The 70,691-nt window shown below is 54.1% G+C and overlaps 1 protein-coding gene and 1 long non-coding RNA gene across 2 annotated transcripts; both read right to left on the reverse strand.

The window, feature by feature from the left end:
- Positions 1-15,871: 15,871 nt before the first annotated feature.
- LOC120388353 (immunoglobulin superfamily member 1-like) lies at positions 15,872-45,232 on the reverse strand. The gene is made up of 5 exons (XM_039510147.1): positions 45,161-45,232; positions 23,941-23,976; positions 20,881-21,162; positions 19,524-19,814; positions 15,872-16,476 (listed from the first exon to the last, which is right to left on the reverse strand). The coding sequence occupies exons 1-5, from the start codon at positions 45,189-45,191 to the stop codon at positions 16,472-16,474; spliced, it is 645 nt and encodes a 214-aa protein (XP_039366081.1). The 5' UTR covers positions 45,192-45,232; the 3' UTR covers positions 15,872-16,471.
- On the reverse strand, positions 36,853-39,810 carry LOC120388395. The gene is made up of 3 exons (XR_005590555.1): positions 39,755-39,810; positions 37,238-37,367; positions 36,853-37,141 (listed from the first exon to the last, which is right to left on the reverse strand). It is a non-coding gene; the product is annotated as an uncharacterized LOC120388395 (long non-coding RNA).
- Positions 45,233-70,691: the final 25,459 nt, after the last annotated feature.

Genomic DNA, 70,691 nt, shown 5'->3' on the forward strand with positions numbered 1-70,691 from the left:
AGGGAAGATAGCTGAGCACGTAACGTGAGAGCCCAGGATGGGGGGTTGGGGCCAGGTGACACCTTCTGCCCGGGAAACTGGACAAAGGCTGGAGGAGGAACCAGGAGGAGGGGGTGTGAGACAGCTGGACACGGTTTCAGTTTGAAGCTGGCTGGGGAAATGGAGGGAACCCCAGGATTAATCCCGGCAATTACAGACCAGTAAGTCTAATGTCAGTTCTGGGCAAATTAGTTGAAACAATAGTAAAGAATAAAATTGTCAGACACATAGAAGAACATAAATTGTTGGGCAAAAGTCAACATGGTTTCTGTAAAGGGAAATTATGTCTTACTAATCTATTGGAGTTCTTTGAAGAGGTCAACAAACATGTGGACAAGGGGGATCCAGTGGACATAGTATACTTAGATTTCCAAAAAGCCTTTGACAAGGTCCCTCACCAAAGGCTCTTACGTAAATTAAGCTGTCATGGGATAAGAGGGAAGGTCCTTTCATGGATTGAGAACTGGTTAAAAGACAGGGAACAAAGGGTAGGAATAAATGGTAAATTCTCAGAATGGAGAGGGGCAACTAGTGGTGTTCCCCAAGGGTTAGTCCTAGGACCAATCCTATTCAACTTATTCATAAATGATCTGGAGAAAGGGGGAAACAGTGAGGTGGCAAAGTTTGCCGATGATACTAAACTGCTTAAGATAGTTAAGAACAAAGCAGCCTGTGAAGAACTTCAAAAAGATCTCACAAAACTAAGTGATTGGGCAACAAAATGGCCAATGAAATTTAATGTGGCTAAATGTAAGGTAATGTACATTGGAAAAAATAACCCCAACTATACATACAACATGATGGGGGCTAATTTAGCTACAACGAGTCAGGAAAAAGATCTTGGAGTCATCGTGGACAGTTCTCTGAAGACGTCCATGCAGTGTGCAGAGGTGGTCAAAAAAGCAAACACGATGTTAGGAATCATTAAAAAGGGGATAGAGAATAAGACCGAGAATATCTTATTGTCCTTATACTAATCCATGGTACGCCCATATCTTGAATACTGCGTACAGATGTGGCCCCCTCATCTCAAAAAAAGCTATACTGGCACTAGAAAAGGTTCAGAAAAGGGCAACTAAAATTATTAGGGGTTTGGAACGGGTCCCATATGAGGAGAGATTAAAGAGACTAGGACTTTTCAGCTTGGAAAAGACGAGACTAAGGAGGGATATGACAGAGATCTATAAAATCATGAGTGATGTGGAGAAAGTGAATAAGGAAAAGTGATTTACTTGTTCCCAAGTATCAGAGGGGTAGCCGTGTTAGTCTGGTTCTGTAGAAGCAGCAAAGAATCCTGTGGCACCTTATAGACTAACAGACGTTTTGCAGCATGAGCTTTCGTGGGTGAATACCCACTTCTTCGGATGCAAGCAGTGGAAATTTCCAGGGGCAGGTGTGTATAAATAAGCAAGCAAGAAGTAAGCTAGAGATAAGAAGCAACTAGAGATAATAGGGTTATTCTATCTACTACCCAAGATCCACAAACCCGGAAATCCTGGACGCCCCATCATCTCTGGCATTGGAACTCTCACTGAAGGACTGTCTGGATATGTGGACTCTCTACTCAGACCCTATGTTACCAGCACTCCCAGCTATCTCCGTGACACCACTGATTTCCTGAGGAAACTACAATGCATTGGTAACCTTCCAGAAAACACCATCCTAGCCACCATGGATATAGAGGCTCTCTACACAAACATCCCACACACTGATGGAATACAAGCTGTCAGGAACAGTATCCCTGATGATGCCACAGCACAACTGGTTGCTGAGCTCTGTGCCTTTATCCTCACACACAACTATTTCAAATTTAATGACAATATATATCTCCAGATCAGTGGCACCGCTATGGGCACCCGCATGGCCCCACAATATGCCAATATTTTTATGGCTGACCTGGAACAACGCTTCCTCAGCTCCCGTCCACTCACGCCCCTTCTCTACCTATGCTACATTGATGACATCTTTATCATCTGGACCCATGGGAAGGAGACTCTGGAAAAATTCCACCATGATTTCAACAGCTTCCACCCCTCCATCAACCTTAGCCTGGACCTATCTACACGGGAGGTCCACTTCCTAGACACCACAGTGCAAATAAGTGGTGGTCGCATTAACACCACCCTATACCGAAAACCTACCGACCGCTATGCCTACCTTCATGCCTCCAGCTTCCATCCCGGGCACACCACAAGATCCATTGTCTACAGCCAAGCACTGAGGTACAACCGTATCTGCTCTAACCCCACAGACAGAGACCAACACCTAGAAAATCTCCACCAAGCATTCTCAAGACTACAGTACCCACACGAGGAAATAAGGAAACAGATCAACAGAGCCAGATGTGTACCCAGAAGCCTCCTACTGCAAGACAAACCCAAGAAAGAAACCAATAGGACTCCACTGGCCATCACATACAGTCCCCAGCTCAAACCCCTCCAACGCATCATCAGGGATCTACAACCCATCCTGGACAATGATCCCACACTTTCACAGGCCTTGGGTGGCAGGCCAGTCCTCGCCCACAGACAACCTGCCAACCTGAAGCATATTCTCACCAACAACTGCACACCGCACCATAGTAACTCTAGCTCAGGAACCAACCCATGCAACAAACCTCGATGCCAACTCTGCCCACATATCTAAACCAGCAACACCATCACAGGACCTAACCAGATCAGCCACACCATCACCGGTTCATTCACCTGCACGTCCACCAATGTAATATATGCCATCATATGCCAGCAATGCCCCTCTGCTATGTACATCGGCCAAACTGGACAGTCTCTAAGGAAAAGGATAAATGGACACAAATCAGACATTAGGAATGGCAATATACAAAAACCTGTAGGAGAACACTTCAACCTCCCTGGCCACACAATAGCAGATTTTAAGGTGGCCATCCTACAGCAAAAAAACTTTAGGACCAGACTTCAAAGAGAAACTGCTGAGCTCCAGTTCATCTGCAAATTTAACACCATCAGCTTAGGACTAAACAAAGACTGTGAATGGCTTGCCAACTACAGAACCAGTTTCTCCTCCCTTGGTTTTCACACCTCAGCTGCTGGAACAGGGCCCCATCCTCCCTGATTGATCTAACCTCGTTATCTCTAGCTTGCTTCTTGCTTGCTTATTTATACACACCTGCCCCTGGAAATTTCCACTGCTTGAATCCGAAGAAGTGGGTATTCACCCACGAAAGCTCATGCTGCAAAACGTCAGTTAGTCTATAAGGTGCCACAGGATTCTTTGCTGCTTTTACTTGTTCCCATAACACAAGAACTAGGGGCCACCAAATGAAATTAATGGGCAGCAGGTTTAAAACAAAAAAAAGGAAGTTCTTCTTCACACCCGCAGAGACCCTGCCCCGAGCTGGAGGAGACACTGTCAGTGGTTATGTGGCCAGGCCCCTAGAGAGGGACGTGCCACAGGCTTGTTTATATAGACATCCCTTCTCCACTCAAATCCCCGTCCTCTCTGCCCCCGTCCTGTCCCCCCCTCAACGCCTGCTCCCTGCACGAACCTCCGCCCATCTCCCCCTCATCCCTGTCCCCCCCAACCCCACACTGCGCTCTCCCATCTCCCTTCCATCACCCACCCCCTTTCTGTCTCCCCTCGAATTCCTGTCCCCACTCGATCCCTGATCTCAGCCCATCTCCCCTCTAATCCCCCCCGCTCCACCCTCGGCCTGTCCCCCCAAACTCCAGTCCCGGCTGCTCTTTGCAGAGGGTCTCACAGGCCCAGAGGGCTCAGGGGGGTTGGAAACTCTCTCCCTCGCCAGCGTTACACAGGCCGGGGACCGGGGCTCATTTCAAACCGAGCCCCTGGTTCTACTCGGCTCCCGGGCAAACCCCCAGCAGCAGCCACTCACAGGCAAAGCTTTCGGGTTACACCCCCAGACAAGGAATCACACCCGGCCTGTCTATTGAAACGGGGGCTGAGCGACCGCGGCCAACAGCCGGAGTCAGCCCGGCTCCAAGTCTCGCTCCTTCGGGAGTCACTGGAGCAGAGCCGCTTGTGTCCAGACCAGCCGGGCTGTGGGGGGAGGAACCGGTTCATTTCACTCTCCAGACAGACGGGCAGGGCGGCTGCTGACCCTGCTCCTAGTGTAAGCGGGGGAAGGGTCCTGCTATTGTGGGGAACTTTCCTGGCTCATACCCGCCCCGGTGGGATTGGCTAGTGAAAGGATCTGAGTCCTCGCTCCCACTCCCTTTACCCAGAGGCCTGCCTGACCTCGAGGGCTCCCCTTCCTCCCTCCCGTGCGGCAGAGTCCTCGTAACCCCGGCCAGGCTGGGCCCCGGATCCCTGGGGGTTCGACCCCCAGTCTTGTCATGGTCACTTAAGACAGGGGTGAGGATGTCCCCACTCCGGGGCTCTCTCTTTGCACCGGCTGCTTCCCGGACCCACTGATCAGTACATAGAGTTCAGAGCACGCACAATTTATTAAACAGTAACTGATAAACAAATAAGGAAATGATGGGGAAGGTGAAAGTAAACAAGTCACCCGCCCTGTGAGCACAGGGACACCACAAACAGTCGCCTCTGCAAGGGAAAGGAAGTTCACAGCCTCTTCCTCAAACGTTACACGTCTCTTTCCCAGGCCCTGGTCACACCGCGGTGATACCACAGGGTGACAATCTGTATCTCAAAGTAGCACTGAGGAGCCCCCGTATTCACCACTACGATGGTGGTGGGTACAAAGTTGCCTTGGGAGGCATCATTTTATAAGCCTTGATCTCTTGAACATTCATGTCCTGTTGCATTGTATGTGCTGTCGTCGTGTGGGACGTTCTGAAGCATTGCTGTGTGTGCTACGGAAATACGTTGTGAGGTTGGGAGATTCCCACAGCCAACCTTTCAACTGCAACAAAGGACCAGCCAGACACTGTTAATGGGTCATCAACACCCATCAAGGAAAGAATCCACTATCTCAGGGACTGTGCACAATGGAGATTGCTGGACCAATGGGGACTGCCTGATCCATGTCACAGCAAAGATCTTTCCAGCAAGCTGGAAGAAAATACAAATGAGGGGAAGGGACATAATCCCTGGGCTTCTCTTCCCCAAAACTCAACACCTGGAGGAACATCTGGAGGACAAAGACTTGAACTGGGGAAGGGTCATCCCAGGCTGGGATGGAGGCCAGTCTGTGTATTGAGGATCTGTAACCTGCTTGTACCATCTGTCGGGGGAGACACTGCCTGATTCAAATCCTCTTTCGTTTGTAGAAATTAGACTGTGAATATATTTTTATTTCTTAAGTAGCCAACTCTGATCTCTGCGCCTGCTCCTTATAACCACTTAAAATCTCTCCTTCTGCACTTAATAAATCTGTTTTATATTTGACCTAAAACAGTGTGTTTTGGTTGAAATGCTGGGAAATCTCAGCTCAGTTTACAAAGGCTAGTGCGTGTCCTCGCCACACTGAGGGAGGGGGGGACTTAATGAACTGACACCAGACTGGCTTCTGAGAACTGCAGGATGGTATCGGTCTGGGGTGCAAGGCTGGGGAGCTGGGGGTAATTGACTGGAGCCCCCTATTGCTGGTACTTGAGTGGCTGGGAGATCATTTGTGTAACACAGCTGGGTGGGTCCCTGCCTGTGGCTGGCTGTGTGAGTGCAGAGCCTCAGAGGTTCATAGCTTGACATCAGCATCACAGTGTCAAAGGCAGCCCAGGATAGTGGCTTTGGAGGGCTCGGTGGTCTCACAATCCAGGTTTCACCCTGGGGACCCCGTCACACACAGCTCAGACACTTGCTCTGGCGGGGGCCACACGCTCTCAGGAGCTAGGTGGCAGGACCCTTCTTCCCAGCGTCCCCCCCCACCCCCGTCTGTGTTATGATCCCCCTCCGAGTCCGGCCTGCAGGGCCTCTTGGCTGGGGCTTCTCTCTGTGCTGGCCCAAAGTCCCTCCCACCAATTTGGGGCTATTAACTCCTGCTTCCAGCTTCTGTTTTCACCCAGCGCGATGTCAACAGTCCTTGGGCTGTAGCCAGGAGGCTTTTTGGGTCAGACCAACCCAGCATCTGTGGCTGGTTCTCTCGCCCGGGTTACAACGTTCAGCGTCGTCCCCAATTTCCCCTGGTTCTCGGGGCCCTGGCACAGCTGGGGAACTTGCCCGTGAGCTTGCAGCCGGGCCGCTTCGCAGGCTCAACAACCACAACAGTGCGAACGACCCCCAGCTTCCTTGTAGGGCCCGGAGCTCTCCCCTAGGGTTCCCGTGTCCCAATGGCTGCAGCCGCTTGAGGCCCGAGTGCGAGGGGAATGAGGAACTGCGCCGGGGGCTGCAGCCCCAGGAAGCCCGTGATGCGCTCGGCCCCTTTCTTCCCCATCAGATGGTTTCTCTGCAATCTCCAGCCCAAATCTACCGTGGTCAGAGCAAAGCCAGCTCCCTGCAACGCCCAGCAAACCACATCCCCTCCTGCAGCTGCCTGGTCCCTCTCCGGCCTCAGGATGTTGAGAAAGGGACACTGGGGGAGGGGGAGCCGACCTGCTCCCCAGAAAGGGGAGGGGACAAGATCACGGGGACAGAGCTCAAGATAAACTGCCCCCCCAGCAGATTCCCCAGCTGATTTGCCTTTCACCCCTGATGTTCACCCATTGGACCCCTCAGCCCCCATTTTGCCCCCTTTGCCTGCATCCTCCCCATTCATGTGCCCCCCCAACCCCACCCCCGTCCTGTTAGGTGTAAGAAGTATCAACGGTTTAATATGTTCAATTAGTTGCTTAATAAAGTGTTTATGAAGTAAATCACTGGCTTTAAAATAAGATCCAATATGGAGCAGATAAACTATTGACCCCTGGACTCCATCTCTGAGAGGGGACTTGTTTACCATGAGGGGACAGGCTCAAACTGGTCAAAACCTTCCCGGGGCATAGGAATTTGGGGGAGATGGTTGGGAGATGTCCAGGTAATCTCCACACCAGAATTTAACATTGAGAGGGAAGAAAACAAAGTAAGAGAGGATACAGCCGTGGGCAGGAGAATGGACATAAAGAGGACGGGTAGTGTAGATACCAGTCTAATAGGTGATACTGGTGGTAGAATGTCTGGGCCTAACCAGATAATGTCAGTGAAGCCAAACAGCAAGAATTAAGATGTTTGTACACTAATGCGAGGAGCCTAGGTAACAAAATGGAGGAACTAGAGTTATTGGTGCGGGAAGTGAACCTGGATATTATAGCGATAACAGAAACATGGTGGAACAGTAGTCATGACTGGAGTACAGGTATTGAAGGGTCTGTGCTGTTTAGGAAAGACAGAAATAAAGGCAAAGGTGGTGGAGTAGCGTTGTATATCAATGATGAGGTTAACTGTAAAGAAATAAGAAGTGATGGAATGGATAAAACAGAGTCTGTCTGGGTGAAAATCACACTCGGAAAGAAAGCTACTAGAGCCTCCCCTGAGATAGTGCTTGGGGTGTGCTACAGACCGCCGGGATCCAATTTGGATATGGATAGAGACCTCTTTAATGTTTTTAATGAAGTAAACACTAATGGGAATTGTGTGGTCATGAGAGACTTGAACTTCCCAGATATAGACTGGAGGACAAGTGCTAGTAATAATAATAGGGCTCAGATTTTCCTGGATGCAATAGCTGATGGATTCCTTCACCAAATAGTTGAAGAACCAACAAGAGGGGATGCCATTTTAGATTTGGTTTTGGTGAGTACTGAGGACCTCATAGAAGAAATGGTTGTAGGGGTCAACCTTGGTTCGAGTGATCATGAGCTAATTCAGTTCAAACTAGATGGAAGGATAAACAAAAATAGATCTGGGACTAGGGTTTTTTATTTCAAAAGGGCTAACTTTAAAGAATTAAAGAAATTAGTTAGGGAAGTGGATTGGACTGAAGAACTTGTGGATCTAAAGGCAGAGGAGGCCTGGAATTACTTCGAGTCAAAGTTGCAGAAACTATCAGAAGCCTGCACCCCAAGAAAGGGGAAAAAATCATAGGCAGGCATTGTAGACCAAGCTGGATGAGCAAGCATCTCAGAGAGGTGATTAAGAAAAAGCAGAAAGCCTACAAGGATTGGAAGATGGGAGCGATTAGCAAGGAAAGCTACCTTTTTGAGGTCAGAACATGTCGGGATAAAGTGAGAAAGGCCAAAAGCCATGCAGAGTTGGACCTTGCAAAGGGACTTAAAAAGCAATAGTAAAAGGTTCTATAGCCAGATAAATAAGAAGAAAACAAAGAAAAAAGAAGTGGGACCGCTAAACACTGAGGATTGAATGGAGGTTAAGGATAATAGGCATGGCCCAATATCTAAACAAAATACTTTGCCTCAGTCTTTAATGAGGCTAATGAGGAGCTTAGGGATAATGGTAGGATGACAAACGGGAATGAGGATATGGAGGTAGATATTACCACATCCGAGGTAGGAGCCAAACTCAAACAGCTTAATGGGACTAAATCGGGGGGCCCAGATAATCTTCATCCAAGAATATTAAAGGAACTGGCACATGAAATTGCAAGCCCATTAGCAAGAATTTTTAATGAATCAGTAAACTCAGGGGTTGTACCATATGACTGAAGAATTGCTAACATAGTTCCTATTTTTAAGAAAGGGGAAAAAAGTGATCCGAGTAACTATAGGCTTGTTAGTTTGACATCTGTAGTATGTAAGATCTTGGAAAACATTTTGAAGGAGAAAGTAGTTAAGGACATTGAGGTCAATGGTAATTGGGACAAAATACAACATGGTTTTAGAAAAGGTAGATTGTGCCAAACCAACATGATCTCCTTCTTTGAGAAGGTAACAGATATTTTAGACAAAGGAAACACAGTGGATCTAATTTACCTCAATTTCAGGAAGGCATTTGATATGGTTCCACATGGGGAATTATTAGCTAAATTGGAAAAGATGGGGCTCAATATGAAAATCGAAAGGTGGATAAGGGGAGACTACAATGGGTCATACTGAAAGGTGAACTGTCAGGCTGGAAGGAGGTTACTAGTGGAGTTCCTCAGGGATCAGTTTTGGGACCAATTTTATTTAACCTTTTTATTACTGACCTTGGCACAAAAAGCGGGAATGTGCTAATAAAGTTTGCGGATGACACAAAGCTGGGAGGTATTGCTAACACAGAGAAGGACCGGGATATCATACAGGAAGATCTGGATGTCCTTGTAAACTGGAGTAATAGTAATAGAATGTAATTTAATAGTGAAAAGTGCAAGGTCATGCATTTAGGGATTAATAACAAGAATTTTAGTTATAAATTGGGGACGCATCAGTTGGAAGTAGCAGAGGAGGAGAAGGACCTCGGAGTATTGGCTGATCACAGGATGACTATGAGCCACCAATGTGATATGGCCGTGAAAAAAGCTAATGCAGTTTTAGGATGCATCAGGCGAGGTATTTCCAGTAGAGATAAGGAGGTGTTGGTACCATTGAACAAGGCGCTGATGAGACCTCATCTGGAATATTATGTGCAGTTCTGGTCTCCCGTGTTTAAGAAGGATGAATTCAAACTGGAACAGGTATAGAGAAGGGCTACTAGGATGATCCGAGGAATGGAAAACCTGTCTTATGAAAGGAGACTCAAAGAGCTTGGCTTCTTTAGCCTAACCAAAAGAAGGTTGAGTGGGGATACGATTGCTCTTTACAAATATATTAGAGAGATAAATATTAGGGAGGGAGAGGAATTATTTAAGCTCAGTACCAATGTGGACACAAGAACAAATGGGTATAAACTGGCCATCAGGAAGTTTAGAGTTGAAATTAGACAAAGGTTTCTAACCATCAGAGGAGTGAAGTTCTGGAACAGCCTTCTAAGGGGAGCAGTGGGGGCAAAAGACATATCTGGCTTCAAGACTAAGCTTGATAAGTTTATGGAAGGGATGATATGATGGGATAGCCTAATCTTGGCCATTAATTTGGCAACTGATCTTTGATTATCAGCAGGTAAGTATGCCCTGTGGTCTGTGATGGGATGTTAGATGTGGTGGGATCTGAGTTTTCGAGCTTTCAAACCTTTCTTTGAAGCTCACAGTCACCAACTGCCAGCCACATCACACGGTTCTTCAAACAACCAACCAACCAACCAGACTGACAAACACAAGCTCAGCACACAGCAAGTAACCCCCAAGCACAAACAAACACACACTACAGACAGTCAGTCACTTACCCCAAGGGTGCTGTATTTGCTCCTCCTTCACCTGGAGAACTCCCTTGCGAAACTCCCTGTTAGCAGCCCCTGGTCGCAAAGCTTTAAAATTTAATGACTTTAAATATCGCTGATAAACAAAGAAATAAAGAACAGTTAATATGTGGAACCGAGTAAATTGTTGGTCATGGCGTAGCGTGACCAAAAGGAGGGATTGTGAAAGTAGAATGAATTATATTGTAAAAATAAAAAGGATTAAAGAAATGCTGTATGTACCTTTAAGCAAAAGAGCTGAAATGTTAAAATACAGGTGTCAGGAAGAGGAACATTAAGGTATGTGATGGAGCAAGGCCGGATGGCTACAGGAAAGTACTCAGGAACACGTATGTTAGCCCCAGGCTAAGCAAATCCCTAGTACCATGGGAACCAAAATGGCAGTTGCTCCAGGGTAATTAAGGCACCTGAGGCCAATTAAGAACTTTCTAGAAGGCACCAGAGAGAGAGCTACATTGATTGGAGCACCTGCAGCCAATCAGGGCAGGCTAATCAGGGCACCTGGTATAAAAAGGGGAGCTCACTCCAGTCAAGGAGGAGGAGCTAGAGGAAGGAAGGGTGTACGAGGAGCTGGGAGACAAAGAACTAAGAGGGGGTACTACTGGAGGATTGAGGAAACAGCATACAATCAAGCAGTATCAGACACCAGGAGGATCCTATGGTGAGGATAAGAAAGGTGTTTGAAGGAGGCTATGGGCATAGGCGGCAGGTTCGTATAATTTTTGGTGGGGCCCAAAATGGTGGTCCCCCCCCCCCCCCGCTCTCACCCTGTAAGCTGATATAAAATGAAGCTACAATGCGTCAGCACCACAAGATTACAAGGGTCAATTAAAAGTGGAAAGTCAGAAGCAGCACTTGCCTGCTTTAATATACAGTATTAAATTTTGTTGCACCTGTTGTGACAAAGTGGGAATGTTCTTAATGTTTTCTCTGAATACTGTGTGGGTGCCTCAGTTTCCCCTGCAAAGTGCCAACTGACGGTGTTGGGGATAAAGAGATCAGGTGGCCTCCTTGTCCGGAAGAGACACAAAGGCCAGATGAGGGAGTGTCAGTTTGGAGCTGGCTGGGGAAATCGGGAGAGGCCCAGAACTTGGGTCTGGGCTCCCCACCCCCCAAGATGGACCTGACTGAGGGGTCCTGTTTTCTGTACCTACAAGCTCTGTTTTAGACTGTGTTCCTGTCATCTAATAAACCTTCTGTTTTACTGTCTGGCTGAGAGTCACATCTGACTGCGGAGTTGGGGTGCAGGGACCTCTGGTTGCCCCAGGACCTGCCTGGGCACACTCGCTGCAGAAAGTGCATGGTGTGGAAGGGCATGCTGAATGCTCCGAGGTCAGACCCAGGAAGGTGTAAGCTTCTTGCCCTGGAGACAGTCTGCTCAGAGAGAGGAGGCTCCCCCAGAGTCCTGACTGGCTTTGTATGGAGTTGTTCCAAAGCATCCCAGCATCCCCTTCCACACCATGCGCTTCCCGGAAGTCCGCACAGGCACTGCCACTCCCTCCTCTGGCCTTTGTCTCTTTTCCAGGCATTAGGAGGCCACCTGATCTCTTTGTTCTCCAACACCTTCAGTTGGCACCTTGCAGGGGGGTGGCCCAGGCCATCAGTTGCCTGGAGACAGGGTGTCGGCCATTCTCTGTGCAGACAGCATCACACTGGCCCTCTAGGGCTTTACAACAATCACACCCCCTTATCCCACCATCTAGAGCCTTAAGAAATGCATTGGGGAAACTGAGGCACACAGACAGTATTCAGAGAAAACACCTGTATATGACCAGTTACATACTTTGAAGGGTGTAAAATAATCAAATATTGTGCTAAATACAATGATACTCCAAACTGACCACCAAATTTAAGTTGCACGTTTTTCCCCTCAGGTGAGGGTTCTGGGGTGGGGCTGGGGATGAGGGGTTCACAGTGCAGGAGCGTGCTCGGTGCTGGGGGTGGAGGCTTTGGGGTGAGCCAGTGCTGAGGATGAGGAACTTGGGGTGCAGACAGGCTGCCCCAGGGCTAGGGCCAGAGAGGACTCCCCATCACCACCACTGGCAGCAGCAAGCTCCAGGGGAGGGACCCCTCCTCTGTCCCCCTACCCCCCACAGCACACTCACTCTGCACCACAGTCACTGCACATGCTCCTAGGCCCCCTCTCAGGTCCAGAAAGCTCACTCACCTCCTCTATGATGGGTACTAGGGGGTGGGGGTTGCCATCACAGGTGGCCTTCCATGTTACTGCCCCTCACCATAACTTCACTGTGGATGGGGCTGCCCCTTGCCCAGCATGGGGCAGAAGTGGGGTCTGCATGGTGATGGCTATGGGGCAGGGGAGCAGGGTGTCATAAAATTCACCCAAGCCCCAGCTGCTCAGGTAGGTCTATGAATCCCCTCCCCCATCTGCCCTGTGGTGGGTGCTGGAGGGGAGGGGCACTGCCTTCACATATGGCTTCCTGCCTCCCTGACCCCTGCTGCAGGCTGGAGCCTGCTGCCCCTCACCGTAGCGTCACTGGGGGACGGTGGGAGGGGATGGCATGGGGCTGCCCCTTCCCCAGCGTTGGGCAGGAGTGGGGGCTGGGGCTGGGGGGAATCATAGAGTCAAACACTCACGGAAGCCCCAGCAGCTGCTCAGGTGAGTGAGGTCAGTCTCCGAGTCCTGGCCGGAAGTCCCCTTTGCCTCTCCTCCAGGTAGGGGGAGGGGAGGGCTGCCAAACATGGCACAGCCCCCTCCACTCCGCTCCCCTCCCCCGGCCGGTGCTCCAGCAAGCAACAGCAGCTTGCATTGCCTTAGGCAGCAGCCGGCAGCAGCAGAGGCAAGGGAGAGAGACACGCTGTCTGGTCTGTGTTCAGGCAGGGAAGCTCTGGGGCCGGGCGGCAGGGCCGGCTCTAGGTTTTTTGCCGCCCCAAGCAAAACATTTTTTGGCTGCCCTCCCCTGCCCCCAGACATGAGCCCCCCCCCGCCCACCAGTGCCCCCCACTCACACCCCCTGTTGCCCCAGCACTGGGCTCCCCCCCAAATGTGGGATCCACTACCAGCACACTGCAGCCGAACCCTGGCCCAGCTGCGACTCTGTCCCCATGCGGGTGGAGCTGCTGGGCGGCGCGGAGCGGGAGTACTTCCAGGTGGCGGCGTGGCTACGGGGTGGCGCAAAGAACACGGCCCCCTCCCTGGGCTTCGCAGCACTGCTGGAGGCCAAGGTGGATCAGTTCGCGCTCACCGCCCTCACCCCCGACATGCTGGCGGCCGAGGACCTGGAGAGCCCCCCGGACCTGCTGCTCTTCAGCCTCACGGTGCCCTGGCCCAGCCCCGGCGGGAGGGAAGGCGAGGATCTCCAGCTGCGGGGCTACCTGCTCAGCACCGACGAACCCAGTCGGCCGCTCACCTCCTCACACACTCCAGGAGCCCCTCGCCGCCATCGCAGCCCGGGCTCGGCTCCAGGAGACCCCGTTTCCCTCTCTCCCTGGCTCCTCACACACACTGGGTAGGGCCGCCCAGAGGATTCAGGGGGCCTGGGGCAAAGCAATTTTGGGGGCCCCTTCCATAAAAAAAAGTTGCAATACTATAGTAACATGTATTTGGAAATGTAAAAAATAACTAGTGAAAATTAATTTGTAATAATTTGAAAATACACCAAATACATTATTTAAAAACATTAAATGCTTTACTGGTCTGTCTACATTTGCAATTACATAATGGGCTGTTGCTGGGTGATGGTTGGTGCTGCTGTTGCCCAGGGCTGGGTGGGGAGCTGGGCTCTGGGGGGTGCCCGGCTCACAGGGGCTGGGCTCAGGACTGTGGGGAGGTGGGGTCGGGGGGTGTCTGGCTCAGAGGGGCTCACCTCAGAGCTGGGGTCTGGGGTGGGGATGGGGTCGGGGGTGCCCGGCTCAACGGGGCTGGGCTCGGCGGTGGGGGTCGGGGGTGAGGGAGATGGGGTTGGGGTGTGCCCACCTCAGAGCAGCGGGGCTCAGCGCGGGGGGCCTGGGCTGTGGGGAATGGGGTCGGGGGCGCCCACCTCAGAGCAGCTGGGCTCAGAGCTGGGGGTCAGGGCTGTGGGGGATGGTGTCGGGGGTGCCCAGCTCAGAGGGGCTGGGCTCAGAGCTGGAGGTCAGGGCTGTGGTGGGAATGGGGTCAGGGGGGTGTCCAGCTCAGAGGGGCTGGGCTCAGAGCTGGGGTCAGGGCTGTGGGAAGAATGGGTACAGGGGTGTCCGGATCAGAGGCGCTGGGATCGGAGCTGGGGGTCAGGGCTGTGGGAGGAATGGGTACAGGGGGATGTCCGGATCAGATGGGCTGGGCTCGGAGCTGGGGTCAGGGCTGTGAGGGGGATGGGGCCGGGGGTGTGTCCAGGACCGAGGCGCTGGGCTTGGAGCTGGGGTCAGGGCTGGGTGGGGAGGATGGGTTTGGGGGGGTGCCCATCTCACTGGGGCTGGGCTTGGAGCTGGGGGTCAGGGCTGGGTGGGGAGGATGGGTTTGGGGGGGTGCCCACCTCAGTGGGGCTGGGCTTGGAGGGTAATGGGGTTGGGGGGTGCCTGACAACCACCTCCCTGCGACCCCCCCCAGCCAACCCCCCATCCCCGGCCCCTGACCGCCCCTCCCCCCACAGAACCTGTGCCCCCTGAGTGTCCCTGGGACTCCCTGCCCCTTAGCCACCCCCCCGGCCCCGGCTGCTCACCCCCCGCTCACTGCGCGCCTCGAGAAGCGGCCCTGCCCAGCGAGGCAGCCGCGTGGCTCCGGAGGGGGCTGAGCTCTTCCCCGCTCAGAGCCGCGTGGTCAGGGGAGGAGCCGCTCGGCCCGGAGCTCGCAGCCCCGCCCCCTCCCCACGCGGCTCTGAGCGGGGCGGAGCTCCTCCTCCTACCGGTAAGGGGCCATCCCTCTCCCCCAAGCGGAGCCAGTAGCGCGGCCCTGCCCCGGCTGCAGGGGACGGGCTGCTCCTCGGCTCGCAGCGGCAGGATGAGCTGGGGCCCCAGCCTTTTGTTGCCCCAGGCACCAGCTTGTTTTGCTGGTGCCTAGAGCCGCCTGCCGGGCGGGAGGGGGAAGCTCCAGCCCTGGTGGTGGCGGCGGTGGGGGGGGGCACTCCAAGCAGGGGAGAAAACATTGGTGGAGCAGAGCCCCTGCTTGGGAATATTCCTGGGGCTAAAGCCCCAGGGAGCCCATATAAGTCGGCGCCTATGGCTATGGGGAAGTAGCCCAGGGAGCTGTAGCAGTCAAGCAGTGGTTACAAGTAGCACTATAGAGACTGCTGCAATTGACAGGGCCCTGGGCTGGAACCCAGAGTAGAGGGCGGGCCCGGGTTCCCCCCGAAGCCTCGCTACTCCTAATCAGACATAGGAGGAGGTGATCCAGACCGTGGATTTCATCCAAGGGGAAAACCACTGAGGGGAGGAAATCCGCCAATAAGCGCAGGACCTACTAGAGGAGAGGAGGAACTTTGCCACAGGTATAAACAATGAGCTAATGGTGAAACATTAGCCGGAGATTGGTAAAAGTTGGCAAGGAAATTAACTCCGTATGTCTAGCCTCTGGTGAACTTGTCAGTTCTGCTTTCTGTGTAACTTTGTCAAGTTTGCTCCTTTTGATCTGTATAAATTGAGATAGTTTGTGTCTTGCATGGTGCTCACATTATCTGGGTGTCATTAGCAGAGCGCTGTGCTAATAAAACAGAGTGGTCTGACAAACTGTGAGTCCTGAGTCTGACTTTGACATTTTATTTAATTAATAAACATATTGAAAATGCTGTTTCTGTGCATTTGAATTTCCATCCAAACAGAGCTTGGACAAATCAGAAGTAAAAAACCATCATCATCATCTAGGAAATAAATGAATCATTTGCCATTTTCCAACATAATCAAAATGTAAAAATTAGACAGAAGAAATGTAAATTACTCCATAGAACTGCTGAAATCAATGTGCACAGCTATAGTTTGCGATCATGGTTAGCAACAGAAAAAGCACCAGATTTAGCATAAAGATTCTATTGAGTTGCCAATTAACCGTTTTTCATGGTTATCAACTATGAGAATCAAGCTATCATTAGGAAAATAACTAAAAAGTACAACATTAAAACCTCCTCACCCCCCTGTTGTAACTACTAGACACCACTTCCCATCCCGAGCCGGGGAGAGAAACCAGGAGTCCTGACTCCCAGCCCCCCTTATCTACCCATTAGATCCCACTCCCCTCCCTGAGTGGGGGAGAGAAACCAGGAGTCCTGAATCCTAGCGCAGGTAGATCAGGGTGGGGAGCAGAGCTGGGGTCTCATCTGCTCTGTCTCGGGGCTGGTCCTTATCCTGCAGAGACACGAAGCAGATTTGTCCATGAGTCGACCCGGATCCCCATGTATCAGCCCTGCCCCTCAGCCCTACAGGGCAGCCAGGATGGGGGTGCCCAGGAAAGAGTCCCTGCCCCCCACGCTCTGCAAGGGGGAGCCCGTCCCCCGCCAGCTGATGAGCCTGGATATCCTAGAAACAGGCTTCTGCCCCCAGCACCACGGCACCCCCTAGTGCTGCCCAGGGGCTTTGGGGCCAGCTCTCCCTGCCAGGGGAGACGCCCCCTGCTGGGCCCCTGCCCCACCCCCTGGGTTTCCTTCCCCGTCTCCCATCCAAGCCGTGACCCCTTCCCAGCCCGGCTTAGCAGCGGGTTTAACCCTTCCCTCGCTGGGCGGGGCACTCACTTCCTCGGGATTTCCTGTAGCAGAGGAAGGCCAGGAGGAGGAGGAGGCCAAACGGGGCTGTATCAAGCCAGGGGGCGCTAATACTGACAATCCAGACTCGCTCTGAGACACCTGCGAGGGTCTGGCTGGGGGTGGGGCTGGGAACGGGGACGCCGAGCCGGGCCCCTCACCTCTCACCACCAGCTCCACGGGGTCGCTCCACTTGGTGAACGATCTGCTGTGATGGGAGCAGCTGTAGTTCCCACCCTGCTCCCGCTGCACGTTGTTGATGGGAAACACAAACTCCAACTTCTCCGTATCCACGTGTGCAACATGGCGTCTCCCTTTATTCAGCACGAACCGCACGCCCGGGCGCAGCCCCTGACACCGGACGGACACAGATCCCCCCAGGGAGACCTCCCCACTGGGGCTGATGGAGGGCTTGGGCAGAGTGGGCTCTGGGAGCAGAAGGAGACAGGCCATGAGACACAGACCCTGGGTGGGGAGGGGCCGACACGGTGACCCAGCCACCGGTCCCCACCCAGCAAAGCTCCCCATTGAGTGCTGGGCCTCCAGGGGAGTGGGGAGGGCCGGCTGGGCAGCCTCTAGGCCCCAAAATCTCTGTGTCCCCCGAGATGGGGCCCTGAAGCCAGGGACCCCCTACCCTCGGACTGAAATCTCCAGTGCTGCTGCTCCCCTCAGTGACTCCATCCCCCATGGGTGGTGGGTGGACCCCCTTTCCGGGAGGCTGGGCCTGCAGCTCCCCCCCCCCACACACACTGCACAAGGCCCCGCTTCTAGTGGCAGGAGCCCTGAGTGCTCCTCGCCACCCCCTCCCCCGGCCAGAGAACCCCCAGGCAGGCCGGAACCCCGAGACAGCCCCCCACCCCCACCGACAGAGGACCCCTGGCACAGCCCTAGTCCCGGGTCAGCCGCAGCCAGACAACCGACCTGAGCCCCAGCCAACTGAGCCCAGCCCCAGCCTGGCCAGCCCCAGCAGCCCGAGTCATGCCAGCGAGCCTGAGTGACCCCAGCCCCCGGCTGGCTGGCCAGCCCCAGCCCAGTCCAGGGTCAGCCACAGCTGCCCAACCAACCAGAGCCCCAGTCATGCCATGCCAAGCAGCCCCAGCGGTGCCAGCCAGCCCGGGTGACCCCAGCCCCTGGCCCCGGCCAGCTGGCCAACCACAGCCCAGCGTCCCTCGGCAGCGGCTACAGCCAGGGAAGGTGAAGCTTTCTATGGACTATTACACCCCCGACCCACATCGTCCCCGCTCCCCGGCCGGGCGTCCCCTTCTGCTGGGCCCAGGGCTTAGGGCCCAGCCTGGCTCTGAGCGTCATAGCAGCATGGAGCCCCCCAGGAGGGTCTGGCTGGGAGTGGGGATGTGGAGCCGGGCCTCTCACCTGCCACCTCCAGCTCCACGGGGTCACTGGGCAGCGAGGAGATGAAGGGCTTTGACTGGGGCCGGTAGCTACAGCTGTAGCTCCCTCCGTGCTGCCGGCCCACGCTGGGGATGCGGAACTCGGCCCCGGCACCAGCAGGGTCCATGTGTCGCTGCGGGTTCAGGTCTCCAGCCTTGTGCAGGAAGAACCTCACGTCCCGGCGCTGCCCCTCACACCGGATGGTGACGTCTGCCTCTGTGGGGGTGACCCCAGTGGGGCTCAGGGAGATGTTGGGTCTGGGTAAGCTGGGATCTGCGCACAGGAGACAGGCCGTGAGAGCCAGACCCGGGCACCCACCCAGCCCCAGCCATCTCGCCCAGCTCCAGCCACGGGCAGATCCAGGGCCCCCGGGGCAGAGATTCTCTCCCAGATCCCAGAGTTTCCCCCACCCAGAATCCTGCCCTGCGAGCTGGGCTCCCAGCCCCACAGACACGCGCCGCGGCTCCCTAGTGCTTGAGACCCTCATATGACCGTGTGTGGCCCCTGCCTCATTCACTGCATCCAGCCCCCCGAGCACAGAGCGACTCACGGGCTGGTCTCCGGTGCCCGGCACCACCCAGCACCACAGGCCCCGAGCCGCACACAAGAAGGGAGTCTGCCTCCAATTCTACAGAGCGGGAAACTGAGGCACAGACAGATTCACTTTCCTCACTGAGCTCCCAGGGGCAGGGACTCTCTCTTCACTCTGTGTTTAGGCAGCGCCTGGCACACCGGGGCCCTGATCATGGCGGGGGACCTACATGATCCCCCAGCACAAGGGATCCAGCGCTATTGAGGCCAGCGTTTGTAGAGGTCTCCACTAACTGTGGGTATCTTGGTTTGTGGGTGTTCAGCCTGAGATCCCTGAACATTGAGGGCCCTCACAATGAAGGACACTTTTGGAAACCAAGCCGTGGCTGCTCCAGGAGCTGGTCCAGATCTCCTGGGTCCCAGCCCAGAGCCATGTCCACCAAACCACTGATTCTCCTGCAGCCTCTGCTTGATGGAGAACAGAGGGGTTGGGATCACGGGATTAAATAGCAACTCATGGTTCATACAAACTGGGGACAGCATTGAAGTAGCCTCCAGGGCTGCTGCTACCCCCTGGCTGGGGAACCCTCCGTGACTCCGTCCCCACTCCCTGGCTGGGAGTCCCCTCTGCTGGGCCCAGGGCTTAGGGCACAGCCTGGCTCTGAGCGTCCTAGCAGCATGGAGCCCCCCGTGAGGATCTGGCTGGGAGAGGGGAAGCCAAGCCGGGCCCCTCACCTGCTACCACCAGCTCCACGGTGTCGCTGGGCTGCGAGGAGACGAAGGGCTCTGATGGGGGCCGGTAGCTGCAGCTGTAGCTCCCTCCGTGCTGCCGGCCCACACTGGGGATGCGGAACTCGGCCCCGTCCCCAGCAGGGTCCATGTTTTGCTGCGGGTTCTGGTCTTCAGCCTTGTGCACAAAGAACCTCACGTCCCGGCGCTGCCCCTGACACCGGATGGTGACGTCTGCCCCTGAGGTCACGACCCCAGTGGGGCTCAGAGAGATGGAGGGTCCGGGTAAGCTGGGATCTGCGCACAGGAGACAGGCTGTGACAGCCAGACCCAGGCACGCACCCAGCCCCGGCCTCCCCAGCCGGCCCCAGCCACGGGCAGATCCAGGGGCCCCCGGGGCAGAGATTCTCTCCCATAATCTAGAGTTTCCCCCACCCAGAATCCCGGCCCTACAAGCTGGGCTCCCAGCCCCACAGACATGGAGCTGCAGCTCCCTAGTGCTTGGGACCCTCATATGCCCATGTGTGGCCCCTGCCTCATTCACTGCATCCAGCCCCCCGAGCACAGAGCGACTCACGGGCTGGTCTCTGGTGCCCGGCATTGCCCAGCAACACAGGCCCCGAGCCGCACACAAGAAGGGAGTCAGCCTCCCATTCTACAGAGCGGGAAACTGAGGCACAGACAGATTCACGTTCCTCACTGAGCTCCCAGGGGCAGGGACTGTCTCTTCACTCTGTGTTTAGGCAGCGCCTGGCACAACAGGGTCCTGATCATAGCGGGGGCCCTACATGCTCCCCCAGCACAAGGGATCCAGCGCTATTGAGGCCAGGGTTTGCAGAGGTCTCCACTAACTGTGGGTGTCTCGGTTTGTGGGTGTTCAGCCTGAGATCCCTGAAGATTGAGGCCCCCCCACCATGAAGGACACTTTTGGAAACCAAGACGTGCTCCCATCACACAGAGTCTGTGGCTGCTCCAGGAGCTGGTCCAGATCTCCTGGGTCCCAGCCCAGCACCGTGTCCACCAAACCACTGAATCTCCTGCAGCCCCTGCCTCATTCAGCCCCAGCTGGGGCACTGCCTGGGGCGGGCGCTGGAGAACAGAGGAGTTGGGATCACGGGATTAAATAGCAACTCATGGTTCATACAAACTGGGGACAGCATTAAAGTAGCCTCCAGGGCTGCTGCTCCCCCCTGGCTGGGGAACCCCCCAGTGACTCCATCCCCACTCCCCAGCCGGGCGTCCCCTCTGCGGGGTCAGGGCTTAGGGCACAGCCTGGCTCTGAGTGTCCCATTGGCACCGAGTCCCCGTGAGGGTCTGGCTGGGGGTAGGGCTGGGAAGGGGGACACCGATCCGGGCCTCTCACCTCTCACCACCAGCTCCACGGGGTTGCTGGGGTCTGACATCGTGAACGGCCCCGATCTGCTGCGATAGGAGCAGCTGTAGTTCCCGCCTTGCTCCCGGCTCACGATGTTGATGAGAAACAGAGCCTGTGAGTCCGAATCCACACTTCCGTTATGGCGTCCATCTTTATACAGCATGAACTGCACGGTCTGGTGCTGCCCCTTACACCAGATGCTCACGGATCCCCCCAAGGAAACCCCCTCGCTGGGGATCCCAGAGATGGTGGGTTTGGGGTAGCTGGGCTCTGCAGTGGGAAGCAGACAGGCCGTGAGACGCAGACCCCGGGCGGGGAGGGGCCGACACGACGACCCAGGCACCGGCCCCTCCCCAGAACAACTCCCGACTGAGTACTGGGTTTCCAGGGGAGTGGGGAGGGCCGGCTGAGCAGCCCCTGGGCCCCCTAGCTCTCTGGGTGTCCCCCGAGATGGGGAGTGTCCCCCTGGGAAAGGCCCCCTGCTCCGCAACTCCCCCGGGGACAGGGATCCCCCCTCCCTCAATCTCCAGTGGCTGCTGCTCCCCCCAGTGACTCCATCCCCCATGGGCGGTGGGTGGACCCCCCTTTCCGGGAGGCTGGCCCTGCAGCCCCACCACACACACACTGGCCAAGGCCCCGCTTCTAGTGGCAGGAGCCCCGAGTGCACCTTGCCACCCCCTCCCCCGGCCGGAGAAACCTCGGCCAGACCGCACCCCACGACAGCCCCCCACCCCCATCGCCAGAGTGCCCCCAGTCAGCCCCAGTCCCTGGTCAGCCCCCACCAGCCAACCGACTCCAGTTCCAGCCGTGCGATGCTGAGCAGCTCCAGCTACGTTTGCCGGCCCGGGTGACCACAGCCTTGTGCTAGGCCAGAGCAGCCCCAGCCCCCGGCCTTCCTCTGCCCCAAATCTCCAGGGGCTGCTTCTCCCCCCTGGCTGGGGAACCCCCAAGTGACTCCATCCCCACTCCCTGGCCAGGGGTCTCCTCTGCTGGGCCCAGGGATCAGGGCAATGCCTGGCTCTGAGCATCCCATCGGTGCACCCCGCTCCCCCCTACCGCCGCGCCACCGTCCCAATTCAGTCCATCCGTCATGGTGCTGCCCCTTACACCAGACTGCTCTCTCTAGGAGTCTGTCCCCTACCAGGGTTGGCACTGCCTGCCCATGGGGCTCGGGGTTCACCCAGACGTAGCTCAGGGCCCGGCTGCATGAGAGATCACCTGCCACCCCCACTCCCTGCCTGAGGCCAGCCAGGGAGCCTGAGCCATGGGCCCGATGCAGCTCTGCCCCGCATCCAGTGGTGAGCTGGAGCAGGTTCCCAAGAACCGTTTGCTAAAATTAGACCTCCATGGAGAACCGGTTGTTAAGGGGCCAGGAGGTGGGCAAAGAACTCCGGTCCGTGGGCCGGACCATCCTGTTGCTCCCAGGATTCCCAGCTGGGGAGGCTGAGGCTCCCCCGGCCCTTCCCCGCTTCCCTGCAGCTGCAGCGTGGCCAGCCGCCGGCACCAGCTGGGCAGCTCAGCTGAGCTCCAGAGTTGCTTTGAGCCATCAGCAAGATAAGGGGGGAAGAGAGCTGCAAGCTCTAGGGCTGCTTGGGGGGCAAGTGGGGCAATTTGCCACAGGACCTGCAGGGGCCCCCAGCCACACAAGTATGTCTCCGCCTGCCCTGGCCCCTCCCCCGCTCCCCCCCCCTTAAATCAGAACTTTTTATAGGGAACCGGTTGTTAAAATTTTGGCAGCTCATCACTGCCCCCATCCCAGGGTTGGAAATAGAGTCTGTGACTGGCAGGAAACTCACAAGACCCACCGTTCCCCAGGCCTTGGTGGGGAGGCTGTGAGTGCAGAGGAGGGAGCTGTTGGGGGTGGATCTGGGGGCAGGGGAGGATCTGGGGGGTTTTCCCCCATGGCTGCACTAACCGTGAATGTTTCGGTTCCCAGAGGGGATCTAGAGTGGGGGGTTTTCTTGGGGTTTTCTGTGGTTTCCAGTGGGTTGCATGGACAGGGGGTGGGACTCAGTGTCCCTGGGTGTTACTGGTTTAAGGAGGTGAGGGAAGAGGAAGTTTGTTGTTAAAGAGGACCGGAGAGAGACTCGAGACCCCAGCCGATGGCCTGGAGGATGGAGACCCCAGTGACTGGTGACCTGGAGACCCGGCTCAGGAGTCACAGCTGGTTCTGGCCAGTGGGAGGACAATGGGCTGCAGAGAGAGGACCCCAGTAACCTGACCAGCCGGTTCCAGCAGAGGGGCCAGAGGAGGGCTGAGAGGAGAGGAGACCCAGGCCTTCCTGTTTACGACCCTGTTTACCTGGACAGAAGACAATAGACAGAGGAGGCCTGGGGCTGGTGATATCAGATGCCCAGCTGGGAAGCAGGGAAGCTCTGGGCTGGAGAGGGGGAGCAGGCAGAGCCCACCTGGCTGCAGGGGAGACTGGGATGTGCTGTGCTGAGGGAGGCCAGGCCTGAGGCCCTGAGAGTTTCCTGTGCTGTGCTCAACTCTCAATAAACCCTCCTGTTTTATGCTGGCTGAGAGTCGGTCCGGGCTAGAAAGCAGGGTGGCATTATCCCCTTCGGGGGTGAGGAGGCCCGGGGGATCCAGAGCGCGTGGGCTGAGAGACAGGGGCGCTAAGGCTCAGAGAGGTGCAGCTCCGGGAGGTCGAGGGGCCTGACCCCAAGAGAGAGAGGACCCCCGAGAAGGGCTGTCACTCTGAAAGGGGCACCCCCACAGACCGCACGGGGCCAAGAGTGGGCACGATCTGTGAGTCCATGACAGAAATAAATCCACATGCAGACCCCAACCCCGATCCTCACAGCCGGGGGTGGGGAGTGGGAGAGGACATTGAACGAGGGGACAGTTCCCGTCTGCTTCATCAGACCCCACAAGCCTGATTCGGCTCCTAGTTATTCCCTAGCAGGGCCGGGCCAGGTCTGAGCTCACAGGGGAGTTTGGGTTGAGTTTGGGGGAAGGTTCAGGGATCAGTTCCTCTTTTCCCCACCCCATACATCCCCTCCCCCGTCCTTGATGTTATCGTCCTCCCCACAAACTGATACTCACGTCCCCACACCCCGCTGTGCCCGGCCAGCCAGCAGCCTGGAGAGGAGACGGCTTGTTAATAACCAGATCCCAGGGCAACAGGATCCTACACCCTAGTCTCAGACCCCCAACCCCAAACCACGGGCACATGCCCTGGTGTCAGTTTCCCTGCATGGACACATGCCCTGGTCTCATATCCCACCCCCCATGGGCACACGCCCTGGTCTCAGATCCGACCCCCCACCATGGGCACACGCCCTGCTCTCAGATCCCACCCCCATGGGCACACGCCCTGCTCTCAGATCCCTCCCACCATGGGCACACGCCCTGGCTTTATTCGATACTCACTGAGGAGGAGGACGGTGAGAGCAGATGCCATGATGGGGGCAGCGAGGGGCCCCTCAGCGCTGCCACCAATACCCCGAAGCTCAACTCAACCAAGCCCCAAATGAGGAACTCAGCTGGTGTCTCCAGTTACAGGAAGTCGACGATGTGTCATCTCTTCCTGTGTCCATCACACATTGTCTCTAATCTGCAGGCGAAATCTAGAGCAGCCAAAGCAAGCAGAGGTCCCTACAAAACCCAGGAAACCCTGGGCCCCTCAGCCTGGCCACGCATCAGGCAGCTCCCAGCTTCTCTATGTCTCTGTGGGGACTCGGGAAAGGTCACTCTGATGCAGCAGGGAGTGGGGAGTATTGACATGGGAATGTTGCAGGGGAGTTTTACTGGGACTGTGTGTGCAATGGGAGACTTTCCTTGAGGGAAGATACCTGAGCACCTAAAGTGAGAGCCCAGGATGGGGGGTTGGGGCCAGGTGACACCTTCTGCCTGGGAAACTGGACAAAGGCTGGAGGAGGAACCAGGAGGAGGGGGTGTGAGACAGCTGGACGGGGTTTCAGTTTGGAGCTGCCTGGGGTAATGGAGGGAACCCCAGGATTAATCCCGGCAATTACAGACCAGTAAGTCTAACATCAGTACCAGGCAAATTAGTTGAAACAATAGTAAAGAATAAAATTGTCAGACACATAGAAGAACATAAATTGTTGGGCAAAAGTCAACATGGTTTCTGTAAAGGGAAATTATGTCTTACTAATCTATTGGAGTTCTTTGAAGAGGTCAACAAACATGTGGACAAGGGGGATCCAGTGGACATAGTATACTTAGATTTCCAAAAAGCCTTTGACAAGGTCCCTCACCAAAGGCTCTTACGTAAATTAAGTTGTCATGGGATAAGAGGGAAGGTCCTTTCATGGATTGAGAACTGGTTAAAAGACAGGGGACAAAGGGTAGGAATAAATGGTAAATTCTCAGAATGGAGAGGGGTAACTAGTGGTGTTCCCCAAGGGTCAGTCCTAGAACCAATCCTATTCAACTTATTCATAAATGATCTGGAGAAAGGGATAAACAGTGAGGTGGCAAAGTTTGCAGATGATACTAAACTGCTCAAGATAGTTAAGACCAAAGCAGACTCTGAAGAACTTCAAAAAGATCTCACAAAACTAAGTGCTTGGGCAACAAAATGGTAAATGAAATTTAATGTGGCTAAATGTAAGGTAATGTACATTGGAAAAAATAACCCCAACTATACATACAATATGATGGGGGCTAATTTAGCTACAACGAGTCAGGAAAAAGATCTTAGAGTCATCGTGGACAGTTCTCTGAAGACGTCCACGCAGTGTGCAGAGGCGGTCAAAAAAGCAAACAGGAGGTTAGGAATCCCATTTAAAAGGGGATAGAGAATAAGATGGAGAATATCTTATTGTCCTTATATAAATCTGTCACGGAGTGTGGGGGAGTCCGGCCCTGCACCCCTCCTCCTGAACTCACAGTGACTCTCCGCCAGCCAGTAAAACAGAAGGTTTATTGAACAACAAGAACACAGGATACAGCCCAGCTTGTGTGCAGAGCTAGGACCCCTCAATCTGGCCTTTCTGGGGGTTCAGGGTGCTTGGATCCCAGCCTAGGATCCCCTGAAACCCCACCACCCAGCTTCCCAAAATGAACTGACTCCACTCCCCCGTTCCCTTTTGTCTAGCTTTTGTCTAGCTACCAGCCAGAGGTGAGACCTCCCCTCCCCCAGGCCAGGTTCATGTTACAGCTGCATACCTGTCTCTGCCTACCAAGCACACAGACAGTCCCTATTCCATCACAAAATCCATGGTACGCCCAAATCTTGAATACTGCGTACAGATGTGTCCCCCTCATCTCAAAAAAAATATTCTAGCACTAGAAAAGGTTCAGAGAGGGCAACTAAAATGATTAGAGGTTAGGAACGGGTCCCATATGAGGAGAGATTAAAGAGACTAGGACTTTTCATCTTGGAAAAGAGGTATGGCTACACTTACGGTTTGCAGCGCTGGTAGTTTGCAGCGCTGGTCATCCAGCTGTGTAGGAGCAGCGCTGGTGTGTGGCCACACTCACAGCTACCAGCGCTGGTGTATGGCCACATTTGGAGCATTTGCAGCGCTGTTGGGAGTGCTGCATTATGGGCAGCTATCCCAGCATTCAAGTGCACCAACGTGCTTTTCAAAAGAGGGGGGTGGAGGGTGGTGTACTGTGACAGGGAGCGGGGAAGATAGAGAGTGGATTTTTGGAGCCAACACTGTGTGTTAGCTTCCTGATTGGAAAAATCACAAAATGTTCATGAGCCCTTAGTCTTAACTCTAATTGCAAACAGCCTGCCTCCAACACGGACTGCCCCCTGTTTCACTCACTCCCTGTGGTGTACTGTGACAGGGAGCGGGGAAGAGAGAGATTGGAAAAATCACAAAATGTTTGTGAACCCTAACAGCCTGCATCCAACACTGTTTCCCCTGCCTCTCATTTGATCGTTCACAGCCAGGTACAGATAGCTCCTGTTTGCTGTGATCAGTGTTTGTTTTTATAGATAAGCAGTTCAAACGGAGCTCCGATCGGCTCCGTTCTGTTTCATTCACTCTCCCTGCCTGCCTCTCATTTGATTGTTTACAGCCAGGTACAGAACGGAGCTCCGATCGGAGCTCGTTCACAACAAAACAAAGAGAGGCTGAATAACAAAACAAAGAGAGTAATTTATAAAAGCATTCTGGGATACACCTTATTCCCTGGAGGCCAATCACAGCGCTGGTGTGTGGCCACACTTGATGACCAGCGCTGCAGCACCAGCGCTGGAATCCTTATTCCCCATGCTGAGTGAGGTGTACGGCCAGCGCTGCAGCCAGGGAGTTGCAGCGCTGGAAGTGCCCTGCAGGTGTGGACAGTTACTAATTGCAGCGCTGGTGGAGGCTTTCCAGCGCTGCAAATCGCCAGTGTAGCCATACCCTAAGGAGGGATATGACAGAGGTCTATAAAATCATGAGTGATGTGGAGAAAGTGAATAAGGAAAAGTGATTTACTTGTTCCCATAGCACAAGAACTAGGCATCACCAAATGAAATTAATGGGCAGCAGGTTTAAAACAAAAAAAAGGAAGTTCTTCTTCACACCCGCAGAGACCCTGCCCCGAGCTGGAGGAGACACTGTCAGGGCTTGGCTACACTTACAATTTGCAGCGCTGGGAGTTACAGCGCTGGTCATGCAGCTGTGTAGGGCCAGCGCTGGAGTGTGGCCACACTGACAGCTACCAGCGCTGCAGTGTGGCCACACTTGCAGCACTTTCCAGCGCTGTATTGAGAGGTGCATTGTGGGCAGCTATCCCACAGAGCACCTCGTCCCATTTTGGCGCTGAGTATTGTGGGAAGGGGAAGGAAGTGTGCGGGTCATTCCGCTTCCTGTTTGCCAGCGCCCCGTGGTGCATCGCTTCACATCCCAGCATTCACTCTTTCCGGCAGCGTTTGGCGCCATTGTGAGTGTCTTTCTGTTACTCTCTGTGTGAATCGCGATTTCTGTGGCAAATGGAGCCCAATCTGCTGAGGACTGTGCTGATGAGTGTCACCAGCACAACACGTTTGGCAGTCGAGCTATTCCTTCAGCTCCAAAGTGACAGTGAGGAGTCCGACGATGATATCAATATGGATTTGCCTGCCGCGTGTGACACTACAGTGCTTGTGGCATTCACGGAAATGCTCAGCACCATTGAACGCTGCTTTTGGGCTCGGGAAACAAGCACTGAGTGGTGGGATCACATCGTCATGGAAGTCTGGGATGACGAGCAGTGGCTGCAGAACTTTCGTATGAGAAAAGCCACTTTCATGGGACTGTGTGCTGAGCTCGCCCCCACTCTGCGGCGCAAGGACACAAGATTGAGAGCTGCCCTGATGGTGGAAAAGCGGGTGGCTATTGCAATCTGGAAGCTGGCAACTCCAGACAGCTACCGGTCGGTCGGGAACCAGTTTGGTGTGGGAAAGTCGACCGTGGGAATCGTTTTGATGCAAGTTTGCAAGGCAATTAATCGCATCCTGCTAAGAAAGACCGTGACTCTGGGGAGCGTGCAGGACATTGTGGATGGCTTTGCACAAATGGGTTTCCCTAACTGTGGCGGGGCGATTGTTGGGACGCATTTTCCTATTCTGCCCCCCCCCCAACCTGGCATCAGAGTACGTTAATCATAAGGGGTATTTCTCTATGGTTCTCCAGGCGCTTGTGGATCACCGCGGGCGTTTCATTGACATTTACACAGGCTGGCCTGGAAAGGTGCATGATGCACGCATCTTTCGGAACAGTGGTCTGTTCAGGAAGATGCAGGCAGGGACTTTTTTCCCAGACAGGAAGATCACAGTAGGGGATGTCGAAATGCCCACTGTGATCCTTGGAGACCCAGCACCGTTACTGCCTTGGCTCATGAAACCCTATACAGGGAAGCTTGACAGGAGCAAGGACCGGTTCAACTACAGGCTGAGCCGGTGCAGAATGACTGTGGAGTGTGCTTTGGGCGTTTAAAGCTCGCTGGAGATGTTTGTATGGGAAGCTAGACTTGGGGGAAAGCAGCATCCCCGCGGTTATAAGCGCTTGCTGTACCCTCCATAATATTTGTGAAGGGAAGGGTGAAACATTCAGTGAGGCATGGACCACTGAGGTTCAAGTCCTGGAGGCTGAATATGCACAGCCAGAGAGCAGGGCTAATAGAGAGGCCCAGCACAGGGCTACAAGGATTAGGGATGCCTTGAGGGAAGAATTTGAGGCTGAAAGCCAACAGTAATGTTTGCTGCCTTGCATGGGAGTGAATTGCACTGCTTACACTGTTATTCTATTATCCATAATAATAATATGATTTGCAGTGCCTCTTTCTTTACTGGGCTAAGGTATCTTTCACTATCTGCTATAATAAAGACTGTTTTCAAAGCCAAGAATTGTTTTATTGAAAAGAAAAAAACTTCCTTGACAGACAGACAGACACACAACATTTCATGAACACAAGAGGGCAGGGGTGTGGGTTGGTGAACTGTACAGTCACAAGTTTGCATATGCCCTGTCTGGATTGCTGTTTAATGAATCCTGCACTTCAGGGTTCATATACTGCATGGTGATGGGGGTTGAATGCAGAGGGTAAGGGTGGTGGTAGGTATCAGGGCTGGTTGGGGAACGTACAGGTGTTGGAGGCAGCTGGTGGTGGTAAGAACCTGGATGCTGGGGAAAGGTGGTTTGAGCTGACATTGGGGCACAAGGCACAAAGGACGGGGCGGGTGGGGGAGTAGCACGGTAGTGCTCTGCTTGCATGGCAACGAGTGACTCTATAGACTCCGCTTGGTGCTCCAGGATGCTTAGCAGCCGCTCCGTGCTTTTCCTCTTGGCCACTGCATTTCTCTTGCGGGTCCTGCTTTCTTTCTCTTGCCACTCCTTCAAGTCTTTACTCTCTCGAGCAGACTGATTAAGAACAGTTTTCAGCATGTCCTCTTTGCTCTTTCGGGGATTTTTTCTCAAATTTTGAAGCCTCTGTGATGTTGAACATCTGGGCAGTCCAGTAGTCAAGGTCACTGTAGAAACAGAAATGACAACATTTAACACGGGCAGCATTGTATCCACTATCTCCAGACATGAATTGTTACACTGAGGGAGTTCTCACTTTAGCATTCTTTTCCCCACACGCATAACACAACAGAAGCCACGAAATGGTGAGTGAGGAGTGCTTACTTATATAGGGAGAAGTGGGGCTTGAGTGATAGAGGGGAGCTGGTTGCTTCGGGTAATCTGGAGTGCTAGAGGGGTTGAGTGAAGATGCAGATGCAGGGGTGATCTTATCTCCCTATCTCTTCACTAAAGAGTCTCCCAACATTTTTCACAGGACTTAATCCTGGAAGATGTTTCCCTACTGCGAGTCACTAGGGAACAGCGGGGGGCTCTTTTAGAGCAATGTGGATTCCGCCCGGGACCCTATGCGGCGTGCCTGTGTTCAGAAATGGTCCCCCCACCACTGGCAGAAGAGTGGCGCGGACGCGTCACCGTCACTGGGACAAGGGACACAGTGGCTCTGCCTATAAACCTGCGCAGGCATATTGCCCACGCTCTGGATGAAGCTTTTGCTGAGATAACTGAAGCAGATTACCGCGACGTGATAGACCACATCAACAGGCTATTCCACATCTAGAGGCTGGCATGCATGCATCCATAACCCCCCTTCCTCTCCAGAAACATTTCACCCAGAAAATAAAAGCCGCTTACCGGTAACCCGCTCCCCTTGTCCTTCTGCAACTGCTGGCTGCTGCGATTGGGTACTTTCCTCCTGGCTTGAGAAGAGCTCCTGGCTGCATGCCTCCAGGGAATCTGCGGTTTCTTCCCCCATCCCAGGAGCTTCACTCGCGGTTTCCTCTCCCCCCCCCGCCGCCTCCTCCGCCTCCTCCTCCTGTCCCCCAGCCTGCTCAGAAGTGTCCATCGTTATCCTGGGATTGGCAGTGGGGTCACCCCCAAGTATCTCGTCCATCTCCCTGTAAAAACGGCAGGTCGTGGGAGCAGCTCCGGATCGTCGATTCCCCTCTCGGGCTTTGTAATAGGCACTCCGCAGCTCTTTAACTTTCACCCTGCATTGTAGTGCGTCCCGATCATGGCCCCGATCCAGCATGGCCCTTGATATCTGCTCAAAGATATCGTAATTCCTACGGCCGGAGCGCAGCTGTGCCTGAACAGATGCCTCACCCCAAACACTGATGAGGTCCTGCAATTCACCAGTGCTCCATGCTGGGGCTCGTTTGCCGCGTGGAGGCATGGTTACCTGTAACTGATTAACTGATTGCACTCCACACCTGGCTGCAGCAAACAGGAAGGAGATTTTTAAATTTCCTGGGGCATTTAAAGGGCGGGTCACCTGAGGCAAGAGCAGTAGAGTGCAAACTGATGTGCAGAGTGGCTGAACAGGAATTCTGGGATAACTCCTTATTCCCTGGAGGACAGGTAAAGCGCTGGTGAGTGTCCACACCTGCTGAGCAGCGCTGTATCACCAGCGCTGCACTCCTTATACCCCTGCCGGGATGGGTTTTCAGCCAGCGCTGCAACCAGGGAGTTGCAGCGCTGGTTGTGCCCTGCAAGTGTGGATGGGGTGTTGTTGCAGCGCTGGAAAGCCTCCACCAGCGCTGCAACTTGTAAGTGTAGCCAAGTGGTTATGTGGCCAGGCCCCTAGAGAGGGACGTGTCACAGGCTTGTTTATATAGACATCCCTTCTCCCCTCAAATCCCCGTCCTCTCTGCCCCTGTCCTGTCCCCACTCAACCCCCGCTCCCTGCATGAACCTCCACCCATCTCCCCCTCATCCCTGTCCCCCCCAACCCCACACTGCGCTCTCCCATCTCCCCTCCAACACCTGCCCCCTTTCTGTCTCCCCTCAAATTCCTGTCCCCACTCGATCCCTGATCTCAGCCCATCTCCCCTCTAATGCCCCCCGCTCCACCCTCGGCCTGTCCCCCCAAACTCCAGTCCCGGCTGCTCTTTGCAGAGGGTCTCACAGGCCCAGAGCCCTCAGGGGGTTGGAAACTCTCTCCCTCACCAGCGTTACACAGGCTGGGGGCCAGGGCTCGTTTCAAACCGAGCCCCTGGTTCTACTCGGCTCCTGGGCAACCCCCAGCAGCAGCCACTCACAGGCAAAGCTTTTGGGTTAACCCCCCAGACAAGGAATCAAACCCGGCCTGTCTATTGAAACGGGCTGAGTGACTGCGGCCAACAGCCGGAGTCAGCCCGGCTCCAAGTCTCAATCCTTCGGGAGTCACCAGAGCAGAGCCACTTGTGTCCAGACCAGCTGGGCTGTGGGGGGAGGAACCGGTTCATTTCACTCTCCGGTGGGACAGGCAGGGTGGCCGCTGACCCTGCTCCTAGTATAAGCGGGGGAAGGGTCCTGCTATTGTGGGAAACTTTCCTGGCTTATACCTGCCCCGGTGGGATTGGCTAGTGAAAGGATCTGAGTCCTCGCTCCCACTCCCTTTACCCAGGGGCCTGCCTGACCCCGAGGGCTCCCCTTCCTCCCTCCCGTGCAGCAGAGTCGTCGTAACCCCGGCAAGGCTGGGCCCAGGATCCCTGGGGGCTCGACCCCCAGTGTTGTCATGGTCACTTAGGACAGGGGCGAGGGTGTCCCCACTCCGGGGCTCTCTCTTTGCACCGGGTGCTTCCCGGACCCACTGATCAGTACATAGAGTTCAGGGCACGTACAATTTATTGAACAGCAACTGATAAACAAATAAGGAAAAGATGGGGAAGGTGAAAGTAAACAAGTCACCCCACCCTGTGGGCACAGGGACACCACAAACAGCCGCCTCTGCACGGGAAAGGAAGTTCACAGCCTCTTCCTCAAACGTTACACGTCTCTTTCCCAGGCCCTCGTCCAGGGCCGCCCAGAGGGGGGGTAAAGGGGGCAATTTGCCCCGGGCTCCGCAGGGGCCCCCAAGAGAACAGCTGAGGCTCCCGCCTCCGCCCCCTCCTGGAGCCTCAGCGCATCAAGTGGCATCCTCAGATCAGCGCCGCAGCGTGTCTCCGGCGGGGCCCCTGAGCCCCACCCCGTTCAGAGCCGCGTGGGGAGGGGGCGGGGCTGGGAGCTCCGGGCTGAGCTCAGCTCCCTCCGCTCGGCGTGGAGCTCCCAGCCCCGCCCCCTCCCCACGTGGCTCTGAGCGGGGCGGGGCTCAGCCCCCCCCCCCCAGGACACGCTGCAGCTGTCAGGTGAGGCGCTGATGCTCCAGGTAAGGAGGGAGCCGGGGGTAAGAGGCTGGGGGGGGTGGGTAAGGGGCAGGGAGTCCCGGGGACAGTCAGGGCATAGGGAGGGGGCAGGGAAGGGGGGGGTTGGATTGTGGGTATTCCGGGGGGGGAGTGGATAGGGGTTGGGGCAGACAGGGAGCAGGGGTGGGGTCCGAGGGTTGGGGGTCTGTAGTGGGGTGGCTACTCGCTCCTGCCCTTTGGGGCTTTAAAACAGCCCTGGGAAGGGGCTTTAGGCTGTGCTGATTGGGGGAAGTGGTTGCAGCTGGGGCCACGCCCCAAACTGAGCAACAGGGCCTTATAAGAAGGCCAGGGGCGCCAGAAGAAAAACAGTCTCTCTCTGTATTGGGGGGGAGGGGTACACGCACACACGCACGCGTGGCTGGGGAAAGGCTGAGGAGCTGGGGAGCTCCAGCCTAGCTCTAGGCCATGAGGTACTGGGGGTTGCAAGGGGCAACCCAGGGGTAGGCAAAGGCAGCAGGTCCAAACCCCTTTGCCTGTGGTGAGTAGGCTGATACTGCAGTCTGCCCTAGGGTGTGAGGCTAGACAATGACTGGCAGTAGCCAATACTGAGGCAAAGTGGGGATAGTGGGGTGGGGGGTTCCCCTGGGAGGGGGAGACCCAGTTGAAGGGGCACCGAGGTCCTGGGAGGGACACGGGGGCCAGTAGCTGGAAGGCGGATCACCAGCCTGCAGAGGGCGCTCCGGACGCTGGACTGAGCTAATTCCCAAGGACAACCAGCAGGAGGCGCCGCAGGGGTGAGTCCGACCTGGTTACAGCGTCTCTGGGGGACGGTGAGGGGACAAGGAGCAGGATGGGTCAGGGATTCTGAGGGAGGCAGTCAGGAGCAGGAAGTGGATGGGGGTTGGATAGGGGGTAGGGCCAGGCTGTTTGGGAGGCACAGCCTTCTGCACCCTAAAGCTCATTCAGCAGTTTGAGGCTTGCAGAAGAGCCAAGCTGTTAGCTTTTCCATTAGAGCAACCATCCATTTCACTTCTCAAATGCCAAATTATAGTCTATATGTAATTTCAGTGCCATAGGGAGATTCATGTCAGGGGAGGGTAGCTTCATTTAAAATTAGCCACTGGGGGGAGGGATCACATGAGAAGAGCAATATCCTTCCCAACCCTACCAAGGGAGACCCCTCTCCCCTGCATTCCCTGAGGCTTCAGAGGGGTTAATTCAGAGGTACTCAAACCTTTGTCCTGGTGACCCTTTCACATAGTAAATCTCTGAGTGCAACCCGCACCCCGCCCCCCATAAATTGAAAACACTTTTTTATATATTTAACAGTATTATAAATGCTGGAGGCAAAGCGGGGTTTGAGGTGGAGGCTGACAGCTCACGACCCCCAGTAATAACCTTGTGACCCCCTGAGGGGTCCTGACCTCCAGTTTGAGAACCCCTGGATTAATTTAATTTTAGCACCCTGTGTCCATTCACATGCATGTGCTATTTTGAGCATTTCAGTTTGGACAACATAGGCTCATCCCAGATTCTGGAACAAGCTCAAATGCTCAGTTCGTGGAGTATGTACATAGTCTATACTAAAGACAAACCCACAGTAACTGTCTCCCATTTGTGAGGGATCACATGGAGCCATTCTCTAGGAAACAGATAAATACATGGAGATTAAGTCCATTAATGGCTGTTAGCCAGGATGGGTAAGGAATGGTGTCCCTAGCCTCTGTTTCTCAGGCTCAGGTGTTTGGTTACAAGCTGAGGTGGTTCAAAAGTTTTGGATTTTTTTTTAAGCAGAATTTTTTTATTGTTTCTTTAAACAATCAAACACAGCAAGCAGCAGATATTTGGCCACATACTTCTGAAACCTCAAACCATGTTCAGGTTTTGGCAGACTAATTTCAGCTTTTCAATCAAAAAAACCACAACAACTTTTGAAGGAAAGCAGACGTTGTCCATGATTTTTTTTTCTGCTTTTTAAAACCCCCTAGTTTTCGATCCAGAAAAAGTTTTGATGGAAAATATTTGTCCAACCCTTTTAATGAGCTTTAGTGCCTTTTAGCACTAGCTGATGCTGAGAACCAGTGATACCTTGTAAAGAAGTTTTCTCAAAACTGGGTTTGTGCCAAAATGCGGAAGGTTTATTTTTCCCAGGGGCGCCCGTGGGGGGGAGCAAGTGGGGCAATTTGCCGTGGGCCCCGCAAGGGCCCCCACAAGAATATAGCATTCCACTTTTTTTTATAGAAGGGGCCCCCAAAATTTCTTTGCCCCAGGCCCCCTGAATTCTCTGGGCGGCCCTGAGTCAGGTGTCCATCCCCACTATCCTGGACTACTTATGGTCCCTTAAGGAGCAGAACCTGTCAGTCTCGTCTATACGAGTGCATCTTGCAGCCATTTCCGCCTTCCATCCGGGCGAGGCGGGCAGTACAGTCTTCTCTCACCACATGGTTTCCAGGTTTCGTAGAGGCTTGGAACGACTGTACCCTCAAGTCAGGAGACCTACCCCTACCTGGGACCTGAACCTCATGTTGGCTAAGCTCATGGGTCCCCCCTTTGAGCCTTTGGCTACCTGCTACTTGCTGTACCGCTCCTGGAAGACGGCCTTTCTTGTTGCTATTACATCGGCGAGACGAGTTTCGGAACTTCACGCTTTCACTGCAGATCCCCCTTATACTGTCTTCCATAAGGACAAGGTACAGCTCCGACCACACCCGGCATTCCTCCCTAAAGTGGTTTCTTCGTTCCACGTCAATCAAGACGTTTTCCTCCCTGTTTTCTTCCCAAAACCGCACTCATCGCGTCGGGAACAACAATTACACACGTTGGATGTCCGTAGGACTCTCGCATTTTATATTGAGAGAACCAAGCCCTTCAGGCGGTCTCCTCAACTCTTTGCGCTGACCGAATGAAGGGTATGCCGGTCTCCTCCCAGTGAATTTCTTCTTGGGTGACATCATGTATCTGGGCATGCTATGACTTGGCGCATGTTCCCGCAGGACATCTCACTGCCCATTCTACTCGGGCTCAAGCCTCCTCTGCCGCCTTCCTGGCCCATGTGCCCATCCAGGAAATTTGTAGGGTGGATACCTGGTCTTCCATCCACACCTTTGCATCACATTACACATTGGTTCAACAATCTGGAGACGATGCTGCCTTTGGCTCAGCGGTCTTACACTCCGCGACGTCTCACTCCGACCCCACCGCCTAGGTAAGGCTTGGGAATCACCTAATTGGAATTGATATGAGCAAGCACTCGAAGAAGAAAAGACGGTTACTCACCGTTGTAACTGTTGTTCTTCGAGATGTGTTGCTCATATCCATTCCAAACCCGCCCCCCTTCCCCACTGTCGGAGTAGCCGGCAAGAAGGAACTGAGGAGCGGATGGGTCGGCAGGGGTATATATTCGGCACCATAGCGGCACCACTCCAGGGGGCGCCCAGCCGACCCATCGAGTGTTGCTAGGGTAAAAGTCTTCCGACAAACGTGCACGCGGCGCGCGCACACCTAATTGGAATGGATAGGAGCAACACATCTCGAAGAACAACAGTTACAAAGGTGAGTAACCGTCTTTTCTCGTGACGCTGCCTGAACTTCTCACTCACCTTCATTGGCTGAACCCACCACGAGGGGACATTTGGAGGCTCCGGTATCACAGCCACCCCCTGGGGTGGGGAGATTGGGGGGCAGGGGAGCAGGAAGCTCTGGGGGTTTGTAAAATAGAAACACAGGGCGGGGGAGGTCTAGGGAAAACGGGGGCAGAAAAGGGGCTGGGGGACCCCGCTGCAGAGAGAGGAGGGGGACAGACGCCTGGGGGGGCAGTAAGGGCCGTTATTCCAGCGCCAGGGTCAGATGCAGCGTCCCCGCTCCCCACTGACAGCCCCAGGCAGAGACCAGCCCAGCTGGGGCAGCGAGTGGGACCCCGACACCCACCAGGGGCTGCTCTGTGGGGAGCCTGATACGCCCAGCGCTGGGGCAGCTCCTCTAGCTGGTGCCACAGTGACTGGTGCCCGCGGGGCCAGAGGTCAGGGTTCAATCCTGGGGTGCAGCACTTGGGTTGGGAACACTCTGGGGGGCAGGATTCTCTGAGGCAGGGGTGTTTAGGGGCAGGGAATTTGTGCTGGCATCTCAGCCCCCCATGGGGAAGCGGCTCTTCTCTGTACGGCCGGATCCAGGCTCCTGGGGGTGCAGAGAGACAGCATGTTAGAGGGGCTGGTGTCGCCCTGGGCCCAGCCCCTGGAGGGAGCAAGGAGCATGGGGGGGGGGTCATCTCACCTAGGTGCTCCCCTCAGGTGGCTGTAATAGGCCTCAGACAGGATCAGCCCCAGGACAAACAGGACCATGGCGCTCAGCACCAGGCGGGCGATGTTGGTGTAGGTGAAATCCGGGTGCCCTGGGGGGGCTGCTGTGGGGGGAAGGGGAGAGACACGCGGGGGCTCGGATGGGGAAATCAGCAGCTGGCGCTGCCCGAAAAGCAGAGCCCCCACCCCCAGTCCCCCATCTGGCAGGTCTGGCCCAGCTCCCCCCAGGGCTCTCCCAGGTGCTGCGGCTCTGGGGCCTCCCCGGGGCATAGGAATTTGGGGGAGATGGTTGGGAGATGTCTGGGCCTAACCGGATAATGTCAGTGAAGCCAAACAGCAAGAATTAAGATGTTTGTACACTAATGTGAGGAGCCTAGGTAACAAAATGGAGGAACTAGAGTAATTGGTGCAGGAAGTGAACCCGGATATTATAAGCGATAACAGAAACATGGTGGAGCAGTAGTCATGACTGGAGTACAGGTATTGAAGGGTCTGTGCTGTTTAGGAAAGACAGAAATAAAGGCAAAGGTGGTGGAGTAGCGTTGTATTTCAATGATGAGGTTAACTGTAAAGAAATAAGAAGTGATGGAATGGATAAGACAGAGTCTGTTGGGACAAAAATCACATTGGGAAAGAAAGCTACTAGAGCCTCCCCTGAGATAGTGCTTGGGGTGTGCTACAGACCGCCGGGATCTAATTTGGATATGGATAGAGACCTCTTTAATGTTTTTAATGAAGTAAACACTAATGGGAATTGTGTGATCATGGGAGATATATATATAGACTGGAGGACAAATGCTAGTAATAATAATAGGGCTCAGATTTTTCTGGATGTGATAGCTGATGGATTCCTTCACCAAGTAGTTGAAGAACCAACAAGAGGGGATGCCATTTTAGATTTGGTTTTGGTGAGTAGTGAGGACCTCATAAACTGGGATTGTTTAGCCTGCAGAAGAGAAGAATGAGGGGGGATTTAATAGCTGCTTTCAACAACCTGAAAGGGGGTTCCAAAGAGGATGGATCTAGACTGTTCTCAGTGGTAGAAGATGACAGAACAAGGAGTAATGGTCTCAAGTTGCAGAGGGGGAGGTTTAGGTTGGACATTAGGAAATCTTTTTCACTAGTAGGGTGGTGAAGAACTGGAATGGGTTACCTAGGGAGGTGGTGGAATCTCCTTCCTTAGAGGTTTTTACGGTCAGGCTTGACAAAGCCCTGGCTGGGATGATTTAGTTGGGTTTGTTCCTGCTTTGAGCAGGAGGTTGGACTAGATACCTCCTGAGGTCCCTTCCAACCCTGAGATACTATGATTCTATGAAATGGTTGTAGGGGACCGCTAAACACTGAGGATGGAATGGAGCTAAAGGATAATCTAAGGACGGCCCAATATCTAGACAATTCTTTGCCTCAGCACGAACCGCACGCCCGGGCGCAGCCCCTGACACCGGACGGACACAGATCTCCCCAGGGAGACCCCCCCCCCGCTGGGGTGGAAGGAGGGCTTGGGCAGAGTGGTCTCTGGGAGCAGAAGGAGATAGGCAGTGAGATGCAGAGCCTGGGCGGGGAGGGGCCGACACGGTGACCCAGCCACCGGCCCCCACCCAGCACAGCTCCCCATTGAGTGCTGGGCCTCCAGGGGAGTGGGGAGGGCCGGCTGGGCAGCCTCTAGGCCCCAAAAGCTCTGTGTGTCCCCCGAGATGGGGCCCTGGAGCCAGGGATCCCCCAACTCTCAGACTGAAATCTCCAGTGCCGCTGCTCCCCTCAGTGACTCCATCCCCCATGGGCGGTGGGTGGACCCCCCTTTCTGGGAGGCTGGCCCTGCAGGCCCCCCCCCCCCCCACACACACACACACTGCACAAGGCCCCGCTTCGAGTGGCAGGAGCCCTGAGTGCCCCTCGCCACCCCCTCCCCCGTCCAGAGAACCCCCGGGCTGGCCGGAACCCCGAGACAGCCCCCCACCCCCCCCGCCCGAGGACCCCCGGCACAGCCCCAGTCCCGGGTCAGCCGCAGACAGACATCTGACCTGAGCCCCAGCCATGCCGGCCGACTGAGCCCAGCCCCAGCCTGGCCAGCCCCAGTCACGCCAGCTGGCCCGAACGACCCCAGTCCCCGGCTGACCAACGCTAGCCCCCGGCCGGCTGGCCAGCCCCAGCCCAGTCCCGAGTCAGCCACAGCCGCCCAACCAACCCGAGCCCCCGTCATGCCATGCCAAGCAGCCCCAGCGGCGCCAGCCAGCCCGGGTGACCCCAGCCCCAGGCCCCGGCCAGCTGGCCAACCACAGCCCAGCGTCCCTCGGCAGCGGCTCCAGCCAGGGAAGCCAGAGCTTTCCCTGGACTATTACACCCCCCACCCACGTCGTCCCCGCTCCCCGGCCGGGCGTCCCCTCTGCTGGAACCAGGGCTTAGGGCACAGCCTGGCTGGGAGCGTCCTAGCAGCATGGAACCCCCCACGAGGGTCTGGCTGGGAGCCGGGCCGTGGAGCCGGGCCCCTCACCTGCTACCTCCAGCTGCACGGGGTCGCTGGGCAGCGAGGAGATGAAGGGCTCTGACCAGGGCTGGTATCTGCAGCTGTAGCTCCCTCCGTGATGCCGGCCCACACTGGGGATGCGGAACTCGGACACGTTCCCAGAAGTGTCCATGTGTTGCTGCAGGTTCAGGTCTCCAGCCTTGTGCAGGAAGAACCTCACGTCCCGGCGCTGCCCCTCACACCGGATGGTGATGTTTGCCCCTGGGGCCATGACCCCAGTGGGGCTCAGAGAGATGGAGGGTCTGGGTAAGCTGGGATCTGCGCACAGGAGACAGACCGTGAGAGCCAGACCCGGGCACCCACCCAGCCCCAGCCTCCTCGCCCAGCTCCAGCCACGGACAGATCCAGGGCCCCCAGGGAAGAGACTCTCCCAGATCCCAGAGTTTCGCCCACCCAGAATCCCTGCCCTCTGAGCGGAGCTCCCAGCCCCACAGACACTGAGCCGCAGCTCCCTAATGCTTGAGGCCCTCATATGGCCGTGTGTGGCCCCTGCCTCATTCACTGCATCCAGCCCCCCGAGCACAGAGCGACTCACGGGCTGGTCTCTGGTGCCTGGCACCGCCCAGCACCACAGGCCCCGAGCCGCACACAAGAAGGGAGTCAGCCTCCCATTCTACAGAGCAGGAAACTGAGGCACAGACAGATTCACTTTCCTCACTGAGCTTCCAGGGGCAGGGACTCTCTCTTCACTCTGTGTTTAGGCAGCGCCTGGCACAATGGGGCCCTGATCATGGCGGGGGCCCTACATGGTCCCCCAACACAAGGGATCCAGCGCTACTGAGGCCAGTGTTTGCAGAGGTCTCCACTAACTGTGGGTGTCTCGGTTTGTGGGTGTTCAGCCTGAGATCCCTGAACATTGAGGCCCCCCCACCATGAAGGACACTTTTGGAAACCAAGACGTGCTCCCATCACACAGAGTCTGTGGCTGCTCCAGGAGCTGGGCCACATCTCCTGGGTCCCAGCCCAGCGCCGTGTCCACCAAACCACTGATTCTCCTGCAGCCCCTGCGTCATTCAGCCCCAGCCGGGGCAGTGCCTGGGGCGGGCGCTGGAGAACAGAGGAGTTGGGATCACGGGATTAAATAGCAACTCACGGTTCATACAAACTGGGGACAGCATTAAAGTAGCCTCCAGGGCTGCTGCTCCCCCCGGCTGGGGAACCCCCCAGTGACTCCGTCCCCGCTCCCCAGCCGGGCGTCCCCTCTGCGGGGTCAGGGCTTAGGGCACAGCCTGGCTCTGAGTGTCCTAGCAGCTTGGAGCCTCCCGCGAGGGTCTGGCTGGGAGTGGGGAAGCCAAGCCGGGCCCCTCACCTGCTACCACCAGCTGCACGGGGTCGCTGGGCTGCGAAGAGACGAAGGGCTCTGACAGGGGCCGGTAGCTGCAGCTGTAGTTCCCTCCGTGCTGCCGGCCCACGCTGGAGATGCGGAACTCGGCCCCAGCCCCAGCAGGGTCCATGTGTCGCTGCGGGTTCAGGTCTCCAGCCTTGTGCACGAAGAACCTCACGTCCCGGCGCTGCCCCTGACACCGGATGGTGACGTCTGCCCCTGAGGCGATGACCCCAGTGGGGCTCAGGGAGTTGGAGGGTCTGGGTAAGCTGGGATCTGCACACAGGAGACAAACACTGAGAGCCAGACCCAGGCACCCACCCAGCCCCGGCCACCCCAGCCGGCCCCAGCCACGGGCAGATCCAGGGGCCCCTGGGGCAGAGATTCTCTCCCATATCCCAGAGTTTGCCCCACCCAGAATCCCGGCCCTGCGAGCTGGGCTCCCAGCCCCACAGACACGGAGCCACCGCTCCCTACTGCTTGGGACCCTCATATGGCCGTGTGTGGCCCCTGCCTCATTCACTGCATCCAGCCCCCCGAGCACACAGCGACTCACGGGCTGGTCTCTGGTGCCCGGCACCGCCCAGCACCACAGGCCCCAAGCCGCACACAAGAAGGGAGTCAGCCTCCCATTCTATAGAGTGGAAAACTGAGGCACAGACAGATTCACTTTCCTCACTGAGCTCCCAGGGGCAGGGACTCTCTCTTCACGGGATTAAATAGCAACTCACGGTTCATACAAACTGGGGACAGTGTTAAAGTAGCCTCCAGGGCTGCTGGGGAACACCCCAGTGACTCCGTCCCCGTTCCCCAGCCGGGCATCCCCTCTGCGGGGTCAGGGCTCAGGGCACAGCCTGGCTCTGAGTGTCCCATTGCCACCGAGTCCCCGTGAGGGTCTGGCTGGGGGTGGGGCTGGGAACGGGGACACCGAGCCGGGCCCCTCACCTCTCACCAGCAGCTCCACGGGGTCGCTGGGGTCTGACATCGTGAACGGCTCCGATCTGTTGCGATAGGAGCAGTTGTAAATCCCACCGTCCTCCCGGCTCACGTTGCTGATGGGAAACACAGCCTGTGAGTTCGCATCCACACTTCCGTTATGGCGTCCATCTTTATTCAGCACGAACCGCATGCCCTGGTGCTGCCCCTTACACAAAATGGTGACGGATCCCCCCAAGGAAACCCCCTCGCTGGGGATCCCAGAGATGGTGGGTTTGGGGTAGCTGGACTCTGCAGTGGAAAGCAGACAGGCCATGAGACGCAGACCCAAGGCGGGGAGGGGCCGACACGATGACCCAGGCACCGGCCCCTCCCCAGAACAGCTCCCGACTGAGTACTGGGTTTCCAGGGGAGTGGGGAGGGGCCGGCTGAGCAGCCCCTGGGCCCCTAGCTCTCTGGGTGTCCCCCGAGATGGGGAGTGTCCCCCTGGGAAAGGCCCCCTGCTCCGCAGCTCCCCTGGGGACAGGGATCCCCCCTCCCTCAATCTCCAGTGTCTGCTGCTCCCCCCAGTGACTCCATCCCCCATGGGTGGTGGGTGGACCCCCCTTTCCGGGAGGCTGGCCCTGCAGCCCCACCACACACACACACATTGCACAAGGCCCCGCTTCTAGTGGCAGGAGCCCCAAGTGCCCCTCGCCACCCCCTCCCCTGGCCGGAGAGACCCCAGTTAGCCAGAACCGCACGACAGCCTCCCACCCCCATCGCCAGAGGACCCCCGGTCAGCCCCAGCCAGCCAACCGACTCCAGTTCCAGCCGTGCGATGCTGAGCAGCTCCAGCTACGTTTGCCGGCCCGGGTGACCACACCCCTGTGCTAGGCCAGAGCAGCCCCAGCCCCCGGCCTTCCTCTGCCCCAAATCTACAGGGGCTGCTTCTCCCCCCTGGCTGGGGAACCCCCAAGTGACTCCATCCCCGCTCACTGGCCAGGGCTCCCCTCTGCTGGGCCCAGGGATCAGGGCAAAGCCTGGCTCTGAGCATCCCATCGGTGCATCCCACTCCCCCCTACCGCCGCCCCAACGTCCCAATTCAGTCCATCCATCTTTCGGCCTCTCTAGGAGTCTGTCCCCTACCAGGGTGGGCACTGACTGCCCGTGGGGCTCGGGGGCAGGGGGTTCACCCAAACATAGCTCAGGGCCCAGCTGCATGAGAGATCACCTGCAACCACCACCCCCGGCCTGACGTCAGCCTGGGAGCCTGAGCCATGGGCCCGATGCAGCTCTGCCCCCCGTCCCAGGGTTGGAAATAGAGTCTCTGACTGGCAGGAAACTCACAAGACCCACCGTTCCCCAGGCCTTGGTGGGGAGGCTGTGAGTGCAGGGGAGGGATCTGTTGGGGGTGGATCTGGGGGCAGGGGAGGATCTGGGGGGTTTCCCCCATGGCTGCACTAACCGTGAATGTTTTGGTTCCCAGAGGGGATCTAGAGTGGGGGGTTTTCTTGGGGTTTTTTGTAGTTTCCAGTGCATTGCATGGACAGGGGGAGGGACAGAGTGTCCCTGGGTGTTACTGGTTTAAGGAGGTGAGGGGAGAGGGAGTTTGTTCTTAAAGAGGACCGGAGAGAGACTCAAGACCCCGGCCGATGGCCTGGAGGATGGAAACCCCAGTGACTGGTGACCTGGTGACCCAGAGACCCGGCTCAGGAGTCACAGCTGGTTCTGGCCAGTGGGAGGACAATGGGCTGCAGAGAGAGGACCCCAGTGACCTGACCAGCCGGTTCCAGCCAGAGGGGCCAGAGGAGGGCTGAGAGGAGAGGAGACCCAGGCCACCCTGTTTACGACCCTGTTTACCTGGAGAGAAGACAATGGACAGAGGAGGCCTGGAGCTGGTGATATCAGATGCCCAGCTGGGAAGCAGGGGGGGTTCTGGGCTGGAGAGGTGGGGCAGGCAGAGCCCACCTGGCTGCAGGGGAGACTGGGATGTGCTGTGCTGAGGGAGGCCAGGCCTGAGGCCCTGAGAGTTACCTGTGCTGTGCTCAACTCTCAATAAACCCTCCTGTTTTATGCTGGCTGAGAGTCGCTCCGGGCTAGAAAGCAGGGTGGCATTATCCCCTTCGGGCGTGAGGAGGCCCGGGGGATCCAGAGCACGTGGGCTGAGACAGGGGCGCTAAGGCTCAGAGAGGTGCAGCTCCGGGAGGTCGAGGGGCCTGACCCCAAGAGAGAGAGGACCCCCGAGAAGGGCTGTCACACTGAAAGGGGCATCCCCCACGGACCGCACGGGGCCAAGAGTGGGCACAATCTGTGAGTCCATGACAGAAATAAATCCACATGCCGCCCCCAACCCCGATCCTCACAGCCGGGGGTGGGGAGTGGGAGAGGACACTGAACGAGGGGACAGTTCCCGTCTGCTTCATCAGACCCCACAAGCCTGATTCGGCTCCTAGTTATTCCCTAGCAGGGCCGGGACGGGTCTGAGCTCACAGGGGGAGTTTGGGTTGAGTTTGGGGGAAGGTTCAGGGATCAGTTCCTCTTTTCTCCACCCCATGCATCCCCTCCCCCATCCTTCATGTTATCGTCCTCCCCACAAACTGATACTCACCTCCCCACACCCCGCTGTGCCCGGCCAGCCAGCAGCCTGGAGAGGAGACGGCTTGTTAATAACCAGATCCCAGGGCAACTGGATCCTACACCCTAGTCTCAGACCCCCACCCCCAAACCATTTACCTGCATGGACACATGCCCTAGACTCAGATTCTGCCACCCCCCACCCCCTATGGACACACGCCCTGGTCTCATATCCCACCCCCCATGGGCAGACGCCCTGGTCTCAGATCCCTCCTCCCCATGGCACACGCCCTGGTCTCAGATCCGACCCCCCATGGGCACACGCCCTGGTCTCAGATCCAACCCTCCATGGGCACATGCCCTGGTCTCATATCCCACCCCCCATGGGCACACGCCCTGCTCTCAGATCCCACCCCCCCTGGGCCCCCGCCCTGGTCTCAGATCCGACCCCCCATGGGCACACGCCCTGGTCTCAGATCCCACCCCCCATGGGCACACGCCCTGGTCTCAGATCCAACCCCCCATGGGCGCACGCCCTGGCTTTATTCAATACTCACCTAGGAGGAGGACGGTGAGAGCAGATGCCATGATGAGGGCAGCGAGGGGCCCCTCAGCACTGCCACCAATACCCCAAAGCTCAACTCAACCAAGCCCCAAATGAGAAACTCAGCTGGTTGCTCCAGTTACAGGAAGTCGACGATCTGTTATCTCTTCCTGTGTCCATCACACATTGTCTCTAATCTGCAGGCGAAATCTAGAACAGCCAAAGCAAGCAGAGGTCCCTGCAAAACCCAGGAAACCCTGGGCCCCTCAGCCTGGCCACGCATCAGGCAACTCCCAGCTTCTCTATGTCTCTGTGGGGACTCGGGAAAGGTCACTGCGATGCAGCAGTGAGTGGGGAGTATTGACCTGGGAATGTTGCAGCGGAGTTTTTACTGGGACTGTGTGTGCAATGGGAGACTTTCCTTGAGGGAAGATACCTGAGCACATAATATGAGAGCCCAGGATGGGAGGTTGGGGCCAGGTGACACCTTCTGCCCGGGAAACTGGACAAAGGCTGGAGGAGGAACCAGGAGGAGGGGGTGTGAGACAGCTGGACGGCGTTTCAGTTTGGAGCTGGCTGGGGAAATGGAGGGAACCCCAGGATTAATCCAGGCAATTACAGACCAGTAAGTCTTACGTCAGTACCGGGCAAATTAGTTGAAACAATAGTAAAGAATAAAATTGTCAGACACATAGAAGAACATAAATTGTTGGGCAAAAGTCAACATGGTTTCTGTAAAGGGAAATTGTGTTTTACTAATCTATTGGAGTTCTTTGAAGGGATCAACAAACATGTGGACAAGGGGGATCCAGTGGACATAGTATACTTAGATTTCCAAAAAGCCTTTGACAAGGTCCCTCACCAAAGGCTCTTACATAAATTAAGTTGTCATGGGATAAGAGGGAAGGTCCTTTCATGGATTGAGAATTGGTTAAAAGACGGGACAAAGGGAAGGAATAAATGGTAAATTCTCAGAATGGAGAGGGGCAACTAGTGGTGTTCCCCAAGGGTCAGTCCTAGGACCAATCCTATTCAACTTATTGATAAATGATCTGGAGAAAGGGGTAAACAGGGAGGTGGCAAAGTTTGCAGATGATACTAAACTGCTTAAGATAGTTAAGACCAAAGCAGCGTGTGAAGAACTTCAAAAAGATCTCACAAAACTAAGTGATTGAGCAACAAAATGGCAAATGAAATTTAATGTGGATGAATGTAAGGTAATGCACATTGGAAAAAATAACCCCAACTATACATACAATATGATGGGGGCTAATTTAGCTACAACGAGTCAGGAAAAAGATCTTGGAGTCATCGTGGATAATTCTCTGAAGACGTCCATGCAGTGTGCAGAGGTGGTCAAAAAAGCAAACAGGATGTTAGGAATCATTAAAAAGGGGATAGAGAATAAGACAGAGAATATCTTATTGCCCTTATATAAATCCATGGTACGCCCACATCTTGAATACTGCGTACAGATGTGGCCCCCTCATCTCAAAAAAAGATATTCTAGCACTAGAAAAGGTTCAGAGAGGGCAACTGAAATGATTAGGGGTTAGGAACGGGTGTGGGTCCTATATGAGGAGAGATTAAAGAGACTAGGACTTTTCAGCTTCGAAAAGAGAAGAATAAGGGGGAATATGATAGAGGTCTATAAAATCATGAGTGATGTAGAGAAAGTGAATAAGGAAAAGTGATTTACTTGTTCCCATAGCACAAGAACTAGGGGCCACCAAATGAAATTAATGGGCAGCAGGTTTAAAACAAAAAAAAGGAAGTTCTTCACACCCGCAGAGACCCTGCCCCGAGCTGGAGGAGACGCTGTCAGTGATTATGTGGCCAGGCCCCTAGAGAGGGACGTGCCACAGGCTTGTTTATATAGACATCCCATCTCCCCTCAAATCCCCATCCTCTCTGCCCCTGTCCTGTCCCCACTCAACCCCCGCTCCCTGCACAAACCTCCGCCCATGTCCCCCTCATCCCTCTCCCCCCCAACCCCACACTGCGCTCTCCCATCTCCCCTCCAACACCTACCCCCTTTCTGTCTCCACTCAGTCCCTGATCCCAGCCCATCTCCCCTCTAATCCCCCCCGCCCCACCCTCGGCCTGTCCCCCCAAACTCCAGTCTCGGCTGCTCTTTGCAGAGGGTCTCACAGGCCCAGAGCCCTCAGGGGGTTGGAAACTCTCTCCCTCGCCAGCGTTACACAGGCTGGGGGCCGGGACTCGTTTCAAACCGAGCCCCTGGTTCTACTCGGCTCCCGGGCAAACCCCCAGCAGCAGCCACTCACAGGCAAAGCTTTCGGGTTACACCCCCAGACAAGGAATCACACCCGGCCTGTCTATTGAAACGGGGGCTGAGCAACCGCGGCCAACAACCGGAGTCAGCCCGGCTCCAAGTCTCGCTCATTCCGGAGTCACCGGAGCAGAGCTGCTTGTGTCCAGACCAGCTGGACTGTGGGAGGAGGAACCGGTTCATTTCACTCTCCGGACGGACGGGCAGGGCGGCTGCTGACCCTGCTCCTAGTGTAAGTGGGGGAAAGGTCCTGCTATTGTCGGAAACTTTCCTGGTTTATACCCGCCCCGGTGGGATTGGCTAGTGAAAGGATCTGACTCCTCGCTCCCACTTCCTTTATCCAGAGTCCTGCCCGACCTCGAGGGCTCCCCTTCCTCCCTCCCGTGCGGCAGAGTCCTCGTAACCCCGGCCAGGCTGGGCCCTGGATCCCTGGGGGCTCGACCTCCAGTCTTGACATGGTCACTTAGGACAGGGGTGAGGGTGTCCCCACTCCGGGGCTCTCTCTTTGCGCCGGCTGCTTCCCTGACCCACTGATCAGTACATAGAGTTCAGAGCACGTACAATTTATTAAACAGCAACTCATAAACAAATAAGGAAAAGATGGGGAAGGTGAAAGTAAACAAGTCACCCGCCCTGTGGGCACAGGGACACCACAAACAGCCGCCTCTGCAAGGGAAAGGAAGTTCACAGCCTCTTCCTCAAACGTTCCACGTCTCTCCCAGGCCCTGGTCACGCCGCGGTGATACCACAGGATGACAATCTGTACCACAAAGTAGCACTGAGGAGCTCCAGTATTCACCACTACGATAGAATTATGATCGGTTGGGTACAAAGTTGCCTTGGGAGGCATCATTTTTAAAAGCCTTGATCTCTTGAACATTCATGTCCCGATGCATTGTATGTGCTGTCTTTGTGTGGGACGTTCTGAAGCATTGCTGTGTGTGCTACTGAAATACGTTGTGAGGTTGGGAGATGCCCACAGCCAACCTTTCAACTGCAACAAAGGACCAGCCAGACACTGTTAATGGCTCATCAACACCCATCAAGGAAAGAATCCACTATCCCAGGGACTGAGCACAATGGAGATTGCTGGACCAATGGCGACTGCCTGGTCCCTGTCACAGCAAAGATCTTTCCAGCAAACTGGAAGAAAATACAAATGAGGGGAAGGGACATAATCCCTGGGCTTCTCTTCCCCAGAACTCAACACCTGGAGGAACATCTGGAGGACAAAGACTTGAACTGGGGAAGGGTGGTCCCAGGCTGGAATGGAGGCCATTCTGTGTATTGAGGATCTGTAACCTGCTTGTACCATCTGTCGGGGGAGACACTGCCTGATTCAAATCCTGTTTCGTTTGTAGAAATTAGACTGTGAATATATTTTTATTTCTTAAGTCGCCAACTCTGATCTCTGCACCTGCTCCTTATAACCACTTAAAATCTCTCCTTCTGCACTTAATAAATCTGTTTTATATTTGACCTAAAACAGTGTGTTTTGGTTGAAGTGCTGGGAAATTTCAGCTCAGTTTACAAAGGCTAGTGCGTGTCCTCGCCACACTGAGGGAGGGGGGGACTTAATGAACTGACACTGGATTGGCTTCTGATAGCTGCAGGATGGTATCGGTCTGGGGTGCAAGGCTGGGAAGCTGGGGGTAATTGGCTGGAGCTCCCTATTGCTGGTACCTGAGTGGCTGGGAGATCATTCATGTAACACAGCTGGGTGGGTCCCTGCCTGTGGCTGGCTGTGTGAGTGCAGAGCCTCAGAGGTTCATAGCTTGACATCAGCATCACAGTGTCAGAGGCAGCCCAGGATAGTGGCTTTGGAGGGCTCAGCGGTCCCACAATCCAGGTTTCACCCCGGGGACCCCGTCACACACAGCTCAGACACTTGCTCTGGCGGGGGCCACACGCCCTCAGGCGGTAGGTGGCAGGACCTTCTTCCCAGTGTCCCCCCCCCCCACCCCCGTCTGTGTTATGATCCCCCTCCGAGTCCGGCCTGCAGGGCCTCTTGGCTGGGGGTTCTCTCTGTGCTGGCCAAAAGTCCCTCCCACAAATTTGGGGCTATTAACTCCTGCTTCCAGCTTCTGTTTTCACCCAGCGTGATGTCAACAGTCCTGGGGCTGTAGCCAGGAGGCTTTTTTGGTCAGACCAACCCAGCGTCTGTGGCTGGTTCTCTCGCCCGGGTTACAACGTTCAGTGTCGTCCCCAATTTCCCCTGGTTCTCGGGGCCCTGGCACAGCTGGGGAACTTGCCCATGAGCTCGCAGCCGGGCCGCTTCACAGGCTCAACAACCACAACAGTGCGAACGACCCCCAGCTTCCTTGTAGGGCCCGGAGCTCTCCCCTAGGGTGCCCGTGTCCCAATGGCTGCAGCTGCTTGAGGCCCGAGTGCGAGGGGAATGAGGAACTGCGCCGGGGGCTGCAGCCCCAGGAAGCCTGTGATGCCCTCGGCCCCTTCCTTCCCCATCAGATGGTTTCTCTGTAATCTCCAGCCCAAATCTACCATGGTCAGAGCAAAGCCAGCTCCCTGCAACGCCCAGCAACCCACATCCCCTCCTGCAGCTGCCTGGTCCCTCTCTGGCCTCAGTATGTTGTGAAAGGGACACTGGGGGAGGGGGAGCCGACCTGCCCCCCAGAAAGGGGAGGGGACAAGATCACGGGGACAGAGCTCAAGAGAAACTGCCCCTCCCTCCCCGGCAGATTCCCCAACTGATTTGCCTCTCACTCCCCTGATGTTCACCCATTGGACCCCTCAGCCCCCCATTTTGCCCCCTTTGCCTGCATCCCCTCCCCCATTCATGTGCCCCCCAACCCCACCCCCATCCTGTTAGGTGTAAGAAGTATCAACGGTTTAATATGTTCAATTAGTTGCTCAATAAGGTTGTTGCTGGCTCAAAGAGCCCAAGGCGGAGCAACAGCGGGGTTCGTTGCCCGGTGTGCGTCGCACTAATTATCACACCAGGGTGGAGAAGCAAAACCAGGTTTATTTGTGCACAAAGAAAGGTGCCAGGGAGAACAGCCTTCTCAAATCCTGCACGCCCGCTCACAGGCGGGGTCCCAACATTTATACCCCCCTTGTTTGTGTGAGCCTTTTGTTCGGTTTTCCCCCTCACCCCTCCCTTCCCAGCAACAGCTACATTAGGCATTACATTTCAGCGTGTTAGAAAAGTTCTCATCCACAGGCTTATCTTCTGGCCTTCACAGAACAAACGCATACAAATTTTCCTTCCCCCTCTCCCCCTCCTCCCCGCCGCTTCTGCTATTCCAAACTCCTACATTTGCAAGCGGAGATTGCTGACAGCTACACATTTTGCTTGCAGTCTGTTAGCATCTTAGGCTGGTTAAAGTTCACAGCATGTAAGAACTTTGGTTCACTTCAGGCCCAAAGTCACAACTTTGGTTTACTCAGGCCTAGTGGCACCAACAATTCCCCCCTTTGAGAATACTCAACAAACTTTTGGCGAGTTTTCTCAAACTTTAAAAACAAAAAAACAATGAAGCTTTACAGATATATGTACAACTGCTCTTTTGAGCTTAGTTACCCCCAACCCAGGAATGAATGCATGGACAAAAGAGTGGAATGTTCATTTAACAACTAAGGGATTGGGGCACTGACTATAAATCAGGTAGGTATACCAAGTGGTTTAATTTTCCCAGATGTCTCGGTGAATAATTCAGTCCCATATGCATGCTCCCCATGGACCCAGCAGGATTCGGTATGTGGGAGCCCACACCCACCCTAACCGGTCCATATGCTTGGAAGGAGCACTCTGAATGTCCCCACTTCCATCCAGAAAGTGTCCAAGTATGTCTTCATGACCACAGATCAGATGGTACTCCTGATGTATCTGTAAGGGCAGTGGGCCAAGTCTGGTCTAGATCCCACTGCAATACCTTCCCAGCCTCAGTGATATTCAATACCATCTCTGTCAGTAACTTCTGGGTCATAGAACTAAGGGCTGAAATGACATGTAACTCCAGCCTGTACTTAAAATAGCTGAGTTTCAAGAATAAGGCTAGTAGCCTTTTCTAGTTGGCCCAATTTCTGATCATGTTCTTTGCTTTTAGATATTGGCTCTAGCCCACAGGGATCTGCTCAATTCTCTTTCTTTCCAGAGGAAATAACCCAGGCCTTCTGTTGTGCTAATCTAATGGCATCCCCTTGTGAGCAATCTGGGTATGTAGAAGTGATTTGAAAACTTGATAAGGGCAATGTCATTTAAAATCCAATTAGGAGGGCAATACATACTGAAGGATTTATCCAAAACACAGGGCACAGCCTGTAGATTAAACCCCAAAAGTCAATTAATACCACATTCCCAATCATGGGTCCCATAAATTTCTTCCTTGCCAGTGTACAATTCTTTGTTTCTTCACCAGGGTCAGTTCTCAATGTCCTTTTAGTCAGGAATTCCTGGACTTTGGCAATGTCAGTGGAGTGAGTGTTTCTTCTTCTTTCCCAAAACAATTGTGGTTTAGCATCCTACAGGGGAGAGGTTTCCAGCACTTATCACCCTGTAATAGCTTTGCTTTTTCTAGAAAAGTCTAAAGGCACAGTTGGTCTGTCAGTGGACAAGGGAGAGGTTGTCCAGAAGCTGTCCAAAAGCACAGTAGAACTAGAAGAAAGAATAGGCTAATCATCAATAGGAAAATTCTTCTGATGTGGAGGGGTCTTTTTGCAGTGAGAATCCTGGGTCCAAGCAGTCAGTCTTTGGCACTTCACAGCAGTGTTGGTAGACAGGAGGACTTGGAAAGGGCCTTTCCAGCGTGGAGCCAAGGCAGTCTTTCGTTGATGGATCTTTATGTAGACCCAGTCTTCTGGTTCCTAGGAGTGGTAGGGCTGCTAGGATTTTTGGGTTGTTTCTTCTTCACCTGTGAGAAAAAAAAACCTAACACATTGCATTAGTGTCTTTGCAGATTTTACAAATTTTATAGTTGCATGGGCAAATTGAAGTCCCCCCTTTTTCTGGTTTTTAGCCAAGTAATGGTTCTTATACTTATTAGTGCCAAAGGAAGGGCATCTGGCCACTTTAAGTTTGTCTCAGCACAAATCTTGGCCAGTTCATTTTTAGCATGTTAACTATTCTTTTTTTTTTCTCAGTTAATTTATTCTTTTTCCTTTTCCCATTTTTTTCTTTAACCTATAAAGGAAACTTTTACTTATACACCTTTTGTTAACAATAAACACATACACAGTACATTAGTCTTATTTAATGTATGCCACATATACCCTTTCACTAAAATAACCTTATTACAGAGCTTTAGAACAACAGGCCAGGACAAGCACACCCACTTTGATGAGTTCACTTAATACAACCTCTAGTCCAATAGCTTTCCACCATCCCCAGCCCTCTGGCTAGAAGTCTGAGGTAGCCAGAAGGATCCCATGTACAATATGGGGAGTGGGTTAACTTTCCATGTCCTTAATTTTAAAGACTGTTAGTATGAAAATTTTTATAACAATTCTTAATTAAAAGATTTGGCTAATAAAGTTTCTTTCTCTTACTTAGGAAAATGTATTAAGACTTTAGTATATCACATTTTTCTGATATATCCAAACACTTTGTATTCTAAATTGAACAAAACAAGTATCTGCATTTCAATTTAACACTGCCACTTGATTTTAAATTAGACCATCCCATAAAAATATTAGACACAACAATTCTGGCCACTTGAGACAGACACCACAAGACAGAACACAGAACACAAAACATAATTGTTACTCTGTCAGTAAATGCATGGTATGTTGAATGCTGTTCAGCTGGCATTAGTTTTCTTTGATTATCTGAAAGACAAAGCAAAAGTCTATCCCTTCTGGGCAGTCAATTATTACTTAAAATATACGAATACTCTTGTTAATTCAGGAGAATTACCCCATATTTTCTTTGCCTGAATTTATTTACAAACATTTCAAAGACACCAAAAACTTTTCTCTTTAGCATTTTTACAAAGTACAACTGCTGTTCCCTCCAGCAACTAAAGAGTTAACTTTTCACTTTCCCTTAAAAATCACATGCTCTTCCCTTAAATCACTTGCTTTTTCCTTCAGCAGCCACTTACCAATTCAAATCATCATTTCAAATATTCTCCTGAGTATTTGAAATTTTCATGCTTATACTCACTTACTCCTTCTCACTACACCCTCAAAAGTTTCCAACCTGTTTTCCCATCTCTCTGTTGCCTGCCTGCCTGGGCCCGATCCTGCTTTTTCCGCTGAATCGCCCCTATTCTGGACACAAACTTATTTCATTACCAGTTTAGCTAGGAGGGTGGGCTTCACAGCTAGCCCCCACCCTTCTGGTCTTTTCCCTAAAACATTTTACTCCCAAAACTACTCAAGTTCTCCCTAGTAAGGCTTGTCACCTGGCAAAAATACACAGCCATTGGATAAAGGCTATTTACTTAACACACAATCCAAACTCCTAAAGGGGGTCTACCCAGAGACCCACCCATTTGTCTGCTGACACTTAAACAGAAAAGAAAATTACACAGAGAGCAGAGAAAATTACAGTCTAAGCCAGATTTTTCCACTTCTAGTACATTGTCCGTCACGGGGGGGGGCGGCGGGACAGAAGGATCTCAATACAACCTCAGAGCTTCATCGCACACATGGCTTCCACCCTGAGGAATTACGAACGAGAAGTTCAGTTCCGCCCACACCCCCAACGCCCAAATAAACAGAGCAGAAAAACCAACAGTAACCGGTTAAACAAAACAGAGCTAAAACTAGATAGTGCACCAAAACCAGATAGTGTTTCCTTATTCTATTAGGGCTCACCTTTAACCATACAATCCTTATCATATAATACCAAACAATACCAAACAAAGCAAACATAAAATAACAAGGGTAAAACAGATGGTGTAAATTCTACAGGGCTCCCCAATTCTCTATTGCTCACCAAACTGTGACAAATTTCTGTTACCAATTATCCCTTATGTCAGGTGATCAAACTGACATTGCAGGACTGCGGGGGGGGGGTAGATAGAGAAATCACACCATATATCCAAATTTTAAAGCTTCATTAAAAATAATAAAACAACAATGGAGAGTATTGGGAACACTCCCACATCACTCAGGAAAAATATGAATGCCCCAAGCCTTAAGCCACTTTAATACTTACACATATCCAGACTGGCATGTCTGTGTATAATGTTCAGAGAAGGGAAATAGGTGGACGGGAGATTATCCTGTATACAGCTTGTCCAGCATTTCCAACATGCTTCCACTCTTGGGATGGCTGTTCTTTTACACCCTGGAATCTCCTGCGGCGTCTCTTTCAGAGATTCCAGTTCAGGTCAGCTGCCTGTCCGGCTTCAGGGTTGCAAAAACTGTTGGATCTCACTGAACCGTTAAGCTTTGCAAATGCAATCTCAGTTTTGTAACTTATACTGCTTTTTGTGTGCCTCTCTTTATTTTCCACAACCAGCTGGGGCTGAAAGCAATTTTACTTATCATAGTCTGTGTGCTGGCTCTTGACCTTGTATGCAGAGCAGCTCTCTCTCTTTATCTCTGGGGTTAGCCGAGTTTCAAATTAACCCGTTCCTAGACAAATTGCTCACACTGTGTCAGAGGCTTTTCTTTGTGATTAAAAGCTCCTCTGAGATATATGATCTTATCTAGATTGAAGATACCTTCTAATGGGCACTGTTTAGATGGATTTTTACACATGTGAAGATTCCAATTCTCTAAATACCTGCAGGTTTTAGGACCATAATGTACGTACATGTACTATGCTGGGGTACCCTTAGGGGGTGAGGTAGAATTTTTAGACTGTCCCTTTACCCACTTTCCACATGCACACACAGAGAGGGTACCCTGTCCGCACTAGCGGCTCATAAACTAAGAATCTCTCCCTACAGAACATTCACACAGGGGAGACTAACGAGGATGACTGACTTTCCTACATCCCCTTTCAGCAAAGAGCGCCGGCTAGTCTCTGGGAGACACAGCGCCGTATACTCTAATTGCATTCAATGAGATGATCAGACTGTCAGTAGCCCACACGGAAAGGAAGTGGGGGGGAGGGAAGATGGGTTCACACATTCCTAGACCCAGGCAGCTTCCTCGCCGGACGATGCCAGGCTGAGTCAGCCCACCGTGGGTCGGATCTCCTAAAGATCCACTAGTTACTGGGCTTGCGTTAGACTACTCCTGATCATTAGCAATCGCTTCACAGAGTAATCTGGGCGTCTTCCAGCAACGAACACTCACACAGATATACACACACCCACACACCAAGGCCATTGTTTCCTATTGCCACGATGCATCTTATCTTGCTGCACAGTCAATAAATTCAAATGGCATGAGCCCAGCAGAGACAGATATTCTCACAGACAGTTCTCCTCCCAGTGCAGCTCTGGGGCATATGATGAGGGATTTTTACAAGAGCTCTACATACAAACAGCTTCAGAAGCTACCCATTCACTGACAAAACAGAAATAATTGAAGGATCATGTTGTAATTAAGTGATCCTTCCGGTGGCCACCTTTCCTGGCTCTCTAGCTGATACTGAGGCCAGTCTACTGTACAAAATCTTTTCAGTTCACTTTTAGTCATTGGATCTGATTCAAACACTCTCCAATTCATCAGAATGCATTCTAAGGGTGTACACCATACACTGCCTGTACTCTGTTCCTGCCCCATACCATGGGAAGACACTGGGCGTCCCCAGGTCTTAACAGGCAAACAAAAGGTTATCAGCACTGGACTGTTCCTACCTTACCACAGGACCGGTTCCTCACCGTCGCCCGCAGCTGCTTCTCCACTATCTGAGTGCGTTGCACCGTTGTGTCCTCCAAGGTCAGCCTGACGCGTCTCTGCCAAGGCCCCCGGTAAAGGCACCGGTGCGCGCTGGGCATTGGCTGTGACCTTCGTCCACTGGCCATTGGAGGAGTCCGGGCAAGGCACAATTTTGCCTCGAGCCCACCCAGGGACGCCAAAACTGTTGCCGGCTCAAAGAGCCCAAGGCGGAGCAACAGCGGGATTCGTTGCAAAGGCCGTCGCACTAATTATCACACCAGGGTGGAGAAGCAAAACCAGGTTTATTTGTGCACAAAGAAAGGTGCCAGGGAGAACAGCCTTCTCAAATCCTGCACGCCCGCTCACAGGCGGGGTCCCAACATTTATACCCCCCTTGTTTGTGTGAGCCTTTTGTTCGGTTTTCCCCCTCACCCCTCCCTTCCCAGCAACAGCTACATTAGGCATTACATTTCAGCGTGTTAGAAAAGTTCTCATCCACAGGCTTATCTTCTGGCCTTCACAGAACAAACGCATACAAATTTTCCTTCCCCCTCTCCCCCTCCTCCCCGCCGCTTCTGCTATTCCAAACTCCTACATTTGCAAGCGGAGATTGTTGACAGCTACACATTTTGCTTGCAGTCTGTTAGCATCTTAGGCTGGTTAAAGTTCACAGCATGTAAGAACTTTGGTTCACTTCAGGCCCAAAGTCACAACTTTGGTTTACTCAGGCCTAGTGGCACCAACAAGGTGTTTATGAAGTAAATCACTGGCTTTAAAATAAGATCCAATATGGAGCAGATGAACTATTGACCCCTGGACTCCATCTCTGAGAGGGGACTTGTTTACCATCAGGGGACAGGCTCAAACCGGTCAAAACCGGTTTTTCCCGCCAAAACCAGCCCTCAGCGTTCCATCTCCTCAGCACTTTTCCCGCCACAAAAGCTTTATAAGGACGTGTTCAGCCCCGGCACGGGGCCGTCCCCCCCAGCGACGGCCCGTCCACGGTCGGGTCTTCGCAGAGGGTTTATGGGCCTGAGCTTTAAGCTCCCAAAGCCAGTCACTGTTTCATTGTATTAATTAAGTTTGCATTTCCCCCTCTTCCTCCCAGTTTTTCTGTACCTGTACCCTGACTACACTGACCTTTGTTTGTGCCACACCACCTTGTCTCCTCTTTATTTGATTTACACCACACAAGGAGGGAGGCTAAATCCACTGGTGATGAGAGACAGGAGGGAGTCGAGTTTGTATCTTCTGAGAAAAGGGGATTTCCTTTCCTATTTCTCCCCTACCATTTCTAAGTTTTCCTTTTGAAGCGTTGCCTTATTCCCCTTGAGGGAACAGTCCCATGTCCCTTCATGTCCCCGGCTGTCCCCGTCCCCCCATTCTGTAGTTCCCTCATGTCCCCGGCTGTCCCCCACCATTCTGTAGTTCTCTCACGTCCCCCCATCAGGTCCCTCTCCCCGCAATTCTGCCCTGTCCCTTCACCCTCCGTTGTGCCTCTCATCCTATCCCCTGTTCTGACCCCCCATCCCCCGTCCTCTCATGCCAGCCCCTGACCGCCCCCTTGTAGGGAAGGGACCCCTGGCTGCCCACAGTTAACATGGCCACCCCTGCAGCCCGGCCCCTCGCTGACCCCTGGTTAAGATGGCCAGACTGTCGGGGTGGAGCCCCGCCCCCCCGGCTTCTCTGACCCTAGCCTGACCTGCAGCCTGTGCCCCCCAACTCCCATCTCTTGAGCCTGCCCCATAGTCATGGGGGGGTCATTGCCTCCCCCCACATCCCTCCCCCCGGCTGGTGCAGCCTCAACAATCCTGCCCTGCCCCAGGTTGCTGTGTGGGGGGATCTATGTGGGAAAGACCCCCCCAGCCTGCTCCCCCCTCATGCTCACCCCCATCAGCCCATCTCCCCCAAAGCCCCATCTTCCACCTGGCCTGTCCCCATCAGGGAGAGAGGCTGAGGGGATGTGGGGGCAGTGGGAGGTAGGGAAGGAAAATGTGGGGGGAGGGGAAGGGGGGCTGATACTGAGGGGAGGCAGGGGCAGGACAGTGACCGGGGATGGGAGGATTTGGGGTCCCCCCCATGTGTGTGTAGATAAATCTCTGCATTAAGCATCTTCGCATAACTTTCCTACGACTTTGTATTGTGCCTCTTCATATAACCTTATACGAGGTTTATCCCTGTGTGACCCCTGTTTTCATACAACTTCGTATCAAGTCCTTTGAAATGGGAACTTTCTATCAAATCCTTATATAGAGACTTTGTATTGAGCCGCAGTATAATGTTATAGCCCCTAAGGATAGGTCAGGTAGAAGAAAAATGTCTTTTCGCTAGTAGAATAAGATCTCCCCGCCTTTTAATCAATTGCAGTTACGGGGAGCTTGTGTGTGTGTGTGAGTATGCGTGTAATATAGATCAGATGCATATGACACAGTGTTGATTGATGCCTGTATTACCAGTAAATGTGGCGCTTTGCCTTATCTCCCCTGAAAAGATCCTGTGCAGGACTTTAAGTACAACATGTGTTTCAGGCTGAACCTGTCCCCTGACCATTCAGGTGCCCCCATCCCCTCTCTCTCCCCGTCCTGCCTGGCTCAGCAGGGGTTTTGGTGGGAAACAATCCTGCCCCCTCACCTCAGACCCACTGGGGGGGGGCTATGTGGCAAAGTGGGGTAGCAGAAAAGGGGGGTCAGGAGAGGGCACTGGGGGGCTGTGAATGTGGTGGGAAGGAGTATTTAGAGGGGTGGAGAGGAGGAAGAGAGGAGGGGAAGGTGAGGCATGGAGGGCCATTATGGGGCAGGGAATGTGGGGCAGAGCGGTGTGTGGGGGCAGGAGACTGAGTGGCAAGAAAGTGGGGGATGCAGGACTGAGGGGGCAGGAGCAGGAGGGGGCAGTGAGAGGGGAAGTTGCCGAGGGGTTGCAATGGCAGCCCCCTCCTAGGCGGCACCGTCTGCCCCTCCCCCTCAGACACCCCAACAATCCTACCCTGCCAGCTCTGACCTTGGGGGAGCCTGTCTGCCCTCAAACGCCTGTCACCCATCCCGGCCCCCTCAACCCCCCTTCTGACAACCCCAACTTACTTCCCCCAAATGCCCAGAAGAGCCAGCGGCTAAATCACTCTGCACCCTGCTGTGTTCCTGGACACGCAATAAAGGGCCCAAGGTGCGAACACGCCCCAGCCCCTGCCCCACACTGAACAGGGTTAAACACAGGGTGAGGTCCAGAGCCCGTAGCCTGCTCAGCCCCACGGCAACCCCCCCCCTTGACCCCTGGGACCGGCTGTTACAGACACAGCAGAGCAGGAACCAGGGGAGCCGTGGCAGGCGCCGTGTGAAACGAGGGGTTTGTTCCAGCCCCGGACCCATTTGCTGGAGTGAGACTCTAGACGGAAAATCCTCCAGGTTTGGGTGTCTCCCCACTGGCCCCGGAGATGCTAGCAGCTGTGCTGGGGGCACAGAGGAGCCGGCAGAGCTGGGCTGGAGTCAGCGTCACCGTGGCTGCTGTTAAAGTCTGACACTGTTTCCTCCCGGGTTGGGGGTTCAGCCAGGGGAGGGGCGATGGCGTCAGGGTCCCTCTCTCCAGCTGCTCTGCTCAGGACGTCTCCGCGGAGCAGGGTGTGGATGGCTCAGGGGGCCCAGGAGATGGGGGGTGGCAGCCACAACAGTGAAGCGAGTCTCTTTCTTTAAGGCCCCCAAAGGGCGGTGGGCGGCACGACCCATCACCGCAATATTTTATCCACCAATGAGGCCTCATTTCCAACACTCCAATTTTGGATCACAGGTTTCTGCTCCCCCCCTTCTCCCGTGTCCCAGGTGGGCCCCAGCCCGGCCCGTGGGGTCTGTCCGGCGGCCGCTTGGGTTGGACTAATCCCGTCTTTCTGTCTCCCCGACTTTCCCCTCAACGTTCATTCATCCAGGTTCTCGTGACGCTGCCTGAACTTCTCACTCACCTTCATTGGCTGAACCCACCACGAGGGGACATTTGGAGGCTCCGGTATCACAGCCGCCCCCTGGGGTGGGGAGATTTGGGGGTCAGGGGAGCAGGAAGCTCTGGGGGTTTGTAAATCAGAAATACAGGGTGGGGGAGGTCTAGGGAAAAGGGGGGCAGAAAAGAGGCTGGGGGACCCCGCTGCAGAGAGAGGAGGGGGACAGACACCTGGTGGGGGCAGTAAGTACCATTATTCCAGCCCCAGGGTCAGACGCAGCGTCCCCGCTCCCCACTGACAGCCCCAGGCAGAGACCAGCCCAGCTGGGGCAGCGAATGGGACCCCGACACCCACCAGGGGCTGCTCTGTGGGGAGCCTGATGCGCCCAGTGCTGTGGCAGCTCATCTAGCTGGTGCCACAGTGACTGGTGCCCGTGGGGCCAGAGGTCGGGTTTCAATCCTGGGGTGCAGCAGTTGGGTCGGGAACACTCTGGGGGGTGGGATTCTCTGAGGCAGGGGTGTTTGGAGGCAGGGAATTTGTGCTGGCATCTCAGCCCCCCACGTGGAAGCAGCTCTTCTCTGTACGGCCGGATCCAGGCTCCTGGGGGTGCAGAGAGACAGCATGTTAGAGGGGCCGGTGTCGCCCTGGGCCCAGCCCCTGGAGGGAGCAAGGAGCATGGGGGGGGTCATCTCACCTCGGTGCTCCCCTCAGGTGGCTGTAATAGGTGTCAGACAGGATCAGCCCCAGGACAAACAGGACCATGGCGCTCAGCACCAGGCGAGCAATGATGGCGTAGGTGAAATCCGGGTGCCCTGGGGGGGCTGCTGTGGGGGGAAGGGGAGAGTCACTTGGGGGCTCGGACGGGGAAATCAGCAGCTGGCGCTGCCCCAGGAGCAGAGCTCCCACTCCCACACCTCCATCTGGCAGGTCTGGCCCAGCTCCCCCCAGGGCTCTCCCAGGTGCTGCGGCTCTGGTGCCTCCCCGGGGCATAGGAATTTGGGGGAGATGGTTGGGAGATGTCCAGGTAATCTCCACGCCAGAATTTAACATGGAGCGGGAAGAAAACAAAGTAAGAGAGGATACAGCCGTGGGCAGGAGAATGGACATAAGGAGGATGGGTAGTGTAGATACCAGTCTAATAGGTGATACTGGTGGTAGAATGTCTGGGCCTAACCGGATAATGTGAATGAAGCCAAACAGCAAGAATTAAGATGTTTGTACACTAATGTGAGGAGCCTAGGTAACAAAATGGAGGCACTAGAGTTATTGGTGCAGGAAGTGAACCCGGATATTATAGCGATAACAGAAACATGGTGGAATAGTAGTCATGACTGGAGCACAGGTATTGAAGGGTCTGTGCTGTTTAGGAAAGACAGAAATAAAGGCAAAGGTGGTGGAGTAGCGTTGTATATCTGTCATACGTCTCACCCCCACTTGGAGCTGTTGGGTTCCAATGTGGGGACCTGCCTTGGTTTCCCTCTAAACTAAAATCCTAGTTTAGATCTAGTAAAAGCTGCCACCAGTCAGTTTTTAAGTGTCCGACACACTCCCTGTTCCCCCAAAAACTTCCTGTAGCGAGTCGGTGTGGTTCCCCTCCGGTCCAGCAGAGGGAGCTCCTTGCCAGACGCCCAAGTGGGCTGAGACACCACTTCCTGTCCCGCCCCCCGGAAGTCAAGGGGCGGGACAGGAAGTATATAAGGAAGACGCCAGAGCTCAGTCAGGAGCCAGCAGCCGCCGGGAGCAGACGTGCCGGCGGGAGCTCCTGACCGGGAGCCTTCTAGGAACCAAGGCAGCTGCCCAGACTGGCCTCCGCTTCCCCGCGCCCACTACGAGGAGGAGGAGCCGCCCGAGCCGCCCCGTGACAGGTACTGGGACCACCCGCCGGACCGCCCCTGCGCCCCCCCCGAAGAGGAGCCGCCGGGGCTTCCCCGGCCCTGCTTCCCGGAGGAACCGCCGGAGCAGGCCTGGCCGGACTTTCTGGAGGCACTACCAGACCTCCCCCCAAGCCCAGACCCAGAGGAGCCGAGGACCTTTGGCTGGCCCGAACCGGATACAAGTGTGCAGGTAGGCCCCGAGGGGGATATGGAGTGTAGCCCGGGGATAGCCGACCCCTGTCAGGCTACGGACATTGAGGTGCCCATGTCGGTGTGTTTCGGTCAGGACCCCACCGACCAGCGGCCGTGAGAGCCGCTAATAGGGCCCCGGGCTGGAACACAGTGGAGTGGGCGGGCCTGTGTTCCCCCTGCCACCCCATTCACGGGTGGCAGTCTCCCCCTCACCCCAGCGCTCAGGCTTAGGCTTACCTGAACTACTGCTCAGCCCTGCCTAAGGGTCTGAGCCCTCTGTTTGTTGCTGCCCCGCCCTGAACTAGGGCCTGGGCTTATAAACTGAACTATTGCTCAGCCCTGCCGAAGGGTCTGAGCCCTCTGTTTGTTGTTGCCCAGCCCCTGCTCCAGAGGCCTGGGCCTATATTGACTCTGCTGTTGCCCAGCCCCTGCTCCAGAGGCCTGGGCCTATATTGACTTTGCTGTTGCCCAGCCCCTGCTCCAGAGGCCTGGGCCTATATTGACTTTGCTGTTGCCCAGCCCCTGCTCCAGAGGCCTGGGCCTATATTGACTTTGCTGTTGCCCAGCCCCTGCTCCAGAGGCCTGGGCCTATATTGACTTTGCTGCTCCCCAGCCCCTGCTCCAGAGGCCTGGGCTCATATTGACTTTGCTGCTGCCCAGCCCCTGCTCCAGAGGCCTGGGCCTATATTGACTTTGCTGCTGCCCAGCCCCTGCTCCAGAGGCCTGGGCTCATATTGACTTTGCTGTTGCCCAGCCCCTGCTCCAGAGGCCGGGGCTTACATTGCCCGTGCGATTGTCCAGCCCCTGCTAGAAGGGTCTGGGCCCAAGGACGGCTGTCCTGCTGCCCGCCCTGATCGAGGGTCGGGGCGTATACTTATTGACTGTGTGCCTTGAGGTCAGCCCCTGCCTGAGGGTCTGAACCCCTGCGACCTTCGCGAGACTGATTGCCGCCCGGCCCCTGCTCCAGAGGGCCCGAGGCGTAGGGTTGAGCTAACCCCGGACTCTTGTCGCCCACCTTTAGAGGGGACAAGGAGCGAGTCGGTGTGGTTCCCCTCCGGTCTGCAGGAGGGTTGAGCCCCGACTCGCCAGATTACACTTCCCCTGGGAACACAGATTCAAACACCTTGAATCTCACCAGAGAGAGCGAGAAACAGCCAAGTCCCCTCCCCCCTTCCCTCTCTCCAGCCTGCTCTGGAGCGATTACACCGAGTCAAATCCTTGACTCAACACAAAGAGGGACTCACCTCCCCCTCCCCTTCCCTTGAATCTCCACAAGAGAAGGAATTAACCAAGTCCTTAATAGAAAAGAATTTATTAAAGAATAAAAAAGAAAGTCACTGTCTCTGTGATACCAAGCTGGAACAATACACAGGGTCTAAACGTATCAATCTCTGGAGAGAATCCCCCCTCCCCCTTTCTTTCTCAGTGAAAGCAAAGTAACAGCAAACAGGAATAAAGAATTTCCTTTAGCAAACACACAATTGCAAATATAGAAAGCAACTCAAAAGACTAATCCGCCTTTCTAATTAATACTCACTATTAAATAGTAGGAACTACTCCAGGAGAACTTGGAGACATGACTGGCCTCTTTTAGATCCAAAGAGAGCTCTGAGCAAACAAGGAACACAGACGAAGGCTTCCCTCCACAGAGATTTGAAATTATCCTGTTCCTTGATTGGTCCTCTGGTCAGGTGTTTCTCAGGTTACTGAGCTTGTTAACCCTTTCCAGGGAAAAGAGACCTTAACCCTGATCTGTTTATTTATGACAATATCAATGATGAGGTTAACTGTAAAGAAATAAGAAGTGATGGAATGGATAAAACAGAGTCTGTCTGGGCGAAAATCACACTGGGAAAGAAAGCTACTAGAGCCTCCCCTGAGATAGTGCTTGGGGTGTGCTACAGACCGCCGGGATCCAATTTGGATATGGATAGAGACCTCTTTAATGTTTTTAATGAAGTAAACACTAATGGGAATTGTGTGGTCATGAGAGACTTTAACTTCCCAGATATAGACTGGAGGACAAGTGCTAGTAATAATAATAGGGCTCAGATTTTCCTGAATGCGATAGCTGATGGATTCCTTCACCAAGTAGTTGAAGAACCAACAAGAGGGGATGCCATTTTAGATTTGGTTTTGGTGAGTAGTGAGGACCTCATAGAAGAAATGGTTGTAGGGACAACCTTGGTTTGAGTGATCATGAGCTAATTCTGTTCAAACTAGATGGAAGGATAAACAAAAATAGATCTGGGACTAGGGTTTTTGATTTCAAAAGGGCTAACTTTAAAGAATTAAGGAAATTAGTTAGGGAAGTGGATTGGACTGAATTTTGCGAACAGGGGCTGCTAACAGGGAGTTTCGCAAGGGAGTTTAGAAGGGGAGTGGGAAGGGAGTGGGAGCCCCTCGCCAGCCCTAACCCCTTCCCCGTAGCCCCCCCATAAAACCTATAAACCGAACCACATTCCAAAACTACTTTCCATAAACCACCCTTTCACTAACTAGGAGACAATGCAGGCAGAACCCCAGCAGCAGAGTGGGGGCTATCCAGTTTATTGCACTGACTGTCGCATGTATGATTACCTGCCCTGTGGGCGGGTGGCGTATGTGTGCAGTCGGTACAAGGAGCTCCTGGCCCTCAGAGACCATGTACGGACTTTGGAGGCCAGGGTGGCGGAACTGGAGGAGCTGAGAGAGGCAGAGAGGTATGTTGATGAGGCTTTCCGGGACACTGTAGAATTGTCCCACCTCCACTTAGACAGCTCCTGTGCTGTTGAGGAGGAAGAAGGGCCCAGGGAAGTAGAGCAGTCAATGGGAGCAGAGGGAAACCTTCCCGTAGTTGGGACCCTCCTTCCAGATGGTGCTGGGGTTGCCTCTCGCACTGAGGTTGCCTCTCCGGGGGAGGGAACTCCAGTTTCTAGGAAAAGGCAGGTGTTAGTAATGGGAGATTCGATTATTAGAAATGTAGATAGCTGGGTCTGTGATGACCGGGAGAACCGTATGGTGACTTGCCTGCCTGGTGCGAAGGTTGCAGATCTCTCGAGGCATCTAGATAGACTTATGTGTAGTGCTGGGGAGGAGCCGGTAGTCGTGGTACATGTAGGTACCAATGACATAGGGAAGAGTAGGAGAGATGTCCTGGAAGCCAAATTTAGGCTGCTAGGGAAGAGACTGAAATCCAGGACCTCTATGGTGGCATTTTCAGAAATGCTCCCAGTCCCACACGCAGGGCCAGGTAGGCAGGCAGAGCTTCAGAGTCTCAATGCGTGGATGAGATGATGGTGTAGAGAGGAGGGGTTCACGTTCATTAGGAACTGGGGAAACTTCTGGGATGGGAGGAGCCTATACAGGAGAGATGGGCTCCACCTAAACCAAAGTGGAACCAGACTGCTGGCACTAAACATTAAAAAGGTTGTAGAGCAGTTTTTAAACTAGGAGATGGGGGAAAGCCGACTGCTGCAGAGGAGCGTGTGGATCGGACACAGACTTCTTTTAGGGGAGAGTCTGATGATAGAGAATCTCCAGGTTATAGTCAGGAGCAGAGGAATGAGAAGTATAATGTAAGGGCCGGATCAGATGATAAACAGTCACATAAAAAAGAATCTGGCACATCAGAAAAAGGCAGGCTAATAAACAGGGACAAGTTTTTAAAGTGCTTGTACACAAATGCCAGAAGTCTAAATAATAAGATGGGTGAACTAGAGTGCCTTGTGATAAAGGAGAATATAGATATAATAGGCATCACAGAAACCTGGTGGACTGAGACCAATCAATGGGACACAATCATTCCGGGGTACAAAATATATCGGAAGGACAGAACAGGCCGTGCAGGGGGAGGAGTGGCACTATATGTTAAAGAAAGTGTAGATTCAAATGAAGTAAAAATCTTAAGCGAATTCACAGGTTCCATAGAGTCTCTATGGATAGAAATTTCATGCTCTAGTAAAAATATAACAGTAGGGATCTATTATCGACCACCTGACCAGGACAGTAATAGTGATGATGAAATGCTAAGGGAAATTAGAGAGGCTATCAAAATTAAGAACCCAATAATAGTGGGGGATTTCAATTATCCCCATATTGACTGGGAACATTTCACTTCAGGACGAAATGCAGAGATAAAATTTCTCGATACTTTAAATGACTGCTTCATGGAGCAGCTGGTACGGGAACCCACAAGGGGAGAGGCGACTCTAGATTTAATCCTGAGTGGAGCGCAGGAGCTGGTCAAAGAGGTAACTATAGCAGGACCGCTTGGAAATAGTGACCATAATACAATAGCATTCAACATCCCTGTGGTGGGAAGAACATCTCAACTGCCCAACACTGTGGCCTTTAATTTCAAAAGGGGGAACTATACAAAAATGAGGGGGTTAGTTAGACAACAGTTAAAAGGTACAGTGACTAAAGTGAAATCCCTGCAAGTTGCGTGGGCCCTTTTTAAAGACACCATAATAGAGTCCCAACTTCAATGTATACCCCAAATTAAGAAAAACAGTAAAAGAACTAAAAAAGAGCCACCGTGGCTTAACAACCACGTAAAAGAAGCAGTGAGAGATAAAAAGACTTCCTTTAAAAAGTGGAAGTCAAATCCCAGTGAGGCAAATAGAAAGGAGCACAAACACTGCCAACTTAAGTGCAAGAGTGTAATAAGAAAAGCCAAAGAGGAGTTTGAAGAACAGCTAGCCATAAACTCCAAAGGTAATAACAAAATGTTTTTTAAGTACATTAGAAGCAGGAAGCCTGCTAAACAACCAGTGGGGCCCCTTGACGATGAAAATACAAAAGGAGTGCTTAAAGATGATAAAGTCATTGCGGAGAAACTAAATGGATTCTTTGCTTCAGTCTTCACGGCTGAGGATGTTAGGGAGATTCCCAAACCTGAGCTGGCTTTTGTAGGTGACAAATCTGAGGAACTGTCACAGATTGAAGTGTCACTAGAGGAGGTTTTGGAATTAATTGATAAACTCAACATTAACAAGTCACCGGGACCAGATGGCATTCACCCAAGAGTTCTGAAAGAACTCAAATGTGAAGTTGCGGAACTATTAACCAAGGTTTGTAACCTGTCCTTTAAATCGGCTTCGGTACCCAATGACTGGAAGTTAGCTAATGTAACGCCAATATTTAAAAAGGGCTCTAGGGGTGATCCTGGCAATTACAGACCGGTAAGTCTAACGTCGGTACCGGGCAAATTAGTTGAAACAATAGTAAAGAATAAAATTGTCAGACACATAGAAAAACATAAACTCTTGAGCAATAGTCAACATGGTTTCTGTAAAGGGAAATCGTGTCTTACTAATCTATTAGAGTTCTTTGAAGGGGTCAACAAACATGTGGACAAGGGGGATCCGGTGGACATAGTGTACTTAGATTTCCAGAAAGCCTTTGACAAGGTCCCTCACCAAAGGCTCTTACGTAAATTAAGCTGTCATGGGATAAAAGAAAAGGTCCTTTCATGGATTGAGAACTGGTTAAAGGACAGGGAACAAAGGGTAGGAATTAATGGTAAATTCTCAGAATGGAGAGGGGTAACTAGTGGTGTTCCCCAAGGGTCAGTCCTAGGACCAATCCTATTCAATTTATTCATAAATGATCTGGAGAAAGGGGTAAACAGTGAGGTGGCAAAGTTTGCAGATGACACTAAACTGCTCAAGATAGTTAAGACCAAAGCAGATTGTGAAGAACTTCAAAAAGATCTCACAAGACTAAGTGATTGGGCAACAAAATGGCAAATGAAATTTAATGTGGATAAATGTAAAGTAATGCACATTGGAAAAAATAACCCCAACTATACATACAACATGATGGGGGCTAATTTAGCTACAACGAGTCAGGAAAAAGATCTTGGAGTTATCGTGGATAGTTCTCTGAAGATGTCCACGCAGTGTGCAGAGGCGGTCAAAAAAGCAAACAGGATGTTAGGAATCATTAAAAAGGGGATAGAGAATAAGACTGAGAATATATTATTGCCCTTATATAAATCCATGGTACGCCCACATCTCGAATACTGTGTACAGATGTGGTCTCCTCACCTCAAAAAAGATATTCTAGCACTAGAAAAGGTTCAGAAAAGAGCAACTAAAATGATTAGGGGTTTAGAGAGGGTCCCATATGAGGAAAGATTAAAGAGGCTAGGACTCTTCAGTTTGGAAAAGAGGAGACTAAGGGGGGACATGATAGAGGTATATAAAATCATGAGTGATGTTGAGAAAGTGGATAAGGAAAAGTTATTTACTTATTCCCATAATACAAGAACTAGGGGTCACCAAATGAAATTAATAGGCAGCAGGTTTAAAACAAATAAAAGGAAGTTCTTCACGCAGTGCACAGTCAACTTGTGGAACTCCTTACCTGAGGAGGTTGTGAAGGCTAGGACTATAACAATGTTTAAAAGGGGACTGGATAAATTCATGGTGGCTAAGTCCATAAATGGCTATTAGCCAGGATGGGTAAGAATGGTGTCCCTAGCCTCTGTTCGTCAGAGGACGGAGATGGATGGCAGGAGAGAGATCACTTGATCATTGCCTGTTAGGTTCACTCCCTCAGGGGCACCTGGCATTGGCCACTGTCGGTAGACAGATACTGGGCTAGATGGACCTTTGGTCTGACCCGGTACGGCCTTTCTTATGTTCTTATGTTCTTATGTTAAGGAGGAGGTACTCGGCCAGGGTCGGGCTGGGGGCAGACTGCTGCCTCCATCAACGGGACCTTCAGGCGCTGCTCTCTGGCTTTTAAAGACCTGGGACGAAAGGTCTCACAAATGGCATAAGGATCCTTCTGATGGGGGGGCGTGGAGCAGGCAGCTCTGGGGGGTTGTACAATAGAAATACAGGGCAGGGCAGGACTAGGGAGAAAGGGGGAGAGAAAAGGGGCTGGGGGACCCTGCTGCAGAGAGAGGAGGGGGACAGACACAGGGGGGCAGTAAGTGCCGTTATTCCAGAGCCAGACGCAACGTCCCACACACAGGGGCTGGAGGCTCTGTCTCGGGCGATGGGGTGGGTATGATTCTGCGGGAAGCCCTGGTGGTCCTGGGGGATTTAACGACCCAGCCGCCTGTTGGAAAATTGCTAGGGCCAAACGCACCCTGCCCAGTGCGGCCCGGGATGGACGGGGGGCGATGCGGGTGTCCGACGGGGAGGCTGTAACTGGGGGTGGTTAGTTTAGACTCGATGGGGAGCCCCAGGCAGGAGCTGGCTGCGAAGGGGCAGGGGGCAGGCGGGCGGGTGACCATGGCTGTGAAATGCCGGGTGCCCGGCCCCAAGGAAAGGGAGCAGGTGGTGCTGGCAATCCAGACGGGAAGGGTTTAGTTATCAAGTGCTCGGCCCCCCAGTGCTCCGGGCTCCCCACAGACACAGGCGGCGCCCTCCTGATTCCGGCCCTGCTACAGCCCCCTCCCCTCTGACAGCCCTGGGCACAGACTGGCCTGGCTGGGCCAGCGAGGGGGACCCCAGCACCCTCCAGGGGCTGTTCTGTGGGGAGCCTGACATGCCCAGCACAGGGGGTCTCCTCCAGCTGGCACCACAAGGGGCTGGTGCACGTGGGGCCAGAGGTAGGATTCTGGGGTGGATTCCCCAAGACAGGGGTGTTTGGGGACAGGCAGAGTTTGTGCTGGTGTCTCAGCCCCCCGAGGGGAAGCGTTTCGTCCCCTGGAGAGATTCTCTTCTCTGCACGGCCGGATCCAGGCTCCTGGGGGTGAAGAGAGACGGTGGGTTAGAGGGACCCGTGTCGCCGTAGGCCCAGCCCCTGGGGGGAGCAAGAGGCACGGGGGGGGTTACCTCACCTAGGGCACCTCCCTCGGGCAGCTGTAACAGGCCTCGGCCAGGATCAGCCCCAGGACGAGCAGGATCACGACGCTCAGCACCAGGCGGGTTATGTTGGTGTTGGTGAAATCCATGCGCCCCAGGGGGGCTGCTGCAGGGGGAAGGTGAGAGTCACTCGGGGCTCAGACGGGGAGATCAGCAGCTGGCGCTGCCCCGGGAGCGGAGCCCCCAACCCCCCATCTGGCAGGTCCGGCCCAGCCCCATTCTGGGGCCTCCCCAGGACTGGCCCATTTAGGGAAGGCCGCGTCCTGCTGCCCTGGGGGGCTGAGCCTCAGCTTCCCCACCTAAGTGAGCGCCCGGGTCTGTGAACTGCCCCCTGAGTCACCAGGCATCCCAGGGCTTGGCCAGGGGATTGTGACAGTGTGACGGAGCGATTCTGGCGGGACCCAACTGAGAGTGCCAAATCAGGACCAATTGCTCGAACAGGGCAGTTACAGCCCTAGGCTGGGGTTTTTCCACCTCTAAGGCAAACCAAACCAGCCAGACAAAAAGGACTTTGGTCTCACCCCACTGGCTAACCACAAGTCACACAAGCAATTTCCTTAGACACTCCAGTCTCCCAGTATCACCACCAGTGCACTCGTCCTGGGGATAAATGGTTATGAAAACCAACACCCCAATAAAAGAAAAAGGTTCCCTCGATCCCAAAGGACCAAGCCCCAGACCCAGGTCAATATACACATCAGATCTTACCCACAAATCACGCT

The sequence above is a fragment of the Mauremys reevesii genome, linkage group 22 (genome assembly GCF_016161935.1).
Source record: "Mauremys reevesii isolate NIE-2019 linkage group 22, ASM1616193v1, whole genome shotgun sequence".
Classification (NCBI taxonomy): domain Eukaryota; kingdom Metazoa; phylum Chordata; order Testudines; family Geoemydidae; genus Mauremys; species Mauremys reevesii.

Bases quoted from the DNA above. Each gene is read 5' to 3' on its own strand.
- LOC120388353 (XM_039510147.1), bottom strand. From the start codon at position 45,191: ATGGCATCTGCTCTCACCGTCCTCCTCCTAG. The intron at 21,163-23,940 runs GTGAGTATCAGT...TTCCCACTGCAG, and splicing joins GCACAGCGGGGTGTGGGGAC to AGCCCAGCTACCCCAAACCC. The intron at 19,815-20,880 runs GTGAGAGGCCCG...TCCTGTGCGCAG, and splicing joins CGTGGAGCTGGTGGTGAGAG to ATCCCAGCTTACCCGGACCC.